Genomic DNA, 72,089 nt, shown 5'->3' with positions numbered 1-72,089 from the left:
TACACTTGAGTTGAGTTGAAGTATTAATAACATCGTTTTTCCTTTAAAAAAAAAAAAAAAAAGGCAAAGTAATTAATTATTAAGTAATGTAAAATAAAATCTCTTCTTAAAACTTTAAGAATATTCGTCCATTGTTTTCTTAGTACTCAATGAAGCTGTCAAGCAAGACTATTCAACCTCTAGATTTCTACAGTAATGATTTGGTTTACTGAATACCGATTGTGGCACATGACTATGGTCATAGATGTCATCTATCTTCCACATTGAGGACTGAAAAAACAATGGATGCATGAAGGGGGAAACTTCTGAAATTCAATAAAGTGGCTAAGGCTAGTTAGAATAATAGCCACTTTCCCATGTGCCTCAACAAAAACCCAAACCCCTCTCAATTAGTCCCAACCATCCCCATCCATGAAAGAGTCTTCCACTCTTCCCCATCCTTAGGAGGGAGAAAAACCTTTTCTTTATCAGTTGTAAACAACTCTGTTTATGTCTTTCTCGTTACCAAACTTAGGACTTTATATGGAGCAAAACTTTCATGTTACCCATCACGTGATAAAAGAAATAGACACATATCTAATTGTATAAAATTGTGTCATTATAAACAAATATATACAAATTAAGTCAGTCAATAAAGACTATACATTAGTCATCTTACACCCAAATTCGACACATTTCAATAAGGTAATTTAGACTACCGCATACTAACGAAATTTCTTTTTCCCATATTCTCCCTCTGCTTTTAATTTCAATCACTCTACTTGGCCTTTGTAATCATGGCTCCTTTTGCCATCATTATCTCTCTCTCTCTCTCTCTCTCTCTCTCTCTCACAAGTACAGATACAAACACAAAAATAGCCATGTGGCTCACCCTTTGTCTCCTGGGTTCTGCCCAGACATCTCTCCTATTTAAAGTCCAAGAACTTTATTTCTCACAAACCACATTTCTGTTAGCCTTCTCTTCTCCACGTTTAAACTCTCTTCTCTCTCTCTCTCTCTCTCTCTCTCTCCCCGAGGCAGCAACTGAATTGTAGAGGAAATAATGTGTTTGAACTCAGAAACGTCTCCATCTAGTCCTCTTTACTCTTCTTCTCGCCTTAGAAGGCCATCAAAGCAAAACAACTTTCGAGTTCGCCGCCTAATTAACAGGTTTGTTCCTTCACAACCCATTTCTCTCTCTCTCTCTCTCTCTCTCTCTCTCTCTCTCTCTCTCTATTATTCTCTCTCATGAAAGAGATTAGTGTTTAAATTTTGTTTGTTAACACAGGAACAGGAAGGGAAGACCAGGAGCGGCAGCAACAGAGGCAGAGACAGGAGGAGGGGCAAAGATAGAGATGCAAATGAAGAACTTGAAGCTTTACATGGAGAACCAGATCATTATAGAAGAGAATAACAAGCTGAGGAGAAAAGCGCTTCTTCTCGTCCAAGAAAACCAGGCCTTGTTTTCACAGCTCCAACAAAAGCAGCTTTCTCTCACCAAAACAACAGCAGCAGTATAAAATGCATGCAGATGCACTAATAGTCCTATGAAGTTGAAACATCGATCATAGCAGTACTACTAGACGAATTATGTAAACACATATATGTTTAATGCTTAAGTTTCAATTTTCATCAGAAAAGGTTTAAATAAGTAGCAGGGACCTCTCTTAGCCTTAATTTGTTCCTTCATCTCCTTGTTCGGGGACTGATATTATTCCCCCCACCTCACTTTATTTGTGGGATAATTTTGGTTTGGGCAGGTATGCTCTATGGATGATTTACACTTTATGCGTGTACAAATATGTGTAAATATCATTTGCAATGTTTTTTTCTTCTCTTCTTTTGTGGGAACTGGGGAAAATGAAAAATTCTCGAGTGTCAAACGTGATGAGGAAGATAAATTCATACATGTTTGTATGGGTGATAGGCAAATTTTCTCCTAGCAAATTAAGAAAGGATGTTACCATATGTCCTCTCATTGACATTGTTTAATGTAAAGGTTAATATAACTTGAGATCCTTTGATGCATATATGTCTTTTGTCTCCTCAAAAACCAGGTGGCCCCAAGTGTTGATTCTTATCTTAACCACCCCCCCCCCCCCCCAACACAAACCATCCCACAAAAGATAGAGTAGACCAAGAAAATCACAACCCTATGCACAAATGTTCATAATCAATGGCAGAAAGCAATTTCATTTCATACTAATATATATATCCCTTATGATAATTAAGAGTTTGATTCATTCTACAGTGGATTAAAGAGGAAGACATTAACTACCAGAGCAATCTACCACTTGCAAGAATTTTCTGCTTTATTAGCAACCAAAAGTAGATGGAACTCACCCTGAACCCTTACCCTTGGTAGTATGCAATTTGCTACAACTAGAGTGGCAAATTCAAAAAAACTCGATGATGGTATTAAAAGATAGGTAAAACTTGATCAATATAAATGCCATGATCTTGAAATAAAATCAAAGGGGCAGAAAAATAGATTATGAGTTCCTTGTATTCGTTAAATTAGATTAAATTAAGGGAGACTTTGGAATCAGGTTCCTAGTCATTAACACTCTTTCACTAAAACCTCAATGGTATTCAATTTTTTATCAAAGTCTCTTGACTTTATACGCCTCATTATATTGTGTGTGTATGTATAGCATATAAATTTCAAATTTAAAATCCCTCATTATTTACTATTAGAAACGGCTGCAATAAAAAAAAACCAAAATTTTGATTGAATAAATGAATAAAAAACAATGTAACAGTATGAAATAATAAATGCAAAAGAATGTATCCATAGTGTTAAAAACTTGGTGCATTTTACATATAAAATGTTACAAAAAAAATTAGTACATTTTAGTATTCTCCCTACTAAGAATAAGTGATTGGGCAACGAAGGGACAGCCGTCGCACAAAGCCAAATTCGGTTGCAAGAAATTTTGGACAATGAAGAGGATGTCGCGCAAAGCTCTTGATGTTAGACATTGGGCAACAGAGGAAAGTCCTTCGTTCTGCAAAATGATGATCACGCGACAGAATTGGTGGTCGTTGTGCAAAACAGACAATGCGACTAATTGGTGCTCGTTGCGAGAGATATTTTGCATGACAAAATTGGGGTTCGACGCGATGATATTTGCACGATGGACATGGAGTTCGTCTCAGTAAAATTTGCGCGATGAACATGTTGTCCGTTGTGATAACATTTGAGCGACGAATGTACTTCGTCGTGTTATAATTTTAAAATTAATTTTTGTAATCAAATTTATATTCGTTTTTTCCCTTTAAATGTTGATAATATTGTTTTATGTAATTTAAATTAATTTAATGAAATTAAAAACAGAAAATGTTCTTATATTGAATTAAAAAATTATTTAAAGTGTACATACAAAGGAAAAAAATATTTTAAAATTTGAAAAAATAAAATAAAATAAAACTACAATATATCCTTGTCCACGTCACAATCGCTTGCTAGTGGTGTTGCTGCTGCGTTGGGGGGCTGAGAGGTCGTAGCTGTTGCGGCGAAGGGCTAGGAGGTCGTTGTTGAAGTAGGTTCAACGTTGGGGAACAGAACTGAAGGGCAAGTGATGCGAGTTATATAAGCACACAAATTAAAACCCTCTTTTGACAATTGTAGTATATGAATAAGTAGGGATCGTTCTAAACCGGGGATTAGGAGGGATTGCTAAATCACTTGGAGACTGACTCAAAAACGTAAAACAAAGGTTAAAACACTAAACTAGACTCAAAGAATGAAAAACTAAACAATAAAAACACTAAAACAAACCAAAAGACTCAAAACTGCCCCAAAACACTCAAAACTGCCTTAAAAACACTTTCTGGGCAGTTTTGAGCACTTTGACTAATTTGGACGAATTTGGGTAATAAATTGAATCAAAATACTTAGAAACACAAACTAAGAAACTTTCTAACTAAATTGAACACTAAAGTAAAGGGGGATTGAGTTTTTGACGAAATTAAACAAAATGCACAGATTGCAATTAAAACAGAATGTAAATATGAATTTGATGAAAATATGGATGGAATGCTAGCTAGAAGGTTCTTCTCCACACATGTCACACTTGCATACAAGATGATTTTCAGTTGGTCTTTCGTTGAATTATGAAACTCAACACTCCGGGTTAATTAGGTCCGCTTAAATTAACCTTCAAGTTTTCCTTAAGTTAATGAATTGGATGGGACAGCGCATACACAATTCAAAACCTTCTCCAAAAGTCCTTTACGTGAAAAGCACAATAAAAATACAATCAAAGATCATTAAGCAACATAAAAACTGTAAGTGTTGACGAGGCATTCGTTACTATGATGAGCATGAAACCAGTGCCAAGAATTCATTTAACGCGATTGTTTATAAGCAACCTCCACTACTTGTGAATATAAGTTTGTAACTATTAGGTGAAACTCACTTATATTCTAGCATCATATTCATGCATGAAAATTAAGCGTGCACTCTCAATAAACATACACAAATAAGTTATCAATCAAGCAGTTAAACGAATTGAATCCAAAACTCATGAAATTCCAACCAAAGGTAATCAATTCATATTGCAAGCAGAAACATAGTTTCGAATCACCCCCTAGCTAACTAGGGATTTAGCCTCTCATGTTCACAGAAAGAGAAATAAAATTGAAATTAAACATAAAGAACAAAAGATTGATTACACCTAGAACGCCCAACGAATCCACTTGAATTTATGCGCGTTTAAAGTTCCTCTTTCTCCTTTCTTCTTGCTGCGGCAGAGAAGGTTTATGGATGATTTGGGATGATTTTTGGGTTGTAGATGGGTTTATGGGGATTTGGTGGTGCGGCAAGGGGTTGTGGAAGGTGTATGGAGGTTTGGATGGTGTATGGAATGGTGGAGGAAGGGTGGAGTGGCTGCGGCAAGGTTGGGAAGTGACTGGAATTGGAGGGTTGTTGCGGACTGAAGGTGGGAGAAGGGATGGTGGCTGCGGCAAGATGTGTTTTTGGCTGAAAAATATCAAGAATGAATGAATGAGATTCTAGGGTGAATGAAAGGGTGCGGCTTAGATGGGAATTAGGGTTATGGTGGCCGAATGATGAGAGAAAAGGGATGGGAGTGCGGCTAATATGGGAGGAGAAGAATGAATGATTTTCAGAGCCTCCTAGGGTGCGGCTAGGTTGTAAAATGTGTAGGGTTTCAGAAAATAAAACCCTAAGTTATTTTGGTTAATTAAAATTAAGTTAAAAGCTTCTAGAATTAGGGAATAAAATCAGAAATTAAAAGGGAATGGCTGCAAGGTGCGGCTAGGGTTTTAAATTAGGTTAGGAGCATGTGTTTTAAGTGCAAACCTAGGACAAGATTGCCCCCCCCTTGCACGGCAAGGGAAGGGAATTAGGGTTAAGGCACGGCAAAGCGGTTTGGATGGGCTAGGGCCTTTGTTTTGTGTCCTAAAGTGTCTACAAGGCCTTCAAAGTGGCTAGAAAATACGGACGTTTCAGATTAGGAAAGGTTACCAAAACGGGAAACCTAAGGTTAACTTTCCTACTTCAAGTAGGAAACCTTGTTTGAGTAGGAATCCTCGTTGGAGTAGGAATTCATCGTTGCTTCAAGTCTTCAACTCATTCATTCCTCTTTTGCTCCAAAAGACTCCAATTTGCATCTTCTTGCACACTTTGGCCTTATAATCTGAAAATACACAAAAGTGACTTTAAACACTAAAATAACTAAGGAAACACAACATAAATGTACGAGAACAAGCTAATTAAGTCGCATGAAAATGCTCCTATCAAATTCCCCCACACTTAACTTTTGCTAGTCCTCGAGCAAAACAAAACAACTAAAGAAAATAAGACGAAACAAAACAAAACCTAAACCTTCCAACGTTTGCCTCAGGGATTTCCAATGAAACATGACATGTCAAAGATCATTACTCACATAGCTTTTAGTCTTCCTTCCCCTCGAGCACATACTTAATCATAGTCACCATTCACTAGTTCGCATTTAATCAATTAAAACACATTTTGAATGTAGTAACATACCTTAGAGAATTCCCTCAATTCCTCACTAGTTATGCACTCAATTTTCACTCAGATTTTCTGACTACACACCCTACACTAGTTATATGTGAGAAGATTGATGTAAACATGAAAGACTAGTACTCACATATGTGATAACAAAGAACGCAATTTCTGGAGTAATTAAACATGTTTAGGTATGATCTCATGAATGGAATGCTACTACTTAGATGCGAGAACCAGTGACACCATATGCTCATACCAAATTCAAACTCCACAATTGAAATGCACAACACTCAAGATAGAAGTCAAGGGTTGTAACGGGGCTTGGGGTATTGGCTAACAAGGAAAGATAGGGATAAACAAAAGTTCCTTAAGCAATAGCAAGCAAAGTAATGAAAATGAGACTTAGAATTCACTTAGAATGCAGAAATCAACTTTTAGACAAATAGGGGAGATTCAAACAACTCTTAGGGCCTAATTCATTGTTTTGGGCCCTTACTTCAACACCCAATACTTTGGAACTCTTTTTTTTACCTCTTTTCAACTCTTTTTCACTTTTTTTTCTTTTCTTTTCTTTTCTTTTTTTTTTTTCTAGCCGTGCCTATGGCACATAACTCACATCAATAATCCTTCCCCCACACTTATTTTCTGCAACACATTAATCAAAATGAATTCATTCATGCTTACTATGCTTCAAGAACAAGGGTACAGATGGTCCTAATCTAGGCTAGGTGAGGACAATATGGGTTAACAAAGAACATGGCTAACACAGCTCAATGAGGTTAAACTTAAACACAAAATGAATGAAGGGCACACGGCTATTTGGTTTTTATGGTGGTTACTACACAACTTCATCTTGAATATGTGTTATGCAATTTAATAACATGCTTTGAATGAAATGGGCATGAGTTCTAGCATTTGGAACTAAGTGATGAAACGCCTTCTAAGTAGTAACCAAACAAAGAATAATGAGATCATGCAACGACTTTAGAAAACAATAATGCACAGATTTTAACTCTCCAAATAACGTTTAGGCTCAAGTCTCACAGGGATGTAGCATTAGTTTGAGTTCATTCCTTCAAGCATGTTACAAAAACTAATTTTTCTTTGTGATTACATGTGAATTCGTAAACTATAACTACAAACAAGCATAAACCAAAGAGTATATCAAACGTCCATCCAAGTTTGTAACTTTCTTTAATCATCATGCAATTAAAAACCAAATCCTCATCATTGCGTTGGAAGGTACCCTACGACACAAACAAACACACAAAAACAACTCTTTTTGGGTTTTTCAAAACAATTTTTCAAATTTTTATGGGTTTTTCGGATTTTTAAGTCAACACACACTAAAACACTCTAAAATAGCTTAAAAACACTTAAAAACAGCAAGGAACAACATTAGAAGTTATGGGTGATAAAATCCCACGAATTTGCATCAACAACATTAGTTACCGCCCCCACACTTAAATCAAACATTGTCCTCAATGTGTCAAGCTTAAAATCACACCTAACAAAAACAAACAAACAAACAGCAACTAAACACACTAAACATGGCAGAATGTAAATAACAAAGAGAAGAGGTTAGGGACGCAAATCTGGTTATGGAGTGTAAATTTCATCTTCTCCTTGTGATTGCATGGGTTGCCTCCCACGAAGCGCTTTCTTTAACGTCTTGCAGCCGGACGATGATATGCTCATTCCCCATTGGAGCCCACGACATGCAATGGGATCTCCACCACAACATGCTCAACAAAGTTCTCGTAGTAGGGTTTCAATCTATGGCCATTCACCTTGAATTCTTGTCCAGTTTTCAAACTTTGTATTTGGACTGCACCATGCATAAAAACATTAGTGATAACAAATGGACCAACCCACTTAGAACGTAACTTACCGGGGAATAATCGAAGACGGGAATTGAATAACAACACTTTCTGCCCGATTGAGAAGGTTTTGCCTCTAATCATCTTGTCGTGGACGGCCTTGGTCTTCTCCTTGTAAATCCGGGCATTCTCATACGCCTCATGCCTAATCTCTTCAAGCTCGCTCAATTGTAGCTTCCTATGGTTTCCAGCCGTGTCCACATCCATATTGAAGGTCTTGACCGCCCAATGTGCCTTGTGTTCAAGCTCCACGGGTAGATGGCACGGCTTGCCATAGACTAGCCGAAATGGGGACATACCAATAGGCGTTTTGTAAGCCATTCGATAAGCCCACAGTGCATCCTCCAAACGCAAGCTCCAATCTTTTCTATTCGGCCCAACAGTCATTTCCAGGATTTTCTTTATTTCTCGATTTGAGACTTCGGCTTGGCCGCTTGTTTGGGGGTGATAAGGTGTGGAAACCTTATGCATCACGTTGTACTTCTTGAGCAACGCCGCAATGGTGCGGTTGCAAAAATGAGATCCACCATCGCTTATGAGCACTCGAGGCATCCCAAATCTAGAGAAAATGTTAGATTTTACAAAATCTGCAACAACTCTAGAATCGTTAGTTCGGGTGGCTTTAGCTTCCACCCACTTCGACACATAATCAACGGCAAGTAAAATGTAAGTATAACCAAACGACATAGGGAAAGGACCCATAAAATCAATACCCCAAACATCAAAGATTTCAACAACAAGGATTGGGGTTTGCAGCATTTGGTCTCTTTGGCCTAAATTTCCGGTCTTTTGACATCGATCACATGTTAAACAAAAAACCCTAGCATCTCTAAACAATTTAGGCCAATAAAAATCACTTTCAAGAACCTTAAACGCAGTGCGTTGTGTGCCAAAGTGTCCACCACATGCATATGTATGGCAAAAACTCAAAATGGAATTAAATTCAGATTCATGAACACAACGACGCACAATCTGATCCGGGCATATTTTTCACAAATAAGGGTCGTCCCAAACATAAAAACGTGCATCATTTTTTAATTTATCACGTTGAGCCTTGCTTAAGGTGTTAGGAACTTGCTTAGACACCAATAAATTAACCAAATCGGCATACCAAGGGGTACTTACCTCAACGAACAGAAGTTGTTCATCCGGAAACGTTTCTAAAATGGGAAGGTCCTCTTCTTCACGCACCATTCGACTTAGGTGGTCAGCCACCACGTTTTCACATCCCTTCTTGTCCCTAATTTCAATGTCGAATTCTTGAAGTAGGAGCATCCAACGAATGAGCCTTGGTTTGGCCTCCTTTTTGGTGAGAAGATACTTCAAAGCTGCGTGGTCAGTGAAAACAATTACTTTAGTACCAATTAAATATGATCTAAACTTATCTAATGCAAATACAACTGCCAAAAGTTCTTTTTCAGTTGTAGAATAATTCAATTGTGCATCATTTAAAGTGCGTGAAGCATAATAAATAACATGTGGCTGTTTGTTTTTCCTTTGGCCCAAAACAACTCCAAGGGCATAATCCGATGCATCACACATCAACTCAAAAGGAATAGACCAATCTGGTGGAGTCATGATTGGTGCCGTGGTGAGAAGGTCCTTGAGGTGGTTGAATGCTTTCTCACACGCCTCGTTGAACTCGAAAACCACCTCTTTTTGAAGCAATCGGCATAGTGGCTGCGCAATCTTGGAGAAATCCTTTATGAACCGCCTATAAAAACCTGCGTGACCAAGAAACGAACGAACCTCTCTAACCGAAGTTGGAGAGGGTAAGTGACGAACAAGGTCTACCTTAGATTTATCTACTTCAATGCCTTTTTCAGAAATAATATGTCCTAGAACAATACCTTGCTTAACCATGAAGTGACATTTTTCCCAATTAAGCACAAGATTTGTTTCAACACAACGCTTCAAAATTAAGGTCAGATTATGTAAACAATGATCAAAAGAATCCCCAAACACACTAAAGTCATCCATGAATATTTCAATAATCTTTTCAACATAATCAGAAAATATGCTAACCATACACCTTTGGAACGTGGCAGGAGCATTGCACAAGCCAAATGGCATGCGTCGATATGCAAACGTTCCAAAGGGACTGATGCGAGATTTATACGCACACAAATTAAACCCTATTTGCGACAATTGTAGTAATGATGTAAGTAGGGATCGTTCTAACCGGGGATTAACTAGGGGTGCTAATCTACTTTGAATTGACTTGAAAACACAAAAACTAAATGTAAAGACTCTTAACATGACTACTATGACTCAGAATAGCTTTGAAGTCCTCAAACTGCCTAAAACAATCAAATTGACTCAAATAGAAACTAGAACTTGATTTAGACGAATTTGAAAGTGTTTGACTCCAAATGCTTAAAGACACAAAAATAAAACAAATACGAATGATTAAGACTCAACGAAATATGGGGGAAATGTGTTTGGACGATATTAAATTAAATGGACAGAATATAATTAAGGGCAAAATGTAAATATGAATGTGATGAAAATATGGATGATGGAATAGCCAAGGGGTTCTTCTCCACACATGTTACACTTGCATACAAGATTGATTTTCAGTTGGTCTTTCGATAAGTTATGAAACTCAACACCCCGGGTTAATTAGGTCCGCTTAAATTAACCGTCAAGTTCTCCTTAAGTTAATGAATTGGATGGGTTAGCGCAACGCAATTCACCACATTCTCCAAAAGTCCTTTACGTGAAAAGCACAATAAAGATACAATCAAAGATCATTAAGCATTATGAAAACTATAAGTGTTGACGAGGCATTCGTTACTATGATGAGCATGAAACTAGTGCCAAGAATTCATTTAACGCGATTGTTTATAAGCAACCTCCACTACTTGTGAATATAAGTTCATAACTATTAGGTGAAACTCACTTATATTCTAGCGTCGTATTCATGCATGAAAATTAAGCGTGCACTCTCAATAAACATACATAAATAAGTTATCAATCAAACGGTTAAACAAATTGAATCCACAACTTATGAAATTCCAACCAAAGATAATCAATTCATATTGCAAGCATAAACATAGTTTCGAATCACCCCCTAGCTAAAGGGGGTTTAGTTCCTCATAACTTTGAAATCAAAGAAACACCTAAACATTCCAACAACTCAAACTTGAATTGTATGAACGTTTAGGCACTCTTCTCTTCCATTCCTCATACGTACAAAACAAAGAGAATTGAATTTAAACTTTGAAATCAAAGAAACACCTAAACATTCCAACAACTCAAACTTGAATTGTATGAACGTTTAGGCACTCTTCTCTTCCTCTTCGTTGTGGCACAAGGTTTAAGGAGATGTTTAGGGCTTTAGGTGTATGTGGAATGGAGTGGGGAATGGTTGGAGATGGAAGAATGGATTGATGGGGAAGGCACGGCAAGGATGTTGCTGGAATGGATTGGTGCTTGCGGCTAGGTAGTTTTTGGTGTGAAGTGTGTATCAATGAATTTCTGAATGGATGAGTCTGTTTTGTGGCTGCAATGGATGCTTATTTATAGGTGAATGAAGGAAGAAAAGAGGGAATATTGCAGCTAGGAGGGAATGAATGATTATGGGTGCATGTGATTGGAATAATGAAGGGGGAATGCATGTGCAAAACATCTAGGAAAAGTTGTGGAAAGCTGGAAATGGGAATGGGAACTCACGGCATTGATGGGAATGAATGATTAAATGTGCATGGCTGGAATGAATGTGTTTGCATGTGATTTAAAGCTAGGGTGAATGATGATAAATGCATGTGGATTAAGGAGTGAATGTAAGTGCAATGAGTGGTGTTGTTGGTGTGTGAATGGGAATGCAATCTGAAATGGAATGCTGGAAATCTGAAGTGGAAGTGCACGGCAATGGGAGGAATTTCTGGAATGATGGCAGGTTGTGTATGTGAGTGATTAGGGTGAATGTGCATGTGCTTGAGTTGTGGTGCAATGATGAAAGGCAAAGAGCATGTGGCTGATTTGTATGAATGCAAAGTGAATGAATAATGAAATGGGAAAGCATGTGCAAAGAGTGGGAGATGGAATGGGATGCACGGCATTGTTGTTTTCTGGTGGTTGTGAGGTGGAAAGCTAGGTGGAAAGCTGGAATTTCAAAGGGGAATGCATGTAGCTGCAAGGTGTGAATGATTATGGGTGCATGTGGGTTGGAAATGCATATGGAGTGGCTTGTATGAAGGGGGAATAATGCACGGTAAGGGAGAATGAGTATGTTGCTGCATGTTTGAATGATTAAAGGAATAAGTGCATGTGGTTGAATTGGTGGTGAATGTGCATGGCAAAGAATGGATTTGGCTGCAATGGTGTGTAATTGGGCTTAGGGTTTAAGTGCATGAAATGGACCCAAATTGCTCCCCCTTGCATGGCAAGGAATGGTGTTTGTGTTAAGCCCACGGCAAGGTGAATGTAATTGGGTTAGGGCCATTGTTTTGTGTCTTCAAGTGCATACAAGGCCTTCAATTTCATCCAACACTTGGGCTCCAAGCATAAGCTATCCATCCTTAGCCCAATAGTGCTCCAAAAGGCCCCAAAACACTCCACAATGCATCCTTTCGTCAAACACGTCTTATGATCCTGAAAACACACAAAAGAAGCATAAAGGACTAAAATAACTAAAGAAACATAACGTAAATGTACGAGAACAAGCCATTTAAGTCGCATGAATATGCTCCTATCAGGGACAAGTAAAAGTGGTCTTTTCTTGATCATCCGAGGCAATAACAATTTGATTATAACCAGAATATCCATCAAGAAAACAATAAAATAAATGACCCGCTAACCTCTCAAGCATTTGATCTAGGAACGGCAATGGGAAGTGATCCTTCCTTGTGGTGGCGTTTATCTTCCTATAATCAGTGCATACACGCCAACCAGCTTGGATTCGGGTGGGCACCAGCTCGTTCTCCGCATTCTCCACAACCGTCACTCCAGATTTCTTGGGAACACATTGGATAGGTGAAACCCAACGGCTATCGGAGATGGGGTAAATCACTCCACAATCAAGGAGTTTGATTATCTCCTTCTTCACTACTTCCATCATCGGAGGGTTGAGACGGCGTTGAGCCTCTCTAGTTGGTTTGGCCCCCTCCTCAAGAAATATGTGATGCATACATGTGGCGGGACTAATACCTTTTATATCGGCCAAGGTCCACCCTAGGGCAGATTTGAACTCCTTCAAAACACGCACTAATTTCTCTTTTTCTTGTGCCGTGAGTGATGAAGAAATAATGGCAGGTAAGGTCTCCTCTTCCCCCAGGAAAATGTACTTCAAATGGCTAGGTAGTGGTTTGAGATCAAGGGTAGGTGCCTGAACTATGGATGGAAGCAACTTGTTAGTCGAAATGGGAATTGACTCAAAGTTAGGAAACTTACCCTCGTGCTTAGGCAATGACTCAAGGGAAGCAACCAACTCAAGGAACTCCTCCCTAGGATGCACGGCATGCAATGGAATGTGTGTGCCGTGGGTTGTCAACAATCCCCCTCCATTGGTTTTGAGTTCCATGCTTCTTGTAATGACGTTTTCAAGCGCATCGGCGTTCAAATCTTCAAGGTATCCCTGCGCCAAAGAATCAATTACATCAATGGAGAAACATGAATGATCCTCACTAGGATACTTAATAGAATCAGAAAGATTAAAATTAACAACTTCCCCATCAAATTCCATAGACAATGTTCCATTAAACACATCGATTTTCGTCCGAGCCGTCTTCATAAATGGCCGTCCAAGGAGGATTGGCAACGTAGGGGCATGGTCAAATTCATCCATCTCGAGCACATAGAAGTCCGCCGGAAAGATTAAATGATTTACCTGCACTAACACATCTTCCAAAACTCCCTTTGGATAGGCGTTAGATCTATCGGCCAATTGTATGATTACACCATCATTTTTCAATACTCCTAGGTTCATAGATGCATAAATTGAATATGGCATGACATTTATAGAAGCACCTAGGTCTAGCATGGCAGATTCAAAACGAGTATTACCTATCACACAAGGAATGGTAAAACTACCCGGATCTTTGCATTTAGGGGGTAGTTTGCGTTGCAAGATGGCGGAGACATTTTCGCCCACCTTTACCACCTCTTTGGTCGACATCCTCTTCCTAGTGGTGCAAAGCTCCTTTAGAAACTTGGCGTACCTCGGGACTTGCTTGATTGCATCCAAAAGGGGTATGTTGACTTGAACTTTCCGAAATGTCTCAAGTATGTCCTTCTCGGCTTCTTCTTTCTTCGTTTGCATAAACCTACTAGGAAAAGGCACATTCGGAAGAAAAACATTAGTAGGAACCGAATTTGACACATTCTTACCCTTTTTGGCCGAATTGGACACTTTGGAATCACTTGAAGCTTGCGGCACCTTTGCCGTGGCTTGGCTTGATTCTTCCTCTTCAATTCTTAATTTTTCGTCCTCGTTAGGACCTGATGGTGATGGTGTAGGACCTGCCCCGACTTCCTTTCATGGTGATGGTGTAGGACCTGCCCCGACTTCCTTTCCACTTCTCAAGAGCCTTTGCACTTTCGAAGCCTCCCTTGGGGTTTGGAATGGTAGAACTAGGAAGTTGGCCTTGCTCACGAAACATCCTTACAAAATCTGCAATCTGCCCAATTCGTTTCTCCAATTGCTCCACCCTCTTATCTTGGTTTTGCATGGCTTTGGCTTGATTTTCTTGCCCCTGAGACAAATTAGTTAGTAACTTAAGAAGTGTATCATTGTCTAGGGTGTTACCTAAACTTGTTTGGGCAGATTGTGGAGGTGCTTGTGTGGGTGCGTATGGCTTGTTGTAGAAGCTCGGGGGTTGTTGCCTAAAGCCTCCTTGTTGTGGTGGTTGTTGGGGCTCCTTCCACTTGAAGTTCGGGTGGTCTCTCCAACCTGGATTATAGGTGTTAGAATACGGATCGTTCTTTGGTTGGTTTTGGCCTTGAAATCCAATTGCATTTACACTCTCCCATCCACCATTTTGGATTAGTTGTGGGCACTTCTCAGAAGCATGTCCTTGGATAGAACACACTCCGCATACAATTGGTCCTTGCACCCTCATTCCTTCGGCCATCTGAGACACAATGGAAGTAAGATTAGCTAATTGTGAATGAATGTCGGGTGTGGAACTTACCTCATTTACTTGCTGCCGTGGGGGTCCTCTTTGGCCTACTCCTTCGTATTGTTGAGCGTTCAACGCTCGGTTAGCAATCAAGACCTTAGCCGCCATGGGTGTCTTGTCCACCAATGCTCCACCCGCCGAGGCATCGAGCATTTGACGTTCAATTGGTAGGAGCCCCTCGTAGAAGTACTGTAGAAGTAACTCCTCCTTCATCTGATGCTGTGGACAAGAAGCAACAAGTGATTTAAAACGTTCATAATACGTAGGAAAAGACTCACCTTCTTCTTGTTGGATTCCACTTATCCTTTTACGTAAAAGGATGATTCGAGAAGTTGGGAAAAACTTCTCCAGATATGCCCTCTTCATACTCTCCCATGATGTGACGGTTCCGGGAGCTAACTCGTACAACCAATCTTTGGCTTTGTCCATTAAAGAGAATGGAAAAGCCTTCATCTTCAATATACTTCCATCGACGTTGACGGGAGTCATGCTTGAACACACCACTTCGAATTCCTTCAAATGCTTGTTCGGATCCTCCATGGACAACCCATGGTATTTCGGAATATGGTGGAGCAAACTTGACTTTAACTCGAACTCATCAGTCTTCCCTTGGGCAGGTGGGGGATATTGGATACACAAAGGTGCGGCATTATCCAATCCCGAGGCCGAAAACTCCTTGAGTGTCCGATTGTCCATGGCCATGACTTGTGGTTCTTCAAAAACCCTTGCCGTGGGTTCCTCCTCCTCATCTAGAACTTGTTCTTCGAGGTCAGGTTCCAGGCTTGGTGGATTTGATTCATGTTGCTTCCTCTTTCGTCTCAAAGTCCTCTCAAAATCGTTGTCAAAGTCCAAGATATGCTCACGAATCGATTGAGAACTCCGAGTCATGCACTAGTACCTAAAACAAGAAAAACAAAACAAGGTCAGAATCTTTAACAAATTAAACTAAACAGAAAGTAACAATCCAAGGGATCAGCAAAGTTGCTAATCCCCGGCAACGGCGCCAAAAATTTGATGCGAGTTATAGAAGCACACAAATTAAAACCCTCTTTTGACAATTGTAGTATATGAATAAGTAGGGATCGTTCTAAACCGGGGATTAGGAGGGATTGCTAAATCACTTGGAGACTGACTCAAAAACGTAAAACAAAGGTTAAAACACTAAACTAGACTCAAAGAATGCAAAACTAAACAATAAAAACACTAAAACAAACCAAAAGACTCAAAACTGCCCCAAACACTCAAAACTGCCTTAAAAACACTTTTTGGGCAGTTTTGAGCACTTTGACTAATTTGGACGAATTTGGGTAATAAATTGAATCAAAATACTTAGAAACACAAACTAAGACACTTTCTAACTAAATTGAACACTAAAGTAAAGGGGGATTGAGTTTTTGACGAAATTAAACAAAATGCACAGATTGCAATTAAAACAGAATGTAAATATGAATTTGATGAAAATATGGATGGAATGCTAGCTAGAAGGTTCTTCTCCACACATGTCACACTTGCATACAAGATGATTTTCAGTTGGTCTTTCGTTGAATTATGAAACTCAACACTCCGGGTTAATTAGGTCCGCTTAAATTAACCTTCAAGTTTTCCTTAAGTTAATGAATTGGATGGGACAGCGCATACACAATTCAAAACATTCTCCAAAAGTCCTTTACGTGAAAAGCACAATAAAAATACAATCAAAGATCATTAAGCAACATGAAAACTGTAAGTGTTGACGAGGCATTCGTTACTATGATGAGCATGAAACTAGTGCCAAGAATTCATTTAACGCGATTGTTTATAAGCAACCTCCACTACTTGTGAATATAAGTTTGTAACTATTAGGTGAAACTCACTTATATTCTAGCATCATATTCATGCATGAAAATTAAGCGTGCACTCTCAATAAACATACACAAATAAGTTATCAATCAAGCAGTTAAACGAATTGAATCCAAAACTCATGAAATTCCAACCAAAGGTAATCAATTCATATTGCAAGCAGAAACATAGTTTCGAATCACCCCCTAGCTAACTAGGGATTTAGCCTCTCATGTTCACAGAAAGAGAAATAAAATTGAAATTAAACATAAAGAACAAAAGATTGATTACACCTAGAACGCCCAACGAATCCACTTGAATTTATGCGCGTTTAAAGTTCCTCTTTCTCCTTTCTTCTTGCTGCGGCAGAGAAGGTTTATGGATGATTTGGGATGATTTTTGGGTTGTAGATGGGTTTATGGGGATTTGGTGGTGAGGCAAGGGGTTGTGGAAGGTGTATGGAGGTTTGGATGGTGTATGGAATGGTGGAGGAAGGGTGGAGTAGCTGTGATAGGAGCATATTCATGCGACTTAAATGGCTTGTTCTCGTGCATTTACGTTATGTTTCTTTAGTTATTTTAGTCCTTTAAGCTATTTTCGTGTGTTTGTAGGTCCAAAGGGCTAAAGGAGCAAAAAGATGCATTTTGGAGACTTTTGGAGCACTTTTGGGCTAAGGATGGATAGCTTATGCTTGGCGCCAAAATGTTGGACGAAATTGAAGACCAAAGTGTTGGAACTTTGTTCCCTTTAGTTTTAGGACATTTAAACCTTTCCAATTCCCTTATGCCGTGCATCTCCACCTTTCTCCAAAACCATACACATGCATTCATTATTCATTCCCTCACATGCTCCCATTACTTATCATAATCACATATCATATCACTTATCATTCACCACTTATCACTTATCATATCATTCACCATTTATCATTCATCACTTATCATTCACCACTTATCACTTATCATATCATTCACCACTTATCATTCATCAAACACATGCATTCACATGTTTTCACAATCTGCCATCATTCCAACCAAAACCGTGCACATGCTATCACCATGCATTCACATGCACTTGTTCCTCCATCATTCCATCCTTTAAAACATTGCACATGCACTTTAATCATTCAACACATGCATTCACTTCATCATTGCAGCCACACATTCACCCACATGCTATCCCATTTCAGATTGCATTTCCATCATATTCACATGCATTTTCAGATTGTCCCCTTGCACATGCAGCCACTTATTCAAAGCACATGCATTTCCACCCTTTAATCACATGCATAAAGCAGCCACATGCATCTCCCATCACCATTTCAGATTTCTAGCATTTGCACATGCAACCTAGCTGTCATGTTCCCTCTCCCATCCATCCATCTCCCTATAAAAACCATTCACACTCATTCACACACAATTCACTCTTCCATATTCCAGAAATTCGTCAAAACCACTCCACACCCTTGCAGCAGCCACCAAAACACTTTTCTCCTCCATTGCAGCCACTCCAACCACTCCCCAAACCATTCACACCATCAAACTATCCCTAGACCTTGTGCTACAACGAAGAGGAAGATAAGAGGGCCTAAACGTTCATACAATTCGAGTTTGAGTTGTTGGAATGTTTAGGTGTTTCTTTGATTTCAATGTTTAATTTCAATACTCTTTGTTTTGTACGAATGAGGAATGGAAGAGAAGAGGGCCTAAACGTTCATACAATTCAAGTTTGAGTTGTTGGAATGTTTAGGTGTTTCTTTGATTCCAATGTTTAAATTCAACTAAACCCCCCTTGGCTAGGGGGGGGATTCGAAATATATGTTTATGCTTGCATTTTGATTTGATTACTTCTAATTGCGTTTCATAAGTTGTGGATTCAATTTGTTTAACCGTTTGATTGATAACTTATTTATGTATGTTTATTGAGAATGCGTGCTTAATTTTCATGCATGAATAAGACGCTAGAATATAAGTGAGTTTCACCTAATAGTTACGAACTTATATTCGCAAGTAGTGGAGGTTGCTTATAAACAATCGCGTTAAACAAATTCTTGGCATAAGTTTCATGCAATCATAGTAACGAATGCCTCGTCAACACTTATAATTTTCATAGAGCATAATGATTCTTGCTTGTACCTCTTCTATGCATTCATGTTGAGGACTTGTGGGGAATGTTTTGAATTGTCGCATGCATCATCCAATTCAATAACGTTAGGAAGATTTGAAGGTTAATTAGTGCATCACGGTTAACTTGGGGTGTTGAGTATCATAGTTTATTGAAATGCAATTGGAAATCATTTTATTATGCAAGTATAACATGTATGGAGATGAACCCCTTAGCTAGGTTCCCATCCATTCAATTCCATCAAATTCATCTTTACATTCTGTCTAGTTTATTAACTTGTTTCGTTATTTCAATTCTCGTCAATTTAAAACCCCCCTTTACTTTCTTGTTCTTTAGTGTTTAGACTTTGTTTAGTTTATGTTTTAAAGTGTTTTGATTCAATTTATTTCCCAAAATTCGTCCAAATTCACCAAAGTGCTCAAAACTGCCCAGAAAGTGATTTTAAGGCTGTTTTGAGTGTTTTGGGTGATGTTTGAGTCTTTTGGTTTGTTTTAGTGTTTTAAAGTTTAGTTTTGCATTCTTTGAGTCTAGTATAGTGTTTTATATTGTGTTTTTACGTTTGAATCAAACCATAATCTTAAATTCGTCCAACATTGGGTTTAAGGTCAGAAACTGCCTAGTTAGTGTTTTTAGGCAGTTTTGAGTCTTTTGAACTTGTTTTGAGTCCTTTGAGTCTTTGTGAACGTTTTTAACTTTATTTTACGTTTTTGAGTCAGTTTCCAAGTGATTTGCAATCCCTCCTAATCCCCGGTTAAGAACGATCCCTACTTATACTTATACTACAATTGACAAAAAGAGGGTTTAATTTGTGTGCGTAGAAATCTCGCATCAAATTTTGGCGCCGTTGCCGGGGATTAGAAAATTTGCTAATCCCTTGGATTGTTTGTTTCTGTTATATATTTTAGATTTAGTTTTTTTTTTTTTATTTGTGTTTTGTTTGTTGAATTCAAGTACTTGATGGCACTTGATAATACTTCTCTTTTGTCACAACTCATGGAAAGGTCCCAAATGCAAAGAGTTGATATATTTAATCTTCAATCAAGGAATAACGTGTTTTCCAATACTTACAATTCGGATTGGAGTGATCAATCAAACTCTATGTGGTGGGAACCTCAAAATGCTCAACAAGGAGGATATTGGCAGCCACCACAACCTCATATTCAATATGCCCAACCAAATTTAAGTTCGTCAATAGATTATAATCAAAAGCTTAACGAATTAATTTGTTTGGTGCAGGGCTCACAAAATCAAGACAATGAGGCTCGACAAGAAGACAAAAGGTTGGACCACTTGGAAAAGCAAATTGGGCAGATAGCGGAGTTCGTAGGACAATTTTGCGACCAAGGCAAACTCCCTAGTTCAACCATTGTAAATCCGAAAGGAGAATTTGAAGCACCTTTGCCGGAAGCACTTATTGCTCCTACGCCATCTAATTCAAGTAAGGTTGTTCCAATTAGTTCTAACCCCATTCCACCTAATATCCCTATTCCTTGCAGGTTCATGAATTCCAAGGAAGAAGAAAGTGAAAAAGACATCTTGGAAGACCTTCCAAAGGTGCAAAGTAGGGAATTTTATGAATTCATCAAAGAGGATATACTTGAGACAACAATGCCCAAAGAAGTTGAATTTGATGACATTGGACAAGTCATAACCATCACTTGCAATCTGGCCAAGTCCAATATCCCTGAAACTTTCAAAGGAGTGGTGTTTGTCATTGAGTTCTTATCGGACAAAACAAGTAAGTTTTTAATTCCAAATTCCATTAGATTTTATACTAACTTGCTATTTTTTTTTAATCAGGCACCTACACTAGAATTCAAACCAATGCCGGTTCACTTCAAGTATCACCTTCCATTCAAGGACCAATTCCATGCCGTTTGATTTTATTTATGTTAATAAAAAAAAAAAAAAAAAAAAAAAAAAAAAAAAAAGAAAGATACTAAACATGGAGAAAGGTGGAGCTTCACAAAGGTTGTTTGCGTGAAGCCCCACTACGAGGCGCAGAAGCGGAAGGCGCAGAAGCGGGAGGCATAGAAGCGGGAGACATCGGAGCGGAAGCCATCGGAGCGGGAGGCATCGGAGTTAGAGCATTCCAGGCCTCAATACTTGGCCAAGCGCTGGATGACCCAGGAAAAAGGTGCCTCTGGAGATAAGACGCAAGCCTTTGACGGTCATTGTGAATTCGACCCTCAGATTCTTGCAGCTCATCAAGCTTCCTCTTCATGCCCGCCGAATAGTTATTTGCAAGCACATGCAAACTTCTATTCTCGTACTTAAGCTGTTTGATTTCCTGCTTAAGATTTTCCACCTCTGCCATCAACGATTCCACTTGGCGGGACCGAGCAAGCAGGCGTAGGCCCATGTTGGACACAGAGCTCGCACACTGAACACTAAGTGCGAGGGACTCTTGAACGGCCAACTCATCGGACCGTCCTGACAGCAGCCTACTATCTTTTGGAGTGAGGAGGTTCCTAGCTACTATTGTAGCTGTTGTGGCGTCCTGCATCACAGAGTCTTCACCTGAAAGAGGACCGTTAGAAGATAAAAAAGAAGGGCGCCATACATTACCTTGACGGGGCGCAACCGGATCGCTGCTGAGACTCAAATCTAAGCTAAGGTTCGATGAGTTTGCCATTTTCTTTCAAAAGTGTTCAAAGAGAAGGGGTGGATGGAGTTAAATTTCGAAGGGCCGGAGACGATTATCAAGAATGGGAGATCTTCAGAGTGTGTATGTTGGCGGTGATCGATAGCTCTATAAAAAGCCAAGGCGACACGTCCACCGATTCAAAGAGCCGGATTTTCCGGCGTAATTTAGGCGACGTTTTCTCGGCTTTTCAGAAGACGCACGTGGAGGCCATCATCGCAACTACACCTCTTTAGCCGACAAGCGCAAAGTTCGGCGACGCTTTCTCTGCTTTTCAGAAAACGCGTGCAGCTTTGTCAAAATGAGCCGCATCTGCACTACCACGTGTCGTTCAGAAAGCGAAGGGGCGTCGTTCAGAAATCGAAGGGGCGCCTGCTCAGAAATCGAAGAGGCGTATTCAAAGATCGAAGAGGCGCCACTATTTCAAAAAGCCGGATTTGCGGGATCAAAACGTTTGTCGACAAGGGTAAAAAGTACCACCACTTGATATTATCTCTATATATGTCGACCTTCGTCTTTTATGGCAGGGCAAACCTGAAGAAAATGCCCAACTCTCCCTCACCTCTGAGGGCGCACTCCCAGCAAAGCCTTTCAAAATACTCAATTCTTTCTTCTTCCCCAAAGATGATACCAGATGCCTGGAGTATAGATGACCCAGGAGGAAACAGCACAACAAATACATGTGCTGATTCATTCACCGCTTCTTCAAAAGCAAAGGTATCTCATATCATCAAGGTCAAAAGCAAAAGTATCTCATATCATGCTCTTTCCCTGTCTTTTTCTTTGTCCTTGTTCTTACTCGCATGGCAAAGTAAAAGAAGCAATCAGCCGGCACTTGGAGTCAGTCTTCCGATCTGGAGCCAACTGCCTGGAATCTATTCCTGATTGCTTACCTAGCGTTGCTCTCGAGTAGTCATCTTCAAAGGTTGATACACTTCCGGAGAAGGGACCACTTCTGCAAAGGGGAGCGAGTAAGGCAAGTGAAAATGATACATTGAAGCATGTGGAGACAAACATAGGCTGAGTTATCCTCCAACCCTTTTCAATACGAATTGGAAAGATTGAACAAAGAAACAGACCAAAGGGGTAATCTCAGACCTTCGGGGGAGACCAAAAGAACCATCCTGCTGCCCAGTTCAAGAAGTAGCACAAAGGAAAATCAATGATGGGCGGAAACCAGTTCAAGAGTAAGCCTGTGGAGTCACTATGATCAAAGCCTCAATGCAATTACCAAGGAGAAGAGGGAATTTACACTCCATAACCAGATTTGCGTCCCTAAACTCTTCTCTTTGTTAATTACATTCTGCCATGTTTAGTATGTTTAAATTGTTTTTTTTTGTGTGTTTACTTATGTTTTGTGTGAATCTATGCTTAAAACATTGAGGACAATGTTTGATTTAAGTGTGGGGGGGTAACTAAGTATATTTAATGCAAATTCGTGGGATTTTATCACCCATTACTTCAAATGTTGTTCCTTGCTGTTTTAAGGTGTTTTTAAGTTGTTTTAGAGTGTTTTTAGTGTGTTTTGTTTTATAACTCCGAAAATCACATAAAAATTTGAAAAACATGTTTTAAAAAGCCTAAAAAGAGTGTTTTGAGTCATTTTTGTGTGTTTGTGTCTTAGGGTACCTTCCAACAAAATGATAAGGATTTGGTTTGTAATTGCATGACTGTTAAAAAGAGTTATGAACATAGAGAAAAGTTTGATTTACTCTTGGTATATGCTTGGATATGGTTATAATGTATGACTTCACATGCAATCATAAAAGAAAAATTCGTTTTTGTAACATGCTTGAAGGAAGGAACTCAAACAAACGCTACATCCCTGTGAGACTCGAGCCATTACTTTCTTTGGAGAGTTATTTTCTGTGATTCTTTGTTTTCTAAAGTTGTTGCATGATCTCATTATTTCTTGCTTGGTTGCTACTTAGAATGCAATTGTATCATGATAGAACTAAATGCTAGAACTTATATCCGTTTCATTCAAAGCATGACATTGAGTTGCATAACATATATCAAGATGAAGTTGTGTAGTTGCCACCATGGCCAAATAGCCTTTCTTCCCATATTTCGTATATATTAGTTTTAACCTCGTTGAGCCTCGTTTAGCCTATTTTCTTTGCTAACCACATCACCCCTTACCTAGCCTAGAGTAGGACTTTCCTATACCCTTGTTCTTGAAGTATAGTGAGCATGACTTAAATGAATTCCTTTTGATTAATATGTTGCAGAAAATAAGTGTGGGGGAAGGGATTTTTGTGTGTATGTATGTGCCTAAGTCTTAAAGGAGGCACGGGAAAAAGAAAAAAAACATGTGAGAAAAAGAAGAAGAAAAGAAAGAAAAAGAGTGAAAATAAGTGAGAATGGACTCACAAGTGTGATTGTTGAAGAAAGGGCCCAAAAAGTTTGAATATGGCCCTAAGTTTTGTGTGACTTCCCCTTGGGTGTTCAAAGTTGACTTCTGCGTTCTAAAGGGAATTCTAAGTGCCTAATTCAATACTTTGCTCACTATTGCTTAAAGAACGTTTGTTTTCCCTATCCTTTCTTTGTTAGCCAAACACCTTTAGCCCCGTTTCAACCCTTATGCTTCTATCTTGATCGTTATGTGTTCAATATGTGGAGTTTGGAATTGATATGAGCTTATGGAATCACTGGTTCTCATTCTAAGTAGTAGCATTCCATTCATGAGATCATATTCATGTCATTATCGTAAATCCAGAAAATGCTTTCTTTGTTATAACATATGTGAGATACTAGTCTTTCATGTTTACATCAATCTCTCACATATAACTAGTGTAGGGTGTATAGTCAGAAAATCTATGTGAAAATAGAGTGCATTCTAGTAAGGAATTGAGGAAATTCTCTAAGGCATGTTACTACATTCGAAATGGTTTTAAATGCTTAAATGTGAACTAGTATGTGGTGACTATGATTAAGAATGTACTTAAGTGTAAAGATGGCTAAAATCTGTGGGAATAATGATTTTTAACTTGTCATGAGCATTGGAAATCCGTGAGACGGTTGTTGGAAGGTGTAGGTTGTGTTTTGTTCGTTTTGTCTAGTTTCGTGTTCTTTTGTTGTTTTGTTTTGCTCGAGGACTAGCAATAGATAAGTGTGGGGGTATTTGATAGGAGCATATTCATGCGACTTAAATGGCTTGTTCTCGTGCATTTACGTTATGTTTCTTTAGTTATTTTAGTCCTTTAAGCTATTTTCGTGTGTTTGTAGGTCCAAAGGGCTAAAGGAGCAAAAAGATGCATTTTGGAGACTTTTGGAGCACTTTTGGGCTAAGGATGGATAGCTTATGCTTGGCGCCAAAATGTTGGACGAAATTGAAAACCGAAGTGTTGGAACTTTGTTCCCTTTAGTTTTAGGACATTTAAACCTTTCCAATTCCCTTATGCCGTGCATCTCCACCTTTCTCCAAAACCATACACATGCATTCATTATTCATTCCCTCACATGCTCCCATTACTTATCATAATCACATATCATATCACTTATCATTCACCACTTATCACTTATCATATCATTCACCACTTATCATTCATCACTTATCATTCACCACTTATCATTCACCACTTATCACTTATCATATCATTCACCACTTATCATTCATCAAACACATGCATTCACATGTTTTCACAATCTGCCATCATTCCAACCAAAACCGTGCACATGCTATCACCATGCATTCACATGCACTTGTTCCTCCATCATTCCATCCTTTAAAACATTGCACATGCACTTTAATCATTCAACACATGCATTCACTTCATCATTGCAGCCACACATTCACCCACATGCTATCCCATTTCAGATTGCATTTCCATCATATTCACATGCATTTTCAGATTGTCCCCTTGCACATGCAGCCACTTATTCAAAGCACATGCATTTCCACCCTTTAATCACATGCATAAAGCAGCCACATGCATCTCCCATCACCATTTCAGATTTCTAGCATTTGCACATGCAACCTAGCTGTCATGTTCCCTCTCCCATCCATCCATCTCCCTATAAAAACCATTCACACTCATTCACACACAATTCACTCTTCCATATTCCAGAAATTCGTCAAAACCACTCCACACCCTTGCAGCAGCCACCAAAACACTTTTCTCCTCCATTGCAGCCACTCCAACCACTCCCCAAACCATTCACACCATCAAACTATCCCTAGACCTTGTGCTACAACGAAGAGGAAGATAAGAGGGCCTAAACGTTCATACAATTCGAGTTTGAGTTGTTGGAATGTTTAGGTGTTTCTTTGATTTCAATGTTTAATTTCAATACTCTTTGTTTTGTACGAATGAGGAATGGAAGAGAAGAGGGCCTAAACGTTCATACAATTCAAGTTTGAGTTGTTGGAATGTTTAGGTGTTTCTTTGATTCCAATGTTTAAATTCAACTAAACCCCCCTTGGCTAGGGGGGGATTCGAAATATATGTTTATGCTTGCATTTTGATTTGATTACTTCTAATTGCGTTTCATAAGTTGTGGATTCAATTTGTTTAACCGTTTGATTGATAACTTATTTATGTATGTTTATTGAGAATGCGTGCTTAATTTTCATGCATGAATATGACGCTAGAATATAAGTGAGTTTCACCTAATAGTTACGAACTTATATTCGCAAGTAGTGGAGGTTGCTTATAAACAATCGCGTTAAACAAATTCTTGGCATAAGTTTCATGCAATCATAGTAACGAATGCCTCGTCAACACTTATAATTTTCATAGAGCATAATGATTCTTGCTTGTACCTCTTCTATGCATTCATGTTGAGGACTTGTGGGGAATGTTTTGAATTGTCGCATGCATCATCCAATTCAATAACGTTAGGAAGATTTGAAGGTTAATTAGTGCATCACGGTTAACTTGGGGTGTTGAGTATCATAGTTTATTGAAATGCAATTGGAAATCATTTTATTATGCAAGTATAACATGTATGGAGATGAACCCCTTAGCTAGGTTCCCATCCATTCAATTCCATCAAATTCATCTTTACATTCTGTCTAGTTTATTAACTTGTTTCGTTATTTCAATTCTCGTCAATTTAAAACCCCCCTTTACTTTCTTGTTCTTTAGTGTTTAGACTTTGTTTAGTTTATGTTTTAAAGTGTTTTGATTCAATTTATTTCCCAAAATTCGTCCAAATTCACCAAAGTGCTCAAAACTGCCCAGAAAGTGATTTTAAGGCTGTTTTGAGTGTTTTGGGTGATGTTTGAGTCTTTTGGTTTGTTTTAGTGTTTTAAAGTTTAGTTTTGCATTCTTTGAGTCTAGTATAGTGTTTTATATTGTGTTTTTACGTTTGAATCAAACCATAATCTTAAATTCGTCCAACATTGGGTTTAAGGTCAGAAACTGCCTAGTTAGTGTTTTTAGGCAGTTTTGAGTCTTTTGAACTTGTTTTGAGTCCTTTGAGTCTTTGTGAACGTTTTTAACTTTATTTTACGTTTTTGAGTCAGTTTCCAAGTGATTTGCAATCCCTCCTAATCCCCGGTTAAGAACGATCCCTACTTATACTTATACTACAATTGACAAAAAGAGGGTTTAATTTGTGTGCGTATAAATCTCGCATCAAGCTGCGGCAAGGTTGGGAAGTGGCTGGAATTGGAGGGTTGTTGCGGACTGAAGGTGGGAGAAGGGATGGTGGTTGCGGCAAGATGTGTTTTTGGCTGAAAAATATCAAGAATGAATGAATGAGATTCTAGGGTGAATGAAAGGGTGCGGCTTAGATGGGAATTAGGGTTATGGTGGCTGAATGATGAGAGAAAAGGGATGGGAGTGCGGCTAATATGGGAGGAGAAGAATGAATGATTTTCAGAGCCTCCTAGGGTGCGGCTAGGTTGTAAAATGTGTAGGGTTTCAGAAAATAAAACCCTAAGTTATTTTGGTTAATTAAAATTAAGTTAAAAGCTTCTAGAATTAGGGAATAAAATCAGAAATTAAAAGGGAATGGCTGCAAGGTGCGGCTAGGGTTTTAAATTAGGTTAGGAGCATGTGTTTTAAATGCAAATCTAGGACAAGATTGCCCCCCCCCCCCTTGCACGGCAAGGGAAGGGAATTAGGGTTAAGGAACGGCAAAAGGGTTTGGATGGGCTAGGGCCTTTGTTTTGTGTCCTAAAGTGTCTACAAGGCCTTCAAAGTGGCTAGAAAATACGGACGTTTCAGATTAGGAAAGGTTACCAAAACGGGAAACCTAGGGTTAACTTTCCTACTTCAAGTAGGAAACCTTGTTTGAGTAGGAATCCTCGTTGGAATAGGAATTCATCGTTGCTTCAAGTCTTCAACTCATTCATTCCTCTTTTGCTCCAAAAGACTCCAATTTGCATCTTCTTGCACACTTTGGCCTTATAATCTGAAAATACACAAAAGTGACTTTAAACACTAAAATAACTAAGGAAACACAACATAAATGTACGAGAACAAGCTAATTAAGTCGCATGAATATGCTCCTATCAGCAAGACAAATTTGGTTCATCATATTGCTTTAGGCCGCAAGCAGAGACTACTGGGCGGCAATCTGCTTCATTAAGTCTGCCACTTCAGATGTCAGCGATTTGACTTCTCTGCCTGGAGAAGGAGGCAAACAGGTCCCAAATACGGGTTTTCCCAAGCCCTGAACATTCATTGCCTACGACCGAAGGTCTGATCTAGTGTGTCTGTCATGATCTGAAAACCCGCATCCTCGAGGGGAAACACCTCCTCGATTGGGGTCTTTGGGGGAAGTTGTGAAGCCACCTCCTCTAGAACGGTCTAACTCTTCTCCACCATGGTGGACTAGAAAATGAAAACAAACAAATTAATTTAAATATACATGTAATTAATATTAATACTAATTGAATAATAAAAATTTGAAATAACTTATATGAATCTGATCTGCTAGCTTATTCCCGGGCCAAATGTATACCTCTCTGAACATGTCAATCTCAGTAAACTTTGACCCCCTGAATAAAAAAAATATTAACACATTGATTACAAATTTTGTAATAGAGAGTAAAAAGAATCAAAACTTAAAATAAATATGCGGTTACCTTACGTCGCTCCTCTAACCTATAAGAAAAGCATCGCGAGCCAGAACAATGAAGAAGTTTCTTCTTTGACCGGTTGATCGAGTTTTCCTTCACTTTTTTTGTTGAATAAAAAAAAACGTTTTAGTTTGGTTATTTATAACAAATTAATAAAAAAATTAAAAAATTATTTAAAAATATAAAAATTTTGATTAAATATTATTGAAATATATATTATATTCATGAGGTATTTCTCGTCCTGAAAATGGCCGCAGAGCCACTCTCATTCATCCCGATGGTCCACCAACTCCTTAGGGCACCCAACTGCTAGAGTAACCTCCGAACCGTCATATTTCTCATAATGCTTGTGGAGGTCATTATTCCACTGAGTGAACCTGCCGGTGCAAATCTCATTGATGTACTACTTTTGATTGGCATCGAGGTTCGTGAGATCATAGTGATGCTGCAAAACACAAAAAATAAAAAGTAATTAAAATTTATAATATTTGTATACTTTAATAAAAATTTAGTATTTGAGGTTGACAATACTTACCGATAATTCATGAAGAATGTTGCCCTTGACTTCATGTGGGACGGCTTTCCAGCACTTCTACAGGAGCGGGCAATGACTCCTGATAACCGAGCCAATGTCGATGGGCAATGCACTGTGTTGCTCCTTTGTTACAGCAGGACGATGTCGAGGATCCCACATAATGGTGATCTTCTTGGTCGTGGTGCGAGTGGCCTGTGACATCCCTTGTTTTTTTTTTTTTTTTGAACTACAAATAAACAAAGTAAACATCAGATGAATTCTATTTTATATCAAAAATTCGGCAGAACCTCCCCTAAAACTATAACATTTCCTAAAACCTAAAGACAATATAACAACAGAAATTACATATACACCCAACAATTCAAACACTTTATATACCAATTAGGGACTTTAAAACAATTATAACCTGAATTCCAAATTGTTAAACTAAAAATACTATGAGAAAGATGCATTACCTGTCTGGGACCCTCTCCATGGATAGAGGAAGCCTCCCTAGACTGCTCAGCCTCCTCAAAACTATAGGGTCATCGATGAGTCTGCCAGGCACTTAGTAGAGGATGCGTCACCGAAGAAGTCGATGACATAGGAGCAGGAGACACCGTTGGACCGAAAGGCAGGACCGGAGACACACCCCTCATGTCCAAATCCGGTGGGGAGGTGGCAACAGCACTACGTGCTGGAGAAGGTGTCTGAGTGACCCAACTAGCTACCCAGCGGTTTGAAATTAAGTTCGACATCTACAAAAACAATAAATAAAAAAGTAACAATTGAATAATATAACATGTACATAACAAATCATTTAAATCCTTAACTAAATACTATAACAAATCATTTTAAATAACATGTAAATAGAAATTTGCAAGTTAATACTATAATAAAGTTGATCAATATGATTACAACACAGAATCGAAATTTTATCAAATTTTTTTTAGGGACAAGTGGACAATCATGAGGGAGAAGTCATTGCCTTTTGGCAATTATGATTTGTTTAATTTATAAGTTTGTACCTTTTGGCAACTTATGTATATACCTTAATGTTGAATAATCAGTAATTTGATGTGGGGGCAATTGTATTTGGTCTATATTGTTCTTAACAAGTTACATTCCACTATTGTTAGTCAATTTATTAGAGTATTACATGGCACATAATATACATAATCCATCAATACCAACATGTTTTTGTTTATGTTTTGCATATAAAAGCTATCAAATGTTTATAAATAACATAAGCAATGAATCCTAAGTAGCTAATCCGTCAATAAATTAGTAATAGACAGAGAACAGTCAAATATATAACATTTTCCTTGATAGATATATAGATATATATATATATATATATAGAGAGAGAGAGAGAGAGAGAGAGAGAGAGAGAATAAGTTTATCTATTTTTGGGAAAAAGATCCAAAACCAAACTAAAAGAACAAATCTAGTGAACCTATTTGAATATACAACTAGGGCAAAGCATTTGAGACAATAGCATATATGAGGGACAAGGTGTGAAGGGTAAGGGTTGGTTGGTGTAGGGAAACAAATAGCAAAATAGCAAAAATATGGGTATTAGCTATAGGTAGCATGGTTTGACCACATAATCCAGAGTGTTGGGGGCATGGTTTATAGCCATATATTGGTGGGGAATGAAAATGAGAAATAGCATATAAATCAATTCAAAGTAATATTATCTACGCACCTACACACACACACACGCACACAAACATACAAGGTACTCATTCCCAAACGAAAAATAGTGTTCAAATTATCTTCTCTGCTTCTTTCACCAGTCACCACTATCATCTGGCTACTCAGTTTCCCTTGTCTCTTTCTTTTTCCCTTTATTTTTTTAATTGAAAACAAAATAGTTATCAAGCAAACCCTATTTCTTGTTCTTTGCTAAAGGTAACGCTAACTGCATGAGGAATTTTCTGAAACTCTTCGTTCTTTCAAAAATGAAGGGACCATACCATGTAAACTTTAGATGTTCTGACTGTCGCACAACTATATGTTGATTCTTTGCCCCCTATTGTTTTCCGTCTAGCAGGGAATAGAGAAGGAAAGATTTTCGTTTGGGAACTACAATCCAGCCCTCCTGTTCTTATTGCAAAGTTCGTATGGTTTTCTGTTCCTCTAATACCATCATTTAGCTAATAAAAAAAGTAAAAAAAAAAAAAAGAATGATTATATATAGTACACAAGGAAACTTGATTGTGTTTTAAGCTGGAATATATCTACCCACCTATATATATATATAATCCTCTCAATTTGTGTGTTTGAATTACTCAGCAACCAAATGAAAAGAAGCTAGTTGTAAAATACATTGAAATCATACTTGCACAAATAAAAAACTGTAATTTAATATGAAAAAATAAATTAATAATCCCAGAAACCCCCAATCAATTAGTACACAGATAACTAAGTCCAATTCGAAACCCTTATTTGATCAGAACCCAATTCGAAACCCTTACCAATTTCCTAGAAACTCCTTAGTGTGCTTTTCTCCTCTACGACTGCCTCTCCTTCCGAGTAGCTAATCCCAATTCAAAAACCCTATCTGATTCCCAATTCGAAACCCAGTTTTGTTTATAACCAAAAAAATGGAAAAAAAAAATAAACAAACCCTGGATTCCCAATTCGAAAACCCTAACCCAGGATTCTGAATTTGAACCCTAAATCCCTAATTGTTCTAATTTAAACCATTCAACAGAAAAAATGAAAAATTGCACAAATAAATAATTGAATTAAGGGAGAGTGGGTGCTTACCTAGTAATATTACGGTGGCAGTGAGATGGTGTGGCGTCAGATGTCTAGTGCGGAGGAGAGAGTGACAGAGAGATAGAGAAACAGAGAGAGAGAGGGAGACACTTGAGATAGTGAGTGATGAGAGCGAGAGATGGAGAGACTGAGAATCAAGAGAAAGAGAAGAGAGTGAGCTTCGCAAAGAATCGAGAGAGAAGAGTAAGCTTCGCAGAGAATGAGAGACAGATAGAGTCTATAAGAAATTTGAAGCAGAATCTTGCGCACAATTAAAAATGAGCCCAATTTTTCCCAAAAATCAGATTTTTAAATGTTTGCGCAATGAGGGTGTTCAAATTTTCGTCGCGCGTCTAGTTTTAGAAGAGAAAAAAAAAATGGAACTATTATTGTCACTCCAAAAATCTCATTTTACACTCTTAACAAGTGTATTTTTGTTTCCTAATATAGAAAGTTTGGAGAGTGCTAATAACAATTCCCAAAAAAAAAAACAACGTATTATTAAATATTTGCACGACAAATATTTCTAAAACATCGTCGCGCATATTTATAAATTTAATTTATTTATTTTTAAATAAATTAATAATTATTTTTTGTTTAATTAATTTCTTGCAAATTCAGACTCCTCATCGTTTGTAGGCACGTCAACATCGTTGTTCGCGCGCTCGGGTGCATTATATCGCGGCTAATCCCCGAGGTCTATCATAATGGAGTCGATTAGTATTTTGATTTAGGACCTCCGGCTACCTGATACGGTTCTTGTACAATAGTCATATCCTGCAGTGTATCTGCACCAAGTTTCGTTAAAGTCTTTAGTTGTTGGTCACCGACGTCACCATAATCGTCATCGCTAGCAAGATCTCGATCTGGAATATCATACAATCCTATGTGCTCAATCTTCTAAACTATGTTTCATCCCCTCCTGCCCTCAAGGTCATCTATATAGAAAATTTGTTTAGCCATCGTTGCCAAAATGTAGGGGTTGTCGTAATACCAACATTTGTTAGTGTTGACCGATAGCAAACCATCGTCCTGCTTAACACCTCCAACTCTACGTGGGTTTGTATCAAACCAGCAACAGTTAAACAAGATAACTTGACATCGGTCTTTGTAAAGCAATTGCACAACACTTGTAAGTTTTCCATAGAAATCAATGTCTGTAATGTCGCCCGCACCTGGGACATGCACTCCACTATTTTTGCATACACAGCTTGTCATTGCAATCAGCTGCCAAAAATTTGATGTTGTTTACTTTACAACCGGAGTACAACTATGTGCTTAGGGGCCCGATAGCCAAGTTGCATAATTCTTTAGTGTATGCGGGCGAACTCATGTCCTTCAATTTCTTCACCTATAATAATGACAAAAAGTTGATGTGTTAGTTTACCATTTACAATTATGCAAATAACCAAAAACTCTAACAATTTATGTCGCGAAACCAACGAGGAAACAATTCACGGTGCTTCTTGGCATATAAATGTGAAGGATGTTCCTGCTTCATCAACTCTTCATGCTCATCTAGGTAAGTCATTGTCTCATCACAACTCACCTCTGATTGGTTCGCCAAAGAATCGTGCAATTTGGGCAAAAACAGAAAGTTTTTCACTTTTCACACCACTGTCATTATTGTGTTGTTGTCAATTGAACGTAGTCTCAACGTCTTGTAGGTATATTGCACAAAATTTAAGCGACTCAAATGCAACCCATGCCTCCACGATTGATCATTCGAGCTTTGCCCTGTTCCGTACACTATGTTGTAATTCACCCAGTAATCTGCACCAATAATAAATTAACGTGTAAAATTAGTCAAATCGTACATACATCATGAAATAAAGTATTTTTGGCGATTAAATACCTTTTTATCGGATACATCCATCGATAGTTTATGGGTCCAACTAGAATTGCCTCATCCGACAAGTGAATAATCACGTAGATCATGCTTGTGAAGAAAGTTGGAGGAAATATTTTTTCAAACTTGCATAGCACTTCAATAAAATTATCACGCAACTGTTTAACATCGAACTTGCATAAAGATCTTGTAGTTAATTGAGAAAAATATCTCGCCAACAACTTAATCGACTTCACCACATCTTCGGGCAAAAGGTGTCGAATACCTACTGGGACAAGGTGTTAGAATATTACATGACAATCATAATTCTTGAGGCCAAAAAATTTGCCTCCATCCACATTTGTGCAAAGGCCGATGTTTGAAGCATACCCATTCGGAAATTGTACAGAAGATAGAAACTGCAAAAACTCTTTCCTCTTATCCGTTTTCACCAAAAACGATGCAAGCTTCTTTCTGGCTATGTCTTCATCCCTCGTCATCCATAAACCTGGCCTAATGCATATTTTCTCCAGATCGATCCAAGCTTTTGTTGTGTCCTTTGTTTTTCACTCAATGTCTAGTATAGTTCTGACCAGTGTACCAAACACATTCTTCTCAACATGCATTACATCGAGGTTGCGTCTCAATTTTAATTTCAACCAGTATGGGAGCTCAAACAACCTTGTCTTTTGTGTCCATTTCAGATGTGTTTATGGTCTTGTCCTATTTACGAATTTGTCCGACTAACCAAAATTCGAATGATTCACCTGAGCCAAAATATCATTTTCAGACCATTCTCTGGGTCTTGGCCGAATCTCTATGCCATTGAAGAAGGCTATCTCGTTCTAACACCACTCATGGTCCCACGGCAACCATCTACGATGCCCTAGGTAACAAACTTTTCCGCGTGTTAACTAGACGTTATGTCCTCTTTGCAAACTAAGCATGCGTAATAATCCTTAGTGCTCCACCCAGACATCATAGCATACGCGGGAAAATCGTTTATAGTCCACACTGTTCGCAAGGTGAACATCTTCCCAGTAGATTTATTGTACATGGGAACACCATTGTCCCATAATTCTTTCAATTCATCGACCAACGATTGTAAATAAACATCAATAAACGTGCCTAAATCTTTGGTTGCCAACATTGTCATCATCATATATATTTTTTTTCATGCACTTACAAGGTGGCAAATTATACGAAATTGCGAAGATTGGCCAAGAGCTATGGTTTTGGTTTAGAACCCGGAACAGATTAAAGTCGTCTATCACAATTCCCAACTAACGTACCAAGGCTCACGTGAAAAATCGAGGTATAGCCAATCAAACTTTTTCCATGCCTCTCCATCTACAGGATGTCTCATAACATCGTCATCCACTTGTCTATCCTTATGCCACCTCATGTCGCTTGCAGTGTGCGTTGACATATACAATTGCTGCAACCTAGGCTTTAATGGGAGATAACACATAACTTTTTGTGGAATTTTTGTTGTTCTATTCTGAGAGGTCATTTTAAACCGCGACTCATTATACAGGGCATTTATCTAACGCTTTATTCTCTTTGCATAACAAAATGCAATTATTTTTACACCATGAATTTTTTTCATATCCCAATCCAAGACCATTCAACACCTTCTTTGCAATTTTATGATCTTTAGGCAGGCAATTGTCTTTTGGAAGCATCCTCTTGAAAACCCCCAAAAAGTAATCAAAACACTAGTTCGACATATGAAACTTTATTTTGCCATGCATCAACTCAACAATGGCCGTGAGCATCGAAAATCCTTTGCAACCGAGGTATAATTCTTGCTTCGCACATTTTAATAGTTTTTCATATTTTTCAAATGCTTCACTGTCCATGATGGGAGAGACGTCATCTTCTACTTCCTCATTTGTATTCGAACTAGCATTTGGAAAAGCATCATTGAATGTCTATAATTTGTTCATTTGGGTCCATAATAGCTTCAATTGTCTCTAGTGATCGGGTAATGTGTGAAGATGAAGTATGTTGTATTTGTTCTCCAATATGATTCCACATAGTATAGGTCTCCATCATCCCATTTCTGACTAAATAGTATCAAACAGTTTCAAAATATTCAATCATTAAGTTGTTACACTTCCTACTATGACACTGAATTTGAGTTGAACCCCAGTTGTTTGCAATTGCAAAATCAATGAACTGATTTATTCCAAATAATCATCAGCACATCTGTTAAGATTATGTATCCAAACTTTGTCCATATCACCTGCAAACATAAAAAAAATTACAAGGGTTACAATAACTTCAATTATGACATGCCACCTTATGCCTCAGGTATGGGTCCTATCTCATTCGAGAATGCATAGTTACATATTGTAATTTACAGCTCCAACACATTAGAGTAAGATCGTGGGAAAATTTTGACAACATGTCCCTGCAGTTCTTCAAGTGCACGACGTAGATACAAAAAACTATGATGCACCCGAAAAACGCAAAGAGATGCTACCAATTTCCCACAATCAAACTCTAATACGTGAACCGCAAAACACAACATCTAACTGTGCATTCTCAAACTGTCCAAGATTATAGGACAATTCAAAAATTAATTGGACTGCAGTCATACTTTCGTATCCATTTGTGAAATCCAACTAATTCTCGAACGAGAAACTAAGCTCATATGAACACTGCAAAACATTTTTTGTACATCTATACAAAAATGTTTGCATACAAATACATAAACTCACAACAATTATAAACAACAAACAAAATGTGGGGACCCATCCCTAATTTCCTATGTAAATTCTCCCCGAGTGTGTAAATTGACATTTATGCCCTTGTTGGCAAAGTGACGTGGACGTGATTATGCAGCTTTAAATTATTTTTATCGCTATCGTAATTAAATAGTACTCGTTGTTACGATCGTGTAGGCGTGAGTTAGACTTGAATCAGATCTATAACGAAAAAGTTACGCATAGGTAAAGTATTATAACAGCAGGTGAAATTTGTACACGCATGTGTCCTAATTTATCAGTGTGGGAGATACTGTTATTGATAAGGAGACAGATTTTTGTGTACTACTTACTGCACTAAAATCTGAAAATCTTATCACCTTTTCTTTTTAAAACTGGACCCGTGCCCTCAAATCCCTTACCACCAATCAATTTTCACTCCTCAATTCTCTCACCCAACCAGACAACTTCCTTCACTTTCCACCAATCAGAAACGCTATCAGTCTCTCTCTTCTTCTTTTGTCTCTCTCTCACACCCGTACCTCATTTTCCTCTGCAACTACAAGAACCTTCATCAAGCACTCACATATCGAACTTAAAAATACTACCATCGTGATCCTCTCATCTTCACAAACCTAACCGTACAAACCAATCTTGAAGTGGTTGAGTTTTGACTCCCCAACTCGGAAGCTCCGACTCGGACGAGTTTATTCCGACGTGATTCTGGGCGAGTCACGACATTTTAAAGGTTGTAGGAGCTTCCATTCAACTCCCTGAGGCCTTTAGTCAAGGTTTGAAGAAGCACTAACATTGGAGCAAGCAAGTTCGAGGAGTTGAGTTTTAGGCTGAGATTTTCGAACTATTTTCAGGCAATTTCCCATTTGTTTTTTGACTCCCAAAAGGTATAGCCTTGTTCATGTCCTCAAGATCTTCATTTCCGCATAAAGTTGGTAAAAAATGGTTGAGAAATAAAGAAGTTATGTGAGTTCTAAAGTTTTTCAAAAAACCGGCGAAAATCCCCAGTTTCTGGCGAAACTAGACGACGACGAACGGCGGAGTTCAACCGGAGAAGACAGAGAATATTCTGTCAAAGTTGACGGAATATTCTAACGCCGTTAACTGGCACCGTTAGTTTTAATGAAATACTCCGTCAACTCTGACAGAATATTCCTCTATCAGTCAGTTAGCATGTCAGGCAAGTAGGTACGCGTGTGATCATGACCTGCCAGCGCGTGGCGGCGTGTGATGGCACGTCCGGCCACCAGCCGGTGAATGATTGACACATGCAGGTCCGTGACTTCGAGTAGAACATTTTCGTATATTCAAAACTTCTGTTTGAGCAAATTATGGGGAGTTTCTCCTAGCTTTTCGTGTATGTCTTTATTAATTAATTGTTATTAGTTATTTTGCATGTAGGGGAGACTTACCCTAAGGACATACGTGGACAAGCGAGGCTAGAGGGCTACGATCCGTCGACATATCAGTGAGTGGCATTTTTGTTTTTGTGTATATATATATATATATATATAAAAAAAAACTTTATAGTTTCTACAAATGCTTTTAAATTGATTTATGCATTTTATGCCATGTTTTATTAATTTTAAAAACATGATGTCATGTGGTTAAGATTTATATACTGTCATGGCATATTCTTATGCATTTTACCTGCTCATAAATATTGTACTGTTGTGAAATGCTAAGACGATTACGAGACGCGCAGGTTGGTCCAGGTAAGGTTATTATGTTAATTGAAATTGTTGAATCATTATGGCATGCATATATTGATGTAGTTTGTTCATCATTGTTGCACCCCGGTGTTAGTGTTCCCTCCCCGAGCCAGGGCCAATCTTTCACGTGTATGTTCACCTCTCACACCGCACGCTCTCCTTGGATCCAAGTAGGTGCTAACCTGTCATACAAGTCACATTAAGTGACTCCGACTCGTAGGTGACCACACATACCGCTAGATTTCACGTGATTGTAGCACTAGAGCGTATATTATTACACATAGCCTGTCATACAGGTTGCATTAGGCAACTCCAACTTGTGTGCTAACATAGATTGATGAGTCATAGGTGCAGTCATACAGGTCACATTAGGTGACTCCGACTTGCATGATAGTATAGATTATTGATCACATGATTATATTTGTATTGCTGATGAGATACCATGTTGTGGCATACTTCTGGATTTACTGTTAGCATGCATTTGATTTCATATTTACACGTAGTATGATTTTCTGGAAACTATATATGTTTTACAGAGAAGGGTTAGTATGTTTCGGAAAATAACTATGTTTTACAAACCTTTATTTTTGTGCCCACTCACCCTTCTGTTTTTCGCCCCCCAAGGTCCTAGATAGCTGACCTACTCTGTGGCACTCGAGGATTACTCAGCGATTCTAACATATCTCCATCTCAACGTAGGAACTTGTCCCCAGTTGTGTAATAATTACTTCTCTACTTCGACTGCTTTACTCTTATGTTAACTATGCTCTGAACATTTGTAGTTTATGGGTTCTACCCACTACTGTGCACTCATTTTATTAGTTTAAATAAGTTTTAGTTCGATTTTAATTTATTCACATTTTTCTCATCACTCACACTTTTGGGTTACGTCATCTTCGAGTGACAGCCAGTACGCCTCGACTCCGGTCGGGGTGAGTCACAAAACTATTTAAATGAATAGAAATTAAATTAGTTATTGAAGAAAATATACCTCTGAGATTAATGGCAACACAGATCGTTGGCTGGAAATATTCAGGAGGAAGGCAGTTGCTGCAATGGTTTTAAAGCTTCTGTCTTCCTGCATTCTACTTAAATTCAATAAAGTGAATAACACTTTGCTTGACAAAAGCACCGTCGCTCAAAACATGGTGCTTCCACACTTTGGCGCCATCCAACTTGTACTTTGCTGGGTTTTTCATAACGCTTTGCATGACAAACAACATTGCGTTGCGCAAAGTCACATGGTGCGACGAAGGACTGTCGTTGCGCAAAATAATCTTGCATGATAGATCTTTGTCGTCGTGCATTATGTTTTTTTTTTTTTTTTTTAATTTCGTTTTTAAAAAAAATATATTTGAATTTTTCCATTTATTCTTTAATTTATTTCAAAGCACATAAATACTTAATCAATCAAGAACTTATTTCATTAAATTATTTATGCATAATTAATTAATATAAATATTTATTAGAATCCATTACTTTGATATAAATATTAAGTACATATTTAATTAAACCGTTTATAGTAAAAAAAATTCAAATTCAAATCTCATTATTTAATAAGAAAAAAAATTTTAAAAATAAAACACTATTCTACTCCTCCGCTAGTGGTTTTGGTTCTTACTGTAGTTCTGCCACCCGTTGATTATTGATGTGATAAATAATAGCACTCAAATTAAACCATGTTTTTGACAATTGTAGTAAAGATGTAAGTAGGGATCGTTCTAAGCCGGGGATTAGGAGGGATTGCTAATCTAATAAAAAACTGACTCAAAGATATAAAACTAGGCTTAAAAACACTTGTATAAACTCAAAGACTCTTAACTAAACTTATATTACTCAAAACAAACTAAAAAAACTCAAAACAGCACAAAATAATCAAATAGACTCAAATTAGACTCTAGGACTTACTTTGGACGAAAATTGAATTGATTATGACTCAAAACACTCAAAAACACAAAATAGGACAGATTCTAGCTAAATTGACACAACAAAGTAAAGAGGATTGGGTTTTTGACGAATTTGAAGTAAAAACAAGTAAATTGCAGAAACTAAATAAAGGAATACGAATTTGGGTGAATTGATGGGTGATTAGCTAGCTAGAGGGTCCTTCTCTACACCTGACACATTTGCATACAAATTGATTTCCAGTTGCTTTTTCAATAACCATGAACCTCAACACCCCTGATTAATCGTGACATCACTAATTAACCCTCAAATTTTCCTTAAGTCATTGAATTGGATGGACAACACATCGGCAACCAAATTATTCTTCCCAAGTTCCCTACATGAATTGCATAATAGAGACACAAGCAAAGATCATTAAGTTTCATGAAAATCATAAGCATTGGCAAGGCATTCGTAACTATGACATCATGATACTCATGCCAAGAATTTGACTTAACATGATTGTGACAAGCAACCTTTACTACTTGTGAATATAAGCTTGTAACAATTATGTGAAACTCCCTTATATTCTAGCATCAAATTCAAGCATGCAAACTAAGTAAGCCTCCTTAATCAACATACAAGAATAAGTTCTTAATCAAACGGTTAAGTAAATTGAATTCACAATTTATGAAATCACAACTGGAATTAATCAATTCATATCACAAATATAATCATGGTTTCAAAGTCTCCCCTAGCTAAAACAAGTTTAGCCTCTCATGATCACAGCAAAACAAAGAAAACTTAAATTAAACATTGAAAACAAAAGATAGATTACACCTAAAAACGTTCCAACAATCCAACTTGAATGCAAAAATGTCCAAGGTTGCCTCTCCTCTCTTTCTTCCTTGCTAGGCTACGGCACAAGGGTGTAAGGGTGTGAAAGTGGGTTGTGGTGTGTTATGGTTGAAGGATTGTTGAATGGCAGGGAGGTATGGTGGAGGAAAAGGTGCAGAATTGTGTATGGAAGGTGATGAAGGCTGTGGATGAAGGTGTAGAAGGATGAATGATGGCTGGTTGTGTATATGGATGAATGGAATGACTCTATGGGTGCGGCAAAGGGTATATATTTTAGGGAAAGGATCCTAGCTTTAATTAAATGTTTTTGGGAAAGAATTGGACCAAACCCAAAAGGAAAAGGAGAATTAAAGTCAGAATCCCAAGGAAAAAGGGATAGGAACTTGCGGCAAGGAAAATAGGAAAGGGAATGTTGTTTCCCTTGCACGGCAAGGAAGGATAAAGGCTAAGTTGGGTGCGGCATCCCCCTTTGGCTGGGATTAAGGCTTCTAAAACTTGTATTTAAGTGTCCTAAATTAATTAGGGACCCTCTTTGGCAGCTGGAACTTATGCAGGAAAGATTTAAGGAAACAAAGTCAAAATAAGGAAGTTTGACTCATGTTTCCTTCTTTGTGGCTGATTTCCTTACTTCCAAATCTTGAATTAATTTCTTCCATCTCTTTAGCAGATTCCTAGCCTCTTTTGGTCTTCAATTTCATCCATCCACCCTGCCCCAAGCATATGCTATCCATTCCAAGCCCAAAACTGCTCAAAATGCACCAAAATGCACTTTCTTGCTACTTTAGCCATTTGGACCTACAAACACACGAAAATAGCTCAAAATACTAAAATAACTATGAACTAACAACATAAATGTAAGAAAACAAGCTAACTAAGTCGCCTAAATATGCTCCTATCAATTATCAAACTTCCACTCCCGAAAACTGAACTTGAAAATGTTGTCGATGCACTTCATCAGATTTGGGTTACTTTTGTCAATGTCCCAATTAGGTTGTCATGCAAAAATTAATAAATTACAATATCATTATTACATTAAATTTAACAAACATAATTATTATTTAACTAATTATTTAACACATACAGCTAACTCATCGATCAAATGCATCTTCCTCTCCTCGGGGATGGCTCTCCAAGACTCCCAATCCACACCACATTTGTCACGCACCACTACTCCAACATCGGAAAAAAAAAAAAAAAAAACGTGGCGCATATGTCTGACTTCACAACCCCTATTAATTCTTCAAAAGTGATTCAATAGCGACTCCTACCAAAAGTGTGTCAGACCCGTATATCTCTTTTCTTCTTGTCTATCAACAAAATATATATTTATAATGGTCAATCTAAATATAAACTTTATACAAACTACAAAATTTACAATGCAAACCTTTTTCTGGAACCTTCACCATCTATTGTCTTTAACGAACACACACCACAGTCGGCCATCGTACCAAGAATCAAATAACAAATTGATTATAATCTACAAAATAATAAAGCGTTTCGAAATGAATTGTGAAGAATAAGGAGAGTAGAAGCTGATAGGAGCATATTTAGGCGACTTACTTAGCTTGTTTTCGTGCATCTATGTTGTTAATTCATAGTTGTTTTAGTAGTTTAAGCCATTTTCGTGTGTTTTTAGGTTCATATGGCTAAGGAAGCAAAAAGATGCATTTTGGAGCATTTTGGAGCAAAATTGGGCTTGGAATGGATAGCATATGCTTGGAGCCAAAGTGTTGGACGAATTTGAAAGCCTTGTATGCACTTTGGACATAAAACAAAGGGCCTAGCCCAATCAAACAATCCTTTGAGCCATGCAAAACCTCTAGCCCAATCAACAACCCTTAGCCACATGCATTTCCACCTTCCTACTTCATCATTTCATCATTGCACCACCATTCACACACACATGCACTTACTCTTTCATCATTGCACCACCATTCACACACACATGCACTTACTCTTTCATCATTGCACCACCAATTCAACACATGCATTTCCACCTTCCTACTTCATCATTTCATCATTGCACCACCATTCACACACACATGCACTTACTCTTTCATCATTGCACCACCATTCACACACACATGCACTTACTCTTTCATCATTGCATCACAAATTCAACACATGCATTCACACACCAACAACCTAGCTTTTTTTCCATCATTATTTCATCCACATGCACTCTCAATCATAACAACCACATTCACTCTTAAACAATCACCCACATATTCTCCCATTCCCCCTATAAAAACCCATGCATTCATACACAAAAATCACATCTCATTTTCGTACACAAGACACCACAAACACATCCAATCTTCCCCTTTGCCGCAAGCTCCCATTCCATTTCTACACAATCTCTTCTCGGCTTCATTCCATTCCATACACTCTCCCATTTGCAGAAACCATTCAACCTTAGCCGCTCCACCTTCATTTACAACACACTTGGAGCACCAACACCAAAGGCAACTCTTAAGGGATTTCAACATCAGTTTTGCTTCAAGGGTTCTTTCTTCTTAATCCTATGTTCACTCATGTTATATATTTTTATGTCAAACCTTTTGTAAACATGAAGTGTAACTAATCTCTCTCTAGGGATTCGATGTAGCCTTGCAAGATTGCCATGTAGTTAATTCAGAATTCTCATTTAATTTATCTATTTCTTGTTTCATTCTCCGATTTAATTGTGACTTAGTGTGTTGATTTTAATGCTTGATCATCATTTGAATTAACCACAGGTTGTTTAGCCAAGATTAAAGCACACATCATGCATAATCTTGGTGGATATGTGAATGAATGAAGGGAATGTTTTGCAAACATCCTGCTGAGTGTTCCCTTTGGTTTTGTGAAAGTTTCTTGTGCACTACATATTCTTGATTAGGAACCAAAGTTGCACATCACAATTAGGCTCATGATTAGAGACATTTGATTAAATCCACACATCATATGGTTGATCATATCTAAGTGAAACAAACTCAAGAAATAGGTAGATGACTGAGTATAAACTGATTTAACAAACATGGCCTTGGGTTAGCAATGGTAAAATCGAATCCCTAGAGAGAGATTAGTTACACTTCATGTTTACAAAAGGTTTGACATAAAAATATATAACATGAGTGAACATAGGATTAAGAAGAAAAAACCCTTGAAGCAAAACTGATGTTGAAATCCCTTAAGAGTTGCCTTCGGTGTTGGTGCTCCAAGTGTGTTGTAAATGAAGGTGGAGCGGCTAAGGTTGAATGGTTTCTACAAATGGGAGAGTATATGGAATGGAATGAAGCCGAGAAGAGATTGTGTAGAAATGGAATGGGAGCTTGCGGCAAAGGGGAAGATTGGATGTGTTTGTGGTGTCTTGTGTATGAAAATGAGATGTGATTTTTGTGTATGAATGCATGGGTTTTTATAGGGGGAATGGGAGAATATGTGGGTGATTGTTTAAGAGTGAATGTGGTTGTTATGATTGAGAGTGCATGTGGATGAAATAATGATGGAAAAAAAGCTAGGTTGTTGGTGTGTGAATGCATGTGTTGAATTTGTGATGCAATGATGAAAGAGTAAGTGCATGTGTGTGTGAATGGTGGTGCAATGATGAAAGAGTAAGTGCATGTGTGTGTGAATGGTGGTGCAATGATGAAATGATGAAGTAGGAAGGTGGAAATGCATGTGTTGAATTGGTGGTGCAATGATGAAAGAGTAAGTGCATGTGTGTGTGAATGGTGGTGCAATGATGAAAGAGTAAGTGCATGTGTGTGTGAATGGTGATGCAATGATGAAATGATGAAGTAGGAAGGTGGAAATGCATGTGGCTAAGGGTTGTTGATTGGGCTAGAGGTTTTGCATGGCTCAAAGGATTGTTTGATTGGGCTAGGCCCTTTGTTTTATGTCCAAAGTGCATACAAGGCTTTCAAATTCGTCCAACACTTTGGTTCCAAGCATATGCTATCCATTCCAAGCCCAATTTTGCTCCAAAATGCTCCAAAATGCATCTTTTTGCTTCCTTAGCCATATGAACCTAAAAACACACGAAAATGGCTTAAACTACTAAAACAACTATGAATTAACAACATAGATGCACGAAAACAAGCTAAGTAAGTCGCCTAAATATGCTCCTATCAAATTCCCCCATACTTAGCTTTTGCTAGTCCTCGAGCAAAACAAAATAATAACAAATAAACAAAACGACACTAAACAAGTAAAACACAACCTAAACCTTCCAACAACCGTCTTAGGGATTTCCAATGCACATGACAAGTTAAAAATCATTATTCTCACAGATTTTAGCCATCTTTACACTTAAGTACATTCTTAATCATAGTCACCACATACTAGTTCACATTTAAGCAATTAAAACACATTTCAAATGTAGTAACATGCTTTAGAGAATTTACTCAATTCCTTACTAGAATGCACTCTATTTTCACACAGATTTTCTGACTACACACCCTACACTAGTTATATGTGAGAGATTGATGTAAACATGAAAGACTAGTATCTCACATATGTTATAACAAAGAAAGCATTTTCTGGATTTACAATAATGACATGAATATGATCTCATGAATGGAATGCTACTACTTAGAATGAGAACCAGTGATTCCATAAGCTCATATCAAATCCAAACTCCACATTATTGAACACATAACGATCAAGATAGAAGTCAAAGGGGTGTAACGGGGCTAGGGTATTAGTTAACAACGAAAGGTGAAGGATAAACAAACATTCTTAAAGCAATAGTGAGCAAAGTATTGAATTAGGCACTTAGAATTCCCTTTAGAGCGCGGAAAACAACTTTTAGACTAATAGGGGAAATTCAAACAACTCTTATTTTTCTTTTCTTTTTCATTTTTTTTTTCAATTTTTTTTTTTTTTTTTTTTTTTTTTTTTTAGCCGTGCCTATGGCACAACAACTCTCATCAATAATCCTTCCCCCACACTTATTTTCTGCAACATATTAATCAAAAAGGAATTCATTTTCCGTCATGCTTACTATGCTTTAAGAACAAAGGCATGGATGGTCCTATTCTAGGCTAGGTAAGGATAACATGGGTTAACAAAGAACATAGGCTAAACAAGGCTCAAAGGGGTTAAAACTTACAACAAATACGAAATATGGGAAGTAAGGCTATTTGGCTATGGTGGCAACTACACAACTTTATCTTGATATATGTTATGCAAATCAATGCTTTGAATGAAATGGATATAAGTTCTAGCATTTAGTTCTAGCATGATACAATTGCATTCTAAGTAGCAACCAAGCAAGGAATAATGAGATCATGCAACAACTTTAGAAAACAAAGAATCACAGAAAATAACTCTCCAAAGAATGTTTAGGCTCAAGTCTCACAAGGTTGTAGCGTTTGTTTGAGTTCCTTCCTTCAAGCATGTTACAAAAACGAATTTTTCTTTTATGATTGCATGTGAAGTCATACATTATAACCATAACCAAGCATATACCAAGAGTAAATCAAACTTTCATCCATGTTTATAACTCTTTTTAACCGTCATGCAATTACAAACCAAATCCTTATCATTGTGTTGGAAGGTACCCTAAGACACAAACACACAAAAACGACTCAAAACACTCTTTTTAGGCTTTTCAAAACATTTTTTTCAAATTTTTATGTGATTTTCGGAGTTATAAAACAAAACACACTAAAACACTCTAAAACAATTTAAAAACACCTTAAAATAGCAATGAACAACATTTGAAGTTATGGGTGATAAAATCCCACGAATTTGCATTAACAACATTAGTTACCCCCCCCCCCCCCACACTTAAATCAAACATTGTCCTCAATGTTTTAAGCATAGATTCACACAAAAACATAAGTAAACACACAAAAAGCACTTAAACATACTAAACATGGCAAAATGTAATTAACAAAGAGAAGAGTTTAGGGACGCAAATCTGGTTATGGAGTGTAAATTCCCTCTTCTCCTTGGTGATTGCATTGAGGCATTGATCTTGGTGATTCCACAGGCTTTCTCTTGAACTGGTTTCCGTCCATCGTTGATTTTCCTTTGTGCTACATAATCTTGAACTGGGCAGCAGGATTCTTTTGGTCTTCCCCGAAGGTCTGAGCTTACCCCTTTTATCTGTTTCTTTGTTCAATCTTTGCAGGAGTGGTCCCTTCTCTGGAAGTGTATCAACCGTTGAAGATGACTACTCGAGAGCAATGCTAGGTAAGCAATCAGGAATAGATTCCAGGCAGTTGGCTCCAGAACAGAAGACTGACTCCAAGTGCTGGATGATTGCTTCTTTCACTTTGCCATGCGAGTAAGAAGAAGGACAAAGAAAAAGACAGGGAAAGAGCATGATATGAGATACTTTTGCTTTTGACCTTGATGATATGAGATACCTTTGCTTTTGAAGAAGCGGTGAATGAATCAGCACATTTCAATCCGCCGTTTCCTCCTGGGTCATCTGTACTCCAGGCATCCGGTATCATCTTTGGGGAAGAAGAAAGAATTGAGTATTTCGAAAGGCTTTGCTGGGAGTGCGCCCTCAGAGGTGAGGGAGAGTTGGGCATTTTCTTCAGGTTTTTCCTTGCCATAAAGATGAAGGTCGACATATATAAAGATAATAACAAGTGGTGGTACCATTCTTTTACCCTTGTCGACAGACGTTTTGATCCCGCAAATCCGGCTTTTTGAAATATTAGCGCCTCTTCGATTTCTGAGCAGACGCCCCTTCGATTTCTGAACGACGCCCCTTCGCTTTCTGAATGACACGTGGTAGTGCAGATGCGGCTCCTTTTGACAAAGCTGCACGCGTCTTCTGAAAAGCAGAGAAAGCGTCGCCGGACTTTGCGCCTGTCGGCTAAAGATGTGTAGTTGTGATGATGGCCTCCACGTGTTTTCTGAAAAGAAGAAATCTTTTGACAAAGTTGAACACGTCTTCTGAAAAGCCGAGAAAACGTCGCCAAAATTACGCCGGAAATTCCGGCTTTTTGAATCGGTGGACGCGTCGCCTTGGCTTTTTATAGAGGTATCGATCACCGCCAACAAACACACACTGAAGATTTCCCATTCTTGAAAATCGACTCCGGCCCTTTGAAATTTAACTCCATCCCTTCTCTTTGAACACTTTTGAAAAATGGCAAACCCATCGAACCTTAGCTTGGAATTGAGCCTTAGCAGTGATACGGGCGCGCCGCGTCAAGGTAACGTATGGCGCCCTTCTTTCTTATCTTCTAACGGTCTTCTTACAGGTGAAGACTCCGTGATGCAGGACGCCACAACAGCTACAATAGTAGCTAGGAACCTCCTCACTCCAAAAGATAGTAGGCTGCTGTCAGGACGGTCCGATGAGTTGGCCGTTCAAGAGTCCCCCGCACTTAGTGTTCAGTGTGCGAGTTCTGTGTCCAACATGGGCCAACGCCTGCTTGCCCGCTCCCGTCAGGTGGAATCATTGATGGCAGAGGTGGAAAGTCTTAAACAAGAGATCCAGCAGCTTAAGTACGAGAATAGAAGTTTGCATGTGCTTGCAAATAACTATTCGTCGGGCATGAAGATGAAGCTTGATGAGCTGCAGGAATCTGAGGGTCGAATTCACAGTGACCGTCAAAGGCTTGCGGCTTATCTCCAGAGGCACCTTTTTCCTGGGTCATCCAGCGCTTGGCCAAGTATTGAGGCCTGGAATGCTCTAGCTCCGATGGCTTCCGCTCCGATGCCTCCCGCTTCTATGCCTCCCGCTTCTATGCCTTCCGCTCCGACGCCTCGTAGTGGGGCTTCACGTAAACAACCTTTGTGAAGCTCCATCTTTCTCCATGTTTATTTTTATTCTTTTTTTTTTTTTTTTTTTTTTTTAATCAAATCAAACGGCATGGAATTGATCTTTGAATGGAGGGTGATACTTGAAATGATCCGGTAATGGTTTAAATTCTAGAGTGGATGCCTGAATCATTAACAACATATTAGTATAAAAGAAAATTGAAATTCGGGGAGGCGGCTTACTTTTGTGCTCCGACATGAACTTACAAATAAACACCCCCTCGAAAGTTATGACATGTCCCGTGTCATAAAACCCTTTTTCAAAGCAACCCAATAGTTTGTCTACAAACATAGCCCTCATATACATTCGTGTAAGCAAAAACACACTTAACCACAACTAACACAAGGCAAGTAGGCAAAGAATATGGAATGGTGACAACATAAACACAAAATGAGGAAAGAACACAAACCACACTAGGTTGCCTCCTAGTAAGCGCTTTATTTAATGTCTAGGCAAGACATGGTAGCTTGTTCACGGTGTTGTAAACTCAAGAAAATCTACAACTTGATAAACTTGCTCTTCCTCCACTTTCTCCAAATATGGTTTCAATCGCTGCCCATTGACTTTAAAAGAGGTGCCATTCTTCATGTTCTCTATCTCCACAGCTCCGTGGGGAAATGTTTGCGGCACCTTAAATGGTCCCACCCACCTAGACTTCAATTTACCTGGAAAAAGTCTCAAACGTGAGTCATACAACAGTACTTTCATACCTTGGTGAAACTCCTTCCGTAGGATGGCCTTGTCATGATAGAGCTTAGTCCGTTCCTTGTAGATTTTGGCATTCTCATATGCTTCATTTCTGAGTTCTTCCAACTCATTAAGTTGGAGCTTCCTTGCTATTCCAGCATCCTTGTAATCAAAGTTGAACTTCTTGATGGCCCAATATGCACGGTGTTCAAGCTCCATTCGCAAATGACAAGCTTTCCCAAACACAAGGCGATAAGGACTCATGCCAATGGGGGTCTTATATGCTGTTCTATATGCCCATAGTGCATCATTCAACCTCAGTGACCAATCCTTCCTTGTAGGGCTTACGGTCTTCATCAAAATGTTCTTGATCTCCCTATTGCTAATCTCCACTTGTCCTGAGGTTTGAGGATGGTACGGGGTTGCCACTTTGTGGTTGATGTTGTACTTCTTCATCAAGGATTCAAAGGGTTTGTTGCAGAAATGGCTGCCACCATCACTAATAATAGCTCTTGGGGTTCCAAACCTACAAAAAATCACATCTTTAAGAAAATTCAAAACAACCTTATGATCATTAGTTATGGTAGCAATGGCTTCAACCCATTTGGATACATAATCTACTGCCACTAATATGTATAAGTAACCAAAAGAGGATGGAAATGGTCCCATGAAATCGATTCCCCAAACATCAAAGAGCTCCACCACCAAAATGTTGTTCAATGGCATCTCATTTCTTCGGCTAATGTTCCCCATTTTCTGGCACCTATCACACTTAGAACAAAAATCAAAAGCATCTTTGAATAAAGTAGGCCAAAAGAAACCAGATTGTAAAATCTTTAGAGATGTCTTTTTGGCACCAAAATGTCCTCCACATGCCAATGTATGGCTGAACATTAGAATGCTTTGTTGCTCACTCTCTGGGACACACCTCCTAATGATTTGGTCAGGGCAATATTTAAACAAATATGGTTCGTCCCAAACGTAGTGCTTTACCATGGCAAGGAACTTCTTTCTTTCCTGAAAAGAAAGGTCATTTCTAATTATACCACAAACAAGATAATTAACAAAATCAGCATACCATGGTTCTTTTTCTTGAATAACAAGGAGTTGTTCATCTGGAAATGATTCATTTAGAGGCAAAGGTTGTCCAACTCCAAGGTTTTCATTGAGCCGTGACAAATGGTCAGCCACAACATTATCACTTCCCTTCTTATCTCGAATTTCCAAGTCAAACACTTGTAGTAAGAGTATCCATCTAATTAAGCGTGGCTTAGCATCCTTTTTTGTCATCAAGTACCTAACGGCTGCATGATCAGAAAACACAATAACTTTAGATCCAACAAGATATGACCGAAACTTTTCTAAGGCAAAAACAATAGCAAGCAACTCCTTTTCAGTTGTGGAATAGTTAAGTTGAGCATCATTTAGAGTCCGGCTTGCATAGTAGATCACGTGTGGGAGCTTGTTCACCCTTTGCCCTAAAACTGCACCAATAGCATAGTCAGAGGCATCACACATTAGTTCAAAAGGTAAAGACCAATCTGGTGCCATAATAATAGGGGCCGAGGTTAATTCATGTTTCAAAGTATTGAATGCATCCATACAAGCTTTATCAAAATGAAATACAACATCTTTAGCTAACAGATTGCATAATGGTCGAGTGATCATTGAAAAGTTCTTAATGAAACGACGATAAAAACCCGCATGTCCCAAAAAACTTCTTACTCCCTTCACGGTTGTGGGAGCTGCCATATTGGTGATGATGTCAATTTTGGCTTTGTCCACCTCCATTCCTTGGCTAGAGATTACATGCCCCAACACAATTCCTTGTTTCACCATAAATTGGCACTTTTCCCAATTGAGAACCAAATTTGTTTCCTGACATCTTTGAAGTACTAAAGAGAAATGGTTACGACATTCATCAAAAGAGGAACCAAACACTGAAAAGTCATCCATAAATACCTCAATGAATCTTTCTACCATGTCAGAAAAGATTGCCAACATGCATCTTTGGAATGTTGCTGGAGCATTGCAAAGTCCAAAAGGCATTCTTCTATATGCAAATGTGCCAAACGGGCAAGTAAAGGTAGTTTTCTCTTGATCCTCCGGAGCAATTGCAATTTGATTGTAACTTGAGTAACCATCAAGAAAACAATAGTGTGAGTAACCTGCCAATCTCTCAAGCATTTGATCTATGAAAGGCATAGGAAAGTAATTTTTTCTAGTGCTAGAATTCAACTTCCTGTAATCGGTGTAAACACGCCAACTAGCCGTGGGTTTTGTGGGCACAAGCTCTTTGTTTTCATTCTTCATCACCGTGATTCCCACCTTCTTAGGTACCACCTGAATAGCACTCACCCATTTGCTATCAGAAATGGGATATATGATCCCCACATCTAACAACTTCAACACTTCATTCCTCACAACTTCCTTCATGTGTGGATTGAGCCTCCTTTGTGGTTCACGGGTTGACTTTGCTCCTTCTTCCAAAAGAATCCTATGCATGCACATGGTAGGGTTTATTCCCTTGATATCTGCAATAGACCAACCAATAACTGATTTGAACTCTTTTAACACCTTAATTAGTTTATCTTCTTCATTTGGGGTGAGGTCAGAAGTTATGATAACTGGAAGAGTTTCAAATTCAGCTAGATATGCATACTTTAGATGTGGTGGAAGTGGTTTAAGTTCAAGTTTTGGTGCCTTAACAGTGGAAGGGGTTAAATGTGACCTCGATGGTTCTAAAGGCTCTAAAAGAGGTAAAATATTCAAAGGATACGGTGCCAATGCTTCCAAGGCAGCTACCTCTTCCATGAGTGCATCTTCTTCATCAAACTCATCTTGAGATTGACTCAAAATAGTTTGTAATGGTTCATTAGATTGTGCCTACAAGAACTTAGAGAAAACAAGCGAATCAAGCATATCAATGGCATAACAATCAAGAGATGAAGAAGGATGTGAAAGAGACTCAAACACTTTGAATTGAACGGTCTCTCCTAGCACTGTCATAGTGAGGAGTCCATTTTGCACATCAATGATGGTCTTGGCCGTGGCCATAAACGGTCTCCCAAGCAAAATAGGCAATTCTCGGTCATGTATAGGAGCTTCTTCCATGTCCAACACTACAAAATCCGCAGGCAAGATTAGTTTATCAATTTGAACTAGAATATCCTCTACTATACCTCTTGGATATTTCACGGATCTGTCCGCAAGTTGTAATGAGATGGTGGTGGCTTTCAATTCCCCCAAACCTAGTTGAAGGTATACGGAATAAGGCATTAAGTTGATGCTAGCACCTAAGTCAAGCATCGCCTTCTCTACCTTCTTGTCTCCTATGGTGATATTGATAGAAAAACTTCCTGGATCCTTGAGCTTTGGTGGAAGTTTTCTTTGCAACACGGCACTTACATTCTCGGACACCACTACCTTCTCATGTGGTCCATACTTCCTTTTGTAGTTGTTTAACTCTTTGAAGAACTTCCCATAAGCTGGCATGTTCCTAATGACATCAAGCAAAGGTAAGTTAACATTCACCTTACTTAGAATATCAAAAATCTCTTTAAATGACTTATCCTGCTTGCTCTTGGCAAGTCTTCCAGGGAATGGTATTGGTGGAGTGTAAGGTTTCTCGGCCTTGTGAAGATTTGGTGCTTCAAACGAGGGAGTAGCATGGCTTGGTTTCTCATTTGGTTTCTCATTTTCTCCTTGAGTAACCCCTGCATTCACATGATCAGATTCATTAGTAACTTCATTACCAACTCTATTATTGATAACCTTACCACTTTTAAGTGTAGTGATTGCTTTGGCTTGCTCTTGGTTCCTTTGGAGTATCACAGGTTGGCTTGGAAACTTTCCAACCTCTCTTTGGCTCAAGGCATCTGCAATCTGCCCCAATTGTGTCTCCATTTTGGTTAGAGCCGCCGAATGTTGTTGGAGAGTGCTATTGGTGGTTTGTTGGAATTGCAAGGTATTTTGGGCTAACAATTTAACTGTATCCTCAAGAGTAGGTTTTGGTTGGAAGTTTTGGAATTGATTGTTGTTCTTCCACGAAAGATTGGGATGATCTCTCCAACTTGGGTTATATGTATTGGAATACACATCATTCCTTGGCCTTTGATTGTAAGAATTCATGAGGTTCACTTGCTCTTGGACATACTCGGGGTAAGCCTCCCTAGATGGACATTGATGAGTAAGGTGGCTTGGTATGTTGCAAATGGCACACACTTCACTTGCTTTTGGCACCATGTTGAGCACGGATTCAAGCTTCTTTTCTAAGTTAGCTACCTGCAAAGAAAGATCATGATTAGAGCTTGTTTCATATACTCCAACTCTCTTACCCCTTACATCTTTGTGTTGAGCATTAGATCCCAACATCTCATAAATGTTATATGACTCTTGAGCATTCTTTTTCTTCAAAGCTCCACCTGCTGCATTATCAACAGTTGATTGACATGTTTGGGTTAGTCCATCGTAGAAAATTTGCATTTGTAAGTGAAGAGGTAACCCATGGTGTGGACATTGCAACAAAAGGCCTTTAAAGCGCTCCCAACACTCATTGAAAGGTTCTCCATCATCTTGTTTGAAGTTGAAGATTTGTCCCCTTAATGTGGCTGTCTTTTGAGTGGAAAAGAACTTTTCCAAAAACTTCTTAGCCACGGCATCCCATGTGGTGAGTGAACCAGGTACTAGAGTCATTAACCAACCCTTGGCCCTATCTTTCAAGGTGTAAGGGAACACTCTCATCCTCAAATTTGCTTCACTTACTCCCTGTAAAGGTAAACCACTCACAACATTGTAAAATTCTTTAATATGAGCTAAAGGATCTTCATTAGGTAAGCCATAAAAAGAAGGAAACATATGGAAATGTGAAGATTTAAGATCATAGTTTCTAGCTTCTGTGGGCAGCAAGATGCATGAAGGTGAATTTGGTATGATTGGTTGAGCAAAATCCTCCAAAGCTCGAAGATCATCTTGGTCGCCCGCCATCTCTTCTTCTCTTTCCCAATTAAAGTGCTCCGATCCTTCACTTGTTGGACTAGACGGTTTCCCTTCCTCTTCTTCACGGACAATGGAGGAACTTGTTGGCACAAAGCTTTCCAAAGTGTTGCCCTTTAACCGTTCAATTCTTTGGCCTAATTCAACAAGTCTATTTGACATATACTACCTGAAACAAGATAAAACAAGTTTGAATAAAAATCAGAAATCTACTTAAAATGAAAAGAACAAGGTTTAATATCAAAACAAGCAATTATAAGGGACTGAAATCAGTCCCCGGCAACGGCGCCATTTTAGATTGCCATGTAGTTAATTCAGAATTCTCATTTAATTTATCTATTTCTTGTTTCATTCTCCGATTTAATTGTGACTTAGTGTGTTGATTTTAATGCTTGATCATCATTTGAATTAACCACAGGTTGTTTAGCCAAGATTAAAGCACACATCATGCATAATCTTGGTGGATATGTGAATGAATGAAGGGAATGTTTTGCAAACATCCTGCTGAGTGTTCCCTTTGGTTTTGTGAAAGTTTCTTGTGCACTACATATTCTTGATTAGGAACCAAAGTTGCACATCACAATTAGGCTCATGATTAGAGACATTTGATTAAATCCACACATCATATGGTTGATCATATCTAAGTGAAACAAACTCAAGAAATAGGTAGATGACTGAGTATAAACTGATTTAACAAACATGGCCTTGGGTTAGCAATGGTAAAATCGAATCCCTAGCTTCATCTCCATTGGTACTATCTCATTTTATTAGTTGTTGATTCATTTATTTGTGTTTACTTCATTTCCTTATGCTTTCAAGTTACAACAACAAATCTGCCTACATTGATTAGTTTTATTTCTCTAGTAAAAAGTTCTTGCAAAACAAGTGATTATATAGGTCCAATTAGTCCCTGTGGATTCGACACCCTTACTTGTGCCATTATACTAAACATATTCTAGCACGAAGAAGGAAAACCTCAATTAGAAGCGCACATTTATAGGAAGCTTGGGGACCTTACTGGAGGCTTTGTCGCCCATACACCTGCACTAAATACGGTATTGATTCCTCTAACTAAAAAACTGAAGGGACTTTGCGTGATGAAGCCTTTGTCGCGCAAGGTTCCCACGGAAAAAAAATTCGTCGCGCATTTGTTTCACGCTAAAAAAAAATTACCCGTGATTTTCTGACTCACTTTGCGCGACAAGTCTATTTATTTTGTCGTGAAAACTGTATTGTGCGACAAATGGATGATTTTGTTGCGCAAAACACACATGCGTGACGAATTTTACTTTGTCGCCCAAACATTTGTCACGCAAATGGTTTTTCCTACTATTGTTTACATATAACAAAGTGGTACAAACATGAAATATATGAACCTTAACGGGAAAATCTATGGAAGTAATGGAAGTTATGGTGAGGAGAAAGATAAGTATCATGTGCCTTCAAGAAACTAAGCGGGTTGGTCTTAAGGCAAATGATCTCGAAAACTCAGGTTTTAAACTTTGGTATTCGGGTACAAAAAAATTGAGAAATGGTGTTGGCATCATCGTGGACAAGACCTTAACACAAGATGTTGTAGATGTTATGAGGGTCGGGGATAGAGTTACAGTAATCAAGCTTGTGGTAGGACAAGAAGCCATCGATGTGATTAGTGTATATGCAGCTCAAGTTGGGTTTGGTATGAGTTTGAGGAGAAATTTTGGGAAAACCTTAGAGAATTGGTTCAAGGAATCTCTCAGACAGAGAAATTATTCATAGGAAGAGGTTTAAATGGACATGTGGGCAAGGAGACACGCAACTACGGAGGTTTTCATAATAATCATGGTTTTTGAGTGAGAAACGAAGATGGGGAAGCCATTTTGGGTTTTGCAATGGCATACGATCATTTTTTAGCCGACACCTTCTTTAAGAAGAGAGAAGAGCATGTGATCACCTATAAGAGTAGGTCAACAAAAAAACAAATACATTTCCTTTTAATGAGGAAAGGGGATCGTATAACTTGTAAGGATTGTAAAGTTATACCGCGAGAAAGCTTGGCTAACCAACATAGCTTGTTGGTGATGAATGTACATATCAAAAGAGATAGAAAAAAGAACAAGACCTTGAAGTGTCCAAAAACTAGGTGGTGGAATCTCAAAGAAGAAAAACAAGTCAATTTCAAAGAGAAAGTACTCATCCCATTGCGTTTGGGATACAGAGGGGGGCGCTAGCCAAATGTAGGATTCCATGACTAGTTGTATTCGAAAAGTTGCAAAAAGGGTATTAGGAGAGTCCCAAGGGTTTTGCTCCACACCAAAAGGAATCTTGGTGGTGGAAGGAATGTTGTAAAGCCTTATACAAGGATATAACCTATGAAAACTGTGGAATGTATAAAATAGCGAAGAAGGAGGCGAAGAAAACCGTGAGAGAAGCGAAGCTAGCGGATTTTGATAATATGTATAAGTGATTAGATACCAAAGAAGAAGAGTTGGATATCTATAAACTAGCAAGAGCAAAGAAAAGGAAGACAAGAGACTTAAACCAAGTAAGGTGCATCAAGGATGAGAATGGAAATGTGCCAGCTACAGAGAATGCGATTAAAGATAGATGGAGAGTATTTTCATAATCTTTTCAATGAAAAGCATGAAATGAGTACTTCTTTGGGGGAGTTGAGTAACTCATAAGAGTGTAGAAATTACTCCTTCTACCGCCGAATCAGGAAGGAAGAAGTGGTTGCAGCTTTGAAAAAGATGAAGAATAGAAAAACAATGGGCCCATATGATATATCGATCAAAGTTTGGAAAGTCTTGAGAAAGGTGGGTATAACATGGCTCACAAACCTTTTCCAATAAGATTTTGAAAACGAAGGAGATGTCAAATGATTGGCGAAAAAGCATTTTGGTGCCTATGTACAAAAATAAGGGGAACGTACAAAATTGCATGAACTATAGGGGTATTAAGCTAATGAGTCATACAATGAAGCTTTGGGAGAGAGTAGTTGAGCATATATTGGGGCAAGAGACACGGGTCTTAGACAATCAATTCGCGTTCATATGAAGATTGATGACAATATAGAGATATGCAAAAGGATTTGCGTATGGCTTTCTATAGATTTGGAAAAAGCATATGATAGGGTCCCAAGAGAGAAACTTTGGAGAGTTTTAGAGAAGAAAGGTGTACGAGTAGCATATATCCAAGCTATAAGGATATGTTTGATCGAGCAAAGACTATCATAAGAACCCATGAACGACAAACCAAAAGCTTTCCCATAACTGTAGGGTTACATCAAGACTTATCTTTAAGTTCTTACCTTTTTGCATTAGTAATGGAGGAGTTCACGAGACATATTCAAGATGATATTCCTTGGTGTATGCTTTTCGCAAACGATATAGTGCTGATTGGAAGCACATGAGGGAGTAAATGCGAAACTTAACCTTTGGGGGGGGGGGGAGTGTTAATCTAAAGATCTTCGCCTAAGTAGGTCAAAGACAGTATATTGAGTGCAAGTTTAGTGGGAACGGAGGTTCAAATGAGTTAGGGGTAAGGATTGGAGATCGGGAGGTACCAAAGAGCAAATGCTTTCGCTATCTTGGATCTATCTGCAAAAGAACGAAGAATTGGATGGAGACCTCAACCATAGAATACAAGTTGAATGGATGAACTGGAGGAGTGCACTGGGTGCGTTGTGTGACCATCGTATGCCACTAAAGCTCAAGGGAGGGAAAATTTTTTAGAACAACAATAAGGCTAGGAATGCTTTATGGCACAAAATGTTGGGCGGTCAAGCATCAACACGTACATGAGTTTAGCGGAGATAAGAATGCTTCGTTAGATGTGTTGGCACATGAGAAAGGATAGGATTAGGAACAAGGATAACCGAGGTAAAGTAAGAGTAGCCGAAATTGAAGATGAGATGAGAGAAAATCGGTTAAGGTTGACAGACGCTTCTATTAGAAGATGCAATTACAAGACAGAGGCTCAGGGCCAAAGGGGGAGAGGAAGACCTAGGAAGACTTGGAAAGCGACCCTAAGAAAGGACTTGGAGTACTTGGATCTAATAGAAGACTTAGCACAAAACCTAGTGCAATGGCGTTCTAGGATTCATATAGATGACTCCACTTAGTGGGATAAGGCTTTTGTTGTTGTTGTTGTTGGTGTTGTTATGGTCTACACTACTCATTAGTACGAAAAATAGGCGGTCATGATTGAATTGAAATTTTTTTTTTTTCAACTGCCAGTCTAATGAATAAAAAGCACAGTAATCCGGACTACTAAAGACAAACCTTACAAGAATTTTGCAGAGTGAGTTAACAAACTAAGCCCTACTTTCCCGCCATTTTGAATCATATAGGCTGTGGCTGCTATGTCACCTGATGGATACTGTACAATGATATTGGAATCCCAAGTAAACCCAAGGATAATGGTCTTCTGTTCTCTTTTGTCTCACTTGAGGGTAAGGATGCTTCCAACCTTACGCTGGTCTCACCCCGCTCAAAAACTGCCTTAATCAGTTAGCCTTCCGAAGTTTTTGTCCTTCTTAATTTTTACCTTTGAGATCTATATATGCTTCCTTCTATTCACTGCCTTATAACCATCTGCAACTTTCATCATCAATAGTAATGTTTTGCATTTGGATGGAGGAATTTGATACAATGGATTCAAGTTTGACAAGAAGGCTAAATTTGGTATATAAACTAGAAAACGCTAGTTCGAACGTATTTGAAATAACTATACGCGAGGAATATTATTTGAAATCCATTTGTTTTCTTTCTTTTCCTTATTTAAATCTTGGCAATACACGAACGGAAATGGCTCAAACCTACAACTTGAGTCACAAAGCTCCTGCCAAAGTATATGCGATAAACACAGTGGTGAATTGGCCTAATGGTTAGGGTCTTCTCTTCAACCCACCATGTCCAAGAAGCAATCTCTCCCCCTCTCCTAGTGTAGATTAGTGTAGAGTATGGCTTATAATAAAAAATAAAAATAAATAAATAAACAAAAAGTGTGATAAACAAAGAACCAATTCTTATTGAGACATAGAACCACTTCATATAATAACAGCCCCAAAAGTATTCATGTCTGTAATTTAAAGCTTAACAACCACCAAACAAAACATCACTTGCAAACTCTTTTGGAAAAAGACTCAGCATCCCCAATAAAAAGTCCTAGACAAGAAAACTACCTTAATATCAACTGACTAAGACGAACTCATCATCATCGAGACCTTGGATGTCATGTTCTCCGACAAAATTCTCCCGCCTAATTTGCTTAACCAAATTCACAAACTCTACCCTCTTCGCAAGAGGACGAGGTACATATGGCAGCCGGAAGACCAGCCTCACAACCCCAGGTTAGGCAAGTGCTGTGTGTTAAGCCGATGAGATTTGGCACTTGGAAAAGATACTTAATCAGAGGCATCCATCTTTGCATTTAGAGACAGGGTTTTCCCTCGAACATGAGTTGTCGCATTAAACTTGGGACCAAGTTACTCGTAACAGATATGACTACAGTAGCTCCATGGTTCCACCTAGAATAATGGTACTCATCATCCTTCTTGCTCCATACAACAATTTTCCTCCCAGTATATTCTGGAACCCGATAATTTCCACTCCTTGATACTTGCGAAGTTAGGACTTTGTGCCAACATGTGAACCACGAGTGGAGGGATATCTTGGCCGGTTAGTGATGGCACATTGTAAACAATTGTGAGTCCCATAGATAACAGAGTATCGAGGTGCGAAACCAATCCCTCTGATGACATTTCTTACTACCTTAATCAATCCACCATAGCAGTTGACAGTGTGGCCAATGAGCATTATGCGCTCATCCCAGGCTCATTAATTGGCCTTCACCAGTTGTGCCACCAACAATCACACTTTTGACTCCATTTTCAATTTGCATATTGACCAAAGCATCATATGTTTCAAGACCAAATCTGCCATCTGGGAGATATGGGGTTTGATGGCTGTTATCAACCTAAGTGACCTTATGTTGTCCACCCATGTCCTGAAAATATATATTTGCTCTAAGCATCATATCAACCATGGTACCAAAACAACAGAAAACACGGTAACTGAACGTCTTTAATAGTGGACCAAAAGAGCCCTTTTTTTTATATAGATTTCAGGTATAGCAAATAAAGTACGTACGAGAACTATAACATAAGATTTTACTCAAAAACCCGAAACAGAGGAGTAATAATCATTTCTCATGAAATCTAATAGACTAATTATATTGAACTTTTCATGCATTTTGTTCTTGTAATCCTATACAATCTAACAAAAAAATAAAACCATCAAAGATTCTTATCAACCCAGATTAACATGAATGAAAAATTACCTGTTTTTAACTTCAAAACTACGCATTGGCAGATGAAAATTGGGATTTACAGCTGCTCTTGGACACCTCCATTTTGCATTCCTATCATCAACCAAAAAAAAAATTATGAAAATTAATAATTAATTATCAATTTTGTACACTCTGCTTTTCTTCATCCCACAAAATTAATTAATTATGATCTAATTTAATAACTAAAATATGTACAACAAGTTGAAAAAAATAAAAAAAAAAAAAAAAAAAAAAAAACCTAGTGGATCTAACAACTAAAAAATCATTAAGAAATTAAACTCTTGTAGTTGTCGCTAAGATGGCGACGCGGAAGCTGGAGATCAGAATCACTCAAGCACGCGCTACAGCTTTTCAACGTAGCCATTATAAACCCGATTGAGATCGTTCACGGACCCGACCGGGAAGATAGCTCGAATTCGAAGGCGCGAAGTTCTATTAGGAGAAGAGGACACGATGACAAAGTTGAAATTTCAGTGAATACGGGTGGCGTTAATGGTAATGGAAATAGTCGTGAGAATCGCGGTGGTGGAGGAAGGAGTTTGGGGAAGGGAGAAGCGGAGAAGCGGAGGGTGGCGGAGGTCCGGTTGGATTAGTGGGCCATGTATTCGGGTACGGGTCGACAACCAGAAAATGGAGGCTGCGGGAGTGTTTATCTTTGTGTGGGAGGACGATTCTTATTCTCGTTCCCTTCCCTCCGTCTTCTCATCTTACATATTATTTTTTATCTTATTACTTTTATAAAAAAATCAACAAAAAATTAAAATTAGATATCTAATTTTAGACTTTTGTAGACTTTCATTTATGCTTTTTGAGTTTTTTATTAAGCTTTTGAAACATTTAATTAAGATACTCAAACTTGAACTACTTCAGATTAATTGAAATTAATTTACATTTAAATATCTGCTATATATTTTAAATAATTTCAACTATATTTAAGTTTAAAAATTTAAACTTTTCAAATCTAAATGTAGACCCATGCCAAATGGAAACATGCCAATATTAAATGAAAACGTACCAACCCCGAATTAAAACGTACCCAATTATGAACTATATTAAAATGAACATTCATCTTTTTGGAATGTTTAAAAATATGTTTGATTCATACACAATGCGCTCGACAGTCTTGTTTTTTGGTAGATAAGTCTTTGGAACAACTTTTAGTTGATCGGAGATAAATCCTTATTAATAATAACCATAATCATATAATTTTGAATTAACAAAAAATGCTATTGTCCGTTGATTAATGACTCTTTCTATAAAAAAAAATAATTAATTAAAATAATTTAAACTTTTACATTGTTAACAACTCTTTCTATAAAAAAAATAATTAATTAAGGTAATTTTTCATTATTAGGACAAAAAGTAATAAAACTTATATTTTAAAAAACAAATGTACCAAAAATTCAAACGTACCAAAAACTAAATGTACCAAAAATTCAAATGTACTAAAAATTCAAATGTACCAAGAAGCCAAATGGACAAAAAATTCAAATGTACCAATTAACTAAATGTACCATTATAATTAAACGTATTGACATAACCAAACGTACCTAACAACAAGTTTTGTTACATTCTATTTAATTTACTAAAATAAATATTTTAATAAAAAATAAAATAAAAAGCCTTAAATCATTATAATAAGAGATGCATAAAAATAGGAAGAAAAAAGGGAATGCTAACGTGAATAGACTTCTAATGAAATAAAATAAAGTATCCAAATTGTAGGGAAAATGTTTAATCAAATTTGCAAAAGGAATAGATGTTTAGTCTATGACATTTAAAAACGAGGCATCTATATCAAAACGTCCCAAAAATCAATATAAAATGTTGATGTGGCTAAACCGTAACCGTTCAAATAGGAGGGGAATAAAAGAGAGAGAGATTAGGAGGGGAGAGAATCCGTCTTCCTTTGTGTGTGGGTTGTTTATTAAAGTTTTGTACGGTGGTAGTGAGTGTACCATTTACTGACTGGAAGACTGACGCGTGTTTATTTTATTTATTATTTTTTTCTTTTAGTTTCTATCTTTTATTAATTTTATTGTATTTTTTTATATAGATTTATTGTATTTATTTGAGGTTGCTATATGGTCCACTTTATTTTGAGGTTGCTAAATTTGGTCCATTTTATTTTATGAAATTTTATTGTATTTTTTTTTTTTATAGATTTATTGTATTTAGAGTCATAGGGTGTGTCATAGGTTGATGGATGCGATCTTATCAACTCACATGCACTGGATCCCATAAGAATTTCAAAGTTAAGTGAGTTTGGACGAGAGTAGTACTAGGATAGGTCGTGTTGCATCCCCCACCTCCTTTTTATTTTTCATAATAATATTAATTTGACTATCTCGTTTCGGAGTTGCGGGGCTCTTGGGACCCAACGATGGACGACTAATTGAATAATAATATCTAACGGCACTCATGGGAAGAAAGGTCGGGCCGATTTGCACATGCATAAGGTTATGAAGTCATGGGGCGTGGCCAAAGAAATGGTTATATACAATTACGAGTCATGGACTAACCGATGCGATCATACCAACTCACATGCATCGAATCCCATCAGAACTCCAAATTAAGCGAGTTTGGGTCAGAGTAGTACTATGATGGGTGACCTCTTGGGAAGTCCTTGTGTTGCATCCCCCACCTCCTTTTTAGATTTCATTATTCTTTTTACGTATTTTTAGCAGCTTATTTGTGACAGACGTCATTTTTAACTGAGTCCCGTGCTTGGGAGTTGAAAGAAAAAAAATGGAAAAGTCTATTAATTTTGTTTTCCAAACCTTAGCAACTCTCCAAACCAACCAACTTGTCTCCCATAGGACACATTGGAGTACGCTAAAGCTCTTGTGCTGCAGATCACTAGAACTTTTTCTGCCCATACGCGTCGCCAAGCTAACTCTGCAATTCATTGTTTGGCAAGCTTTGTTGTTCAAGTTGATCGTGGCTGGTGTTGGTTCGAGGAACCCCCATACCTTATTGTTGACTAATTAGTAGAAGATCGTCATAGCTAGTTGGGTTGCCCTGCTGTTTGTGTTGGCACTTTTGTGGTTGTCTTGTCTCAGTTTTGAACTGCATTCCTTTCTATAAATGAAAACATGTCGTTACTTTCAAAAAATTTATGCCACTTAATTTCGAGTTAGTTTTGTATGACAATCTGATATTCTGCACTATACTATTTTATGGAAAATAATTTGAATTCGGTTGTAAGCAATAGATACGTTGTCTTGGCCCTTTTGGTCAATTAATGGCACATTTAATAACCGTTACAATTTTTTTTTTTTTTTAACTTACAAAGTAGTTGTTAGTACGTATCACACAAAATTTTAATTTTTAATTTTAAAACCCTAAAAATAGAAAATAAAATTTGACAACAAATAATTATAAAACGGAGCCTAATCTAATCAAATTATTGAAATTATGTTAAACTATTGTGCAATTGCAATTTAATAGTCGTATGATTCCTCTTATAGATAGTCAATCCACGTCTAACACCCAAACAAGCAACCAGATACAATGACAAAGACACATTTTCTTAATTTTGCACCCAAACCGTTAAATCTTTATTTTTATATTTTTAATTAAAAATTTAACGATTAAAAACACTAAAAATATTTACAGTTGAAATTTTTATTTAGGCCATTTAGTACTACGGCCTAGTTGTATTTCTCTGCACTTGTGGATGAGATATCTTTGGATTCTATACTCTATCAAAAAGTGAATTTAAACCACTATATTGCTAACCCCATCCATTCCTTTAGACCATCTCCAACCCTTGGCCTAAAACCTAAAATTTTTAGCCCAAAAAATTTAGGCTTTAACCTAAAAATAGTTTTTCTGCTCCAGCCCTTCTGGTGTCACATCACCGCCCGGGACGGATCACTTTTCGGGCCCGCTCCACCACCGTAGCACGATATTGTCCGCTTTGGGCTTACCATTCCCTCACGGTTTTGTTTTTGGGAACTCACGAGCAACTTCCCTGTGGGCATCATGTGGGCATCATGGGATTGTTCTAGCCCCCCTCTTGCTTAACTTCAAAGTTCCGTAGGAACCTGAAGCCAGTGAGCTCCCAAAAGGCCTTGTGCTAGGTAAGGAAGTGAATATACATATAAGGATCAATCCCCTGGGTGATGTGAGATGTCACAATCCACCCTCCTTAGGGGCCCGACGTCCTTGTCGGCACACACGCCACCAGGGTTAGGCTCTGATACCAAATTGTCACATCTTGGCCTAGGGCGGATCACTTCTCGGGCCCGCTCCACCACCGTAGCACGATATTGTTTGCTTTGGGCTTCCCATTCCCTTACGGTTTTGTTTTTGGGAACTCACGAGCAACTTCCCAGTGGGTCACCCATTATGGGATTGCTCTAGCCCCCTTCTCGCTTAACTTCAGAGTTCCTACGGAACTCAAAGCCAGTGAGCTCCCAAAAGGCATCGTGCTAGGTAATTTGTCACATCCCGCCCCGGGGCGGATCACTTCCCGGGCCCGCTCCACCACCGTAGCACGATATTGTCCGCTTTGGGCTTACCATTCCTTCACGGTTTTGTTTTTGGGAACTCACGAGTAACTTCCCAGTGGGTCACCCATCATGGGATTGCTCTAGCCCCCTTTTCGCTTAACTTCGGAGTTCCTACAGAACTCGAAGCTAGTGAGTTCCCAAAAGGCCTCGTGCTAGGTAGGGATGGGAATATACATTTAAGGATCACTCCCCTGGGCGATGTGGGATGTCACAATCCACCCCCTTAGGGGCCCAACGTCCTCGTCGGCACACAACAGCCAGGGTTAGGCTCTAATACCAAATGTCACATCCCGGCCCGGGGGGGGACCACTTCCCAGGCCCGCTCCACCACCGTAGCACGATATTGTCCGCTTTGGACTTACCATTCAATTATTAAAGAATGAATTTAGGCTAATTTTTTTTAAATTAACTTTAAAAAAAAAAATTATGTAGACTATCCTAAATTAATTTTATGAACATTTTAACCTAAAAATATTTAAATTCCGATAAACATTGAAAAATCATTAAACCGACACATGAAACTCATGAAACACTAGAGAAGAATATGAAACACATAATAGAGATGTATAAACAGAAGACACATGAGCAAACACATGGTTTTGGAAGATGGTAGAAAGAAAAATTGAAAGAATTGTAGGAGAAAAGTGAGTTTTTGTGTGGATGTTTCAACAAATATATAGGTATTTATAGAGTTTTTGGGTGAATTTTGAGTTAAATAATTTTTTATAATTATTTTAACCATTGAATTTAAATTTGGGCCGTTAAATCTTTTTTTTTTTTTTTTTGACCTTAGATTTAATCATATTCGATCTTAGTCGTTTCATTCAATAAATTTATAAATATAAGATAAAAATATTAACTAAATTAAATGTGGACCATTGGATAACCAACAACCCATTTGAATGTGAGCCGTTGATCAACCAAAAGAGTCGTTGGACTCAATTTTATTGGCAGACAAGTGGGAGACACACCCATGTGAGTGGGGGCTCCACCACTAATCTTGGCCTAAATCCTGACCTAAATTTGTTTTTTTTTTATTTGTTTATTTTTTTTTTTTTAAGGTTTTAGGTCCAAATTAGAATTTGGGTTGGAATGGATTGGGGGGAATAAAGGGGGAATTATAGGTTTTAGGCCATGGGTTGGAGTTGGCTTAAATCTAGCTTTTTTTTAGGTTTTAGGTTTTAGGTCCAAATTAGAACTTGGGTTGGAATGGATTAGAGGGGGAATAGAGGGGGAATTATTTTAGGCCATGGGTTGGAGTTGGCCTTAGGCCTCTCCAACCCTGGGCTAAAACTCAAATTTTCACTTCTATTCCCAAATTAGAACTTGGGTTGGAATGGATTGGGGGGAATAAATGGGGAATTATAGGTTTTAGGCCATGGGTTGGAGTTGGCTTAAATCTAGCTTTTTTTTAGGTTTTAGGTTTTAGGTCCAAATTAGAACTTGGGTTGGAATGGATTAGAGGGGGTGTGACGACCCGTCCCGAAATAACATTTTCATATGTGTGAAGTGTGTTTAATTACCCTAAATCTTTATTAAAGTTGGATGGAAGAGACGTTTTCGGCCGTTTATGATGATTAAGAATGATTAAGTTTCACTGTGCACACACGGATTGCACAGGAAACCTTACCTTTTCTTTTTTTTTCTTTTCCGTGATTTCCTCTCATTTGTCCCTCACTCTCTCTTTTTCCCTCAACTCCCTCAAACTCACTCAACTCTCATCTCTCCCGTCAAGCTCTCTCTCTCTCCCTCACTCTCAAACACACGGCCAAAACAACAAGTTCATCAAAACTTCACAGATGGACGAAACAAAAATCACCATCTTCTTCGTTTCGACGATACGAGTCCAACCATACCAATTTCAAGTAAGAACTATAACGTTTTCACGTCGAAAATACGAACTCCGGTTTAGGAACTATTCATCAACTTTTTATTGGTTGATTTTTAGGACTTTTCAAGCTTATAGGAAGCTTCTTGAGGTCCTAAGGAGGCTTGGAGTAGTTCGTTGGAAGTGTTTGGACGAAAGAACACAGAGAACGACAAGTTCAAAGTTTGGCCGGAGCTTTCGGGGCTTTTTTTGGTGAATCTACGGCGAGTTAGGGGTCGAGGCAGGTATGGATGTGTTCGTCTCGTCAATACCTTCATTTTGATATAAAGTACGTCGAAAATGGTTAAGAAATGAAGAAGTTATGACACTTTGAAGTTTACCCAGAAATTCCGGCAAAACACCCACCTCCGGCGAAACCAGTCCGGCGACGCGAGGAAGAAGACGCGCGCGTGGGCAGCGCGTGAACAGGGCGCGTGGGGGCGCGTGAGCGCTCCAAATTGAGTTCTAAAAATTGTCACGTGTTCGTGACGTCGTGTAGATCACCGTGGTATATTCACACACCCAAATTGAGCAACGTATAAGAAAGTTATTGACGAATGTTTGTGTATGTGCGTTTAAATGATGTTTTATAATTATTTTTGTATAGGTGAAAATTATACAGACGAAGAACGTAACCAATCTAGGCGAGGAGGCTACGAACCGGCTACTTATCAGTGAGTGGGCAGTTATTTTTCAGTATATATATATGTATACCTGACGTATTTCCCAGAAAACATATTTTAAAAGAAATACGATTTAAGTAACTTATCATGTATGCATCATATTTTAGAATGTGCATTACTATAATTATGTATATTGTTGCATGGTGCTGAGAAGGCCCAGGTAAGTTACATGTGAGTATATATGATTGAAATACATTTGAAATACGTGAGTATATACATTTGATATACCTATAAAGTACGTATAATATACATTGATATACGTATAATATACATTTGAAATACATACGAAATACAGTTGATATACGTATGAAATGTGATTGAGATATATTTGAGATACAATTGTGATACGATTGAGATATGTTTGAGATACAATTATGATACGATTGAGATATGTTTGAGATACAATTGTGATACGATTGAGTTATGATTGAGGTATAATTGTGATATGATTGAGATGTGATTGGAATATGAGGAATTATACGATTGAGATATGATGGAGATATGATGAATTATATGATTGAGATGTGATTGAAAGCTCATTTACTTGCACATGTATATAAGTGCTCCCGCCCAGAGATAGGGGCATAGCCTTCACATGTATGTTCACCTCCCGCACCGCATGCTCGCCTTGGATCCAAGTTAGGTGCACAGCCTGTCGTATAGACCACTTATGTGGGTTCGACTTGTAGGTGACCCGCGATTTATCGCACAGCTTCACGTGATTGTAGCACTAGAGCATACTATGTTATATACGATGATGAATTGCAGACCACGTGAGGTGGTATTGATTGTGTGCAGGTTATACATATATATATACATGATGAGATGAGATGATTATGAGCTATATATGCAGCCAAGGGCTGAGTTGATTATGATGATAGAGTATGAATTATGTTTATAGCCGAGCGTTGAATTGATTATATGTTATACCCTCAGATTCACATAGAAATGTTGAGCATTCAGTTATGATATTTGGCATGACATACATTCATATTGTTCAGCATGATTTGATATATATTACGTATATGATTATATACTTTACTTCTGGGAAACTATACTTGTTTTACGGCGAGGGGTTAGTATATTCAAAAGAGAAAAGAAGGTTTTGAATACGTTCGTTTTGCTGACCCACTCAACTTTGTTTTGCGCCCCTCCAGGTTCTAGGTAGCGTATATCGGTGAGTCTCGAGGTGTCCAGCTGAAAGTTCTGACAAACTGATGCGAGATTTATACGCACACAAATTAAACCCTCTTTTTGACAATTGTAGTATAAGTATAAGTAGGGATCGTTCTGGACCGGGGATTAGGAGGGATTGTTAATCTCTTGGAAAGTGACTTAAAAACGTAAAAACAATATAAAACACTAAACTAGACTCAAAGAATTCAAAAATACTTTAAAACATAAACTAAACAGATTCTAACAAGTTCAAAAGACTCAAAACTCTTAAAAACACAAACTAAATTGATTTCTAACTAATTTGACATTAAAGTAAAGGGGGATTTAGGTTTTTGACAAAATTAAACTAAATGAACAAATTGCAATTAAAACAGAATGTAAATATGAATGTGAATAAAATATGGATGATGGAATAGCCAAAGGGTTCTTCTCCACACATGTTACACTTGCATACAAGATTGATTCTCAGTTGGTCTTTCGATAAATTATGAAACTCAATGCTCCAAGTTAATTAGGTCCGCTTAAATTAACTTTCAGATTTCCCTAAATTCGTTGGATTGAATGGAATACGCATTACAACCAAATTATTCTTAATCAAAGTCCCTAACTATGGAATACGCATGATAGAGACATTCAACAAAGATCATTAAGTTCAATGAAAATTATAAGTGTTGACGAGGCATTCGTTACTATGGAATACGCATGAAACTTATGCCAAGAATTCGTTTAACGCGATTGTTTATAAGCAACCTCCACTACTTGTGAATATAAGTTCATAACGATTAGGTGAAACTCACTTATATTCTAGCGTCATATTCATGCATGAAAATTAAGCTTGCAATCTCAATGAACATACATAAATAAGTTATCAATCAAACAGTTAAACGAATTGAATCCACAACTTATGAAATTCCAACCAAAAGTAATCAATTCATATTGCAAATATAAACATAGTTTCGAATCACCCCCTAGCTAAAGGGGGTTTTAGTTCCTCATAACTTTGAAATCAAAGAAACATCTAAACATTCCAACAACTCAAACTTGAATTGTATGAACGTTTAGGCACTCTTCTCTTCCATTCCTCATATGTACAAAACAAAGAGAATTAAATTTAAACTTTGAAATCAAAGAAACACCTAAACATTCCAACAACTCACACTTGAATTGTATGAACGTTTAGGCCCTCTTATCTTCCTCGTTGTTGTAGCACAAGGTCTAAGGTGAGGTTTGGGGGATTATGGAAATGGATGAGGAGTGGTGTTTGGATTATAAGGGAATGGATGGGAAGCTCACGGCTAGGGAAGGGAGAATGTGTTTGTAATGTGTTGTGTATGAAATGAGATGAGATGTCCATGAATGAATGAATGCAAGGGTATTTATAGGAGTAGTGGAGGGAACATATGGCTATGTCATTTGTAGGTGAAGTAGGTGGATGTTGTAGGTGAAGTAGGTGGATGTTGTAGGTGAAGTGGATGTTGTAGGTGAAGTAGGTGGATGTTGTAGGTGAAGTAGGTGGATGTTGTAGGTGAAGTGGATGTTGTAGGTGAAGTAGGTGGATGTTGTAGGTGAAGTAGGTGGATGTTGTAGGTGAAGTAGGTGGATGATATGTTAAGTGATAAGTGATAAGTGATATGATATGTGGTTATGATATGATAAGTGGTTAAGTGGTGATGATAAGTGATAAGTGATTAAGTGATATGATATGTGGTGATGATAAGTGATAAGTGCATGTGGGTTAACTAATGAAGGAAATGCATGTGCAATGACAATGTGTTAGAATGGATGTGTGTTATGCATGGCATGATTGGGATTAGGAAAGGTTTAAATGTCCTAAAACTAAAGAGAACAAGGTTCCAACACTTTGGCTCCAATTAGGTCTTCAATTTCGTCCAACACTTTGGCTTCAAGCATAAGCTATCCGTCCTTAGCCCAAAAGTGCTCCAAAAGTCTCCAAAATGCATCTTTTTGCTCCTTTAACCCTTTGGACCTACAAACACACGAAAATAGCTTAAAGTACTAAAATAACTAAAGAAACATAACGTAAATGTACGAGAACAAGCCATTTAAGTCGCATAAATATGCTCCTATCAAATACCCCCACACTTAGCTTTTGCTAGTCCTCGAGCAAAACAGAAAAACAAAACAAAAAGAACAAAACACAACCTACACCTTCCAACAATCGTATCAGGGACTTCCAATGCACATGACAAGTTAAAAATCATTATTCTCACAGATTTGAGCCATCTTTACACTTAAGTACATTCTTAATCATAGTCACCACATACTAGTTCACAATTAAGCAATTAAAACACATTTCAAATGTAGTAACATGCCTTTAGAGAATTCCCTCAATTTCTTACTAGATGTACTCTCGTTTTTCACACAGATTTTCTGACTACACACCCTACACTAGGTATATGTGAGAAGATTGATGTAAACATGTAGACGAACACTCACATATGTTATAATAAGGAAAGCATTTTCTGGAGTTAATAAGCATGTTTAGATATGATCTCATGAATGGAATGCTACTACTTAGACGCGAGAACCAGTGACACCATAAGCTCATACCAAGTTCAAACTCCACAATTGAAATACATAACACTCAATATAGAAGTCAAAGGGTAGTAACGGGGCTTGGGGTATGTGGATAACAAAGAAGGGATATGGAAAACAAAGGTTTTTAAAGAAATAGTGAGCAAAGCATTTGAATCAACTTAGAATTCACTTTTGAATGAAAACTCAACTTTTGAACAAAAAGGGAGAGTTTAGACAATTTACACCCAGAATTGGTGTTTTGGAACCTTTCTTCAATCACTTATTCTTTCATTTTTTTCTTTTCTCTTTTTTTTTTTTTTTTTTTTTTTTTTTTCTTTTCTTTTGAATCTCAAAACATCAACACTTAAACATTCTCTCCCCCACACTTATTTTCTTTCATAATGTAACTCAAAAGGAATTCAATTAAGTCATGCTCACTATCTTTTAAGAACAAGGGTGGGGATTGTCCTAAACTAGGCTAGGTGAGGAAAATGTGGGTAAACAAAGAATAAAGGCTAAACAAGGCTCAACGGGGTTAAAACTTACAACATATACGAAGTATGGGAAGTAAGGCTATTTGGCTATGGTGGTGGTCACTACACAACTTCTTCTTGAATATGTGTTATGCAAATCAATA

General features: G+C 38.0%; 1 protein-coding gene, 1 non-coding gene and 2 pseudogenes across 3 annotated transcripts; 2 read left to right on the top strand and 2 right to left on the bottom strand.

Annotated features, from left to right (window-relative positions):
* Positions 1–29,656: 29,656 nt before the first annotated feature.
* Positions 29,657–57,640, bottom strand: LOC148695734 (uncharacterized). Its single transcript, XM_088697383.1, has 6 exons — positions 57,631–57,640; positions 51,939–52,096; positions 51,230–51,491; positions 50,617–50,674; positions 49,593–50,232; positions 29,657–29,869 (listed from the first exon to the last, which is right to left on the bottom strand). Exons 1-6 carry the CDS (start codon positions 57,638–57,640, stop codon positions 29,657–29,659), a joined length of 1,341 nt encoding a protein of 446 aa, XP_088553509.1.
* On the top strand, positions 53,848–53,958 carry LOC148695735 (small nucleolar RNA R71). Its single transcript, XR_015964945.1, has one exon. It is a non-coding gene; the product is annotated as a small nucleolar RNA R71 (small nucleolar RNA).
* A 1,688-nt stretch (positions 57,641–59,328) lies between the features above and the next one.
* On the bottom strand, positions 59,329–61,374 carry LOC137735505 (4-hydroxy-tetrahydrodipicolinate synthase 2, chloroplastic-like; annotated as a pseudogene). Its single transcript, XR_015963911.1, has 3 exons — positions 60,951–61,374; positions 60,663–60,747; positions 59,329–60,329 (listed from the first exon to the last, which is right to left on the bottom strand). The product of XR_015963911.1 is annotated as a 4-hydroxy-tetrahydrodipicolinate synthase 2, chloroplastic-like (transcript).
* A 1,819-nt stretch (positions 61,375–63,193) lies between these two features.
* On the top strand, positions 63,194–63,311 carry LOC137735776 (5S ribosomal RNA; annotated as a pseudogene).
* Positions 63,312–72,089: the final 8,778 nt, after the last annotated feature.

The sequence above is a fragment of the Pyrus communis genome, chromosome 7 (assembly GCF_041283825.1).
Source record: "Pyrus communis isolate YQ-2024b chromosome 7, ASM4128382v1, whole genome shotgun sequence".
NCBI lineage: Eukaryota > Viridiplantae > Streptophyta > Magnoliopsida > Rosales > Rosaceae > Pyrus > Pyrus communis.
Note: the sequence above shows the minus strand (reverse complement) of the source record. Positions and strands in the feature narration are given on the sequence as shown.

Coding starts and splice junctions, on each gene's coding strand:
- LOC148695734 (XM_088697383.1), bottom strand. Junction 50,675..51,229: donor CTCTTTAGTACTTCAAAGAT/GTCAGGAAACAA, acceptor TTGGATCTAAAG/TTATTGTGTTTTCTGATCAT. Junction 29,870..49,592: donor GCATGAGTCCTTATCGCCTT/GTGTTTGGGAAA, acceptor TTGTTTTTGTAG/ATGTCGAACTTAATTTCAAA.